Source organism: Panulirus ornatus, chromosome 2 (genome assembly GCF_036320965.1).
Source record: "Panulirus ornatus isolate Po-2019 chromosome 2, ASM3632096v1, whole genome shotgun sequence".
Taxonomy (NCBI): domain Eukaryota; kingdom Metazoa; phylum Arthropoda; class Malacostraca; order Decapoda; family Palinuridae; genus Panulirus; species Panulirus ornatus.
The window spans coordinates 61589812-61661900 of NC_092225.1; the positions used below are offsets into that span (position 1 = coordinate 61589812).

Genomic DNA, 72089 nt, shown 5'->3' on the forward strand with positions numbered 1-72089 from the left:
AGTGTATGAGGGAGGACGGAGAAAGCATTCACCTCTGGGTCATGCAACCTCGAAAGGTGCAAGGGTTTGGGGCTGAACGTGCCTAGAAAAGGGATCTTGATGGCGTAGGCCTCCTGGTTGTGCTCCTGCAGGAGGGACGAGAGCCTCTCTTGTTCCGCCTGTAGCAGCGCGCTCGCAGTAAAGTCCACGGAGAACACTCAGTATGAGAGTGATGAAGGTTCTTCTTCTTCTTCTTCTCTCTTTCTTCTTCTTCTTCTTCTTCTTCCAGAAGTCTCTTCTAGAGTGCTGCAATCAAATCAAGGATATCTGGAGCGTCTGCAATCACGTCAGGAGTATCTTCTGGAATGTCTACGATCGCGTCAGGAGTATCTTCTGGAATGTCTACGATCGCGTCTGGCGTATCTTCTGTAATGTCTACGATCGCGTCAGGAGTATCTTCTGTAATGTCTATGATCGCGTCAGGAGTATCTTCTGGAGTGTCTACGATCGCGTCTGGAGTATCTTCTGGAATGTCTATGGTCGAGTCAGGTGTATCTTCTGGAAAGTCTATGGTCGCGTCAGAAAATAATTCTAGAGTGTCTACGATCGCGTCAGGAGTGTATCTTCTGGAGTGTCTACGATCGCGTTAGGAGTATCTTCTGGAGTGTCTACAATAGCGTCAGAAGTATCTTCTGGAATGTCTACGATCGCTTTAGGAGTGTCCTCTGTTGTGTCTGGAGCTCCTGTTTTGCGACGATATTAACACCGGTAATTAGTCAGCTCGACACAGTAACAGAACCAGCTCCAAGCCAAACCACCCCTGCTCCAGGCCAGCAGCATAATGAACAAATAGCTTTACCCACCACACAACCAGCCCAAAGCAGAAGCAAACGAAACACCTTATATCATCTTGATTATTTCTGTTTCCTTGAGAACGATATTCCGTTAGTTACTGTATATGGTAAAGTCTATTTTGATTTTTCTTAAAATGATTTGTTGAACTTTTCTACTTTTCCTAGTATTTCTTGAACTGCATGAGAAGGTGGTCTATTATCAGAGCGACTAGAGAAAATCCCGGTAAAGAGGATGTGATCACCTGACGGTGATTTGTGGAAAAATAGGATATGCTGGCTCCGGAGGGACAGTAGGAAAAATTTGCTTGGACAAATTGGAGGCGATGGTAGAAGACTTGACCTTAGAAAACCTGACAGATCGTGACTTGCTGGGACTCAAACAGATCGTCCCTCCTTTACCCAGTGCCATCCATAATGTAGCATATTGCGACAATGAAACGGTACAGAAGGGTTATACACATATAAACCATCTTTCTCATGCCTTTGGGCTGCTCAAAGGGACAGGCAATAATTATAGGTGTTGCCTTAGGAATATATAGATATATAACTCTCCCATCATTGTTGTTCTTACATTGTTAGCTTCATACCTCTCAAAGGGGCAGTCGCTCCACACATCTGATCCTGACACTAAATTCCACTCATGATAGATTAAATCACCAATTCCATTCAGGCATTAAGTTATGGCAGATCGAAAAGCTGTTGCCATTTTGTCTTCGTCATGGGAAATTAAACCTGGGTTAGTTACATTGTTAATCTGAATCGTGTGGTTTTCCACCTTCCTCGGGAAGGGAATTGATGAGTACAAGGAAAACTTCTGAGAGTTTACAAAAATCAAATAATCTTTTAATATTCCTGGCTCTATTCTAGCAGTAAGAAAGCTATGATGATTTTCCAACTTATTGAGAGGCACTGCTGAATTGAAATTATACATTTGCTAACTCACAGTATGGGAACAAGGATGAAGATACCATCCCTTTGTTCAACAAGTTATCATTAGCCACAAAATTAATAAAGTAATTACTGCAATAATTGACTTGCACTGACAGGGAATGAATGAAGGTAGATATTACCTTATAGACATGTATTTCATTTATATTACTGTCTAAACGTCTTTACAGACGTTAGGGAGGTGAATGCAAGAGTTTTGGAGAGAGGGACAAGTATGCAGTCTGTTGTGGATTAGAGAGCTTGGGAAGTGAGTCAGTTGTTGTTCTCTGATGATACAGCGCTGGTTGCTGATTCGGGTGAGAAACTGCAGAAACTAGTTTCGTTGACTTAGTTTGGTCAAGTGTGTGAAAGAAGAAAGCTGAGAGTAAATGTGAATAAGAGCAAGGTTATTAGGTACAGTAACGTTGAGGGACAAGTCAATTGGAAGTTACGTTTGAATGGAGAAAAACTGGAGGATATGAAGTGTTTCATATATCTGGGAGTGGATTTGGCAGTGGATGGAACCATGGAAGCGGAAGTGAGTCATAGGGTGGGAGAGGGAGCGAAAGTTCTGGGAGCGTTGAAAAATGTGTGGAAGGCGAGAACATCATCTCGGAATGCAAAATGGGTATGTTTGAAGGAATTGTGGTTCCAACAATTGTTGCGAGACGTAGGCTATAGATAGGGTTGTGCGGGGAAGGCTAGAAGTGTTGGAAATGATATGTTTGAAAACAATATGCAGTGTGAGGCGGTGTGATCGAGTAAGTACTGAAAGGGTAAGAAAATGTGTGGTAATAAAAAGAGTGTGGTTGAGAGAGTAGAAGAGGGTGTATTGAAACAGTTTGTCCTCATGGAGAGAATGAGTGAGGAAAGATTGACCAAGATATGTCAGAGGTGGAGGGAACGAGGAGAAGTGGGAGACCAAATTGGAGGTAGAAAGATAGAGTGAAAAAGATTTTGTGTGATCGGGGCCTGATCATGCAGGAGGGTGAAAGGCGTGCAAGGAATAGAGTGAATTGGAACGATGTGGTATACCGGGGTCGACGTGCTGTCATTGGCTTGAACCAGGGCATGTGAAGCGTCTGGGGTAAACCATGGAAAGCTCTGTGGGGCCTGGATGTGGAAAGGGAGCTTTGGTTTCGGTGCATTATACATGAGAGATAGAGAGAGACTGAGTGTGAACGAATGTGGCCTTTGTTGTCTTTTCCTAGCGCTACCTCGTGCACATGCAGGGGGAGGGGGTTCGTTATTTCATGTGTGGCGGGGTTGCGATGGGAATGAATAAAGGCAGACAGTATGAATTATGTACATGTGTAAAAATGTATATGTCTGTGTGTGTATATATATGTATATGTCTGTGTGTGTATATATATATGTATACGTTGAGATGTATAGGCATGTACATTTGCGTGTGTGGACGTGTATGTATATACATGTGTATGTGGGTGGGTTGGGCCATTCTTTCGTCTGTTTCCTTGCGCTACCTCGCTAACCCGGGAGACAGCGACAAAGTAAAGTAAATATAAATACCATTAACCCCAAACTTCCACACACTATAGATGTGTTCCTATTGTAGTGTTTAGTATCTTCTGCCGGTCCGACCTGATCGTTGCACTCAAGAAAATATTTTTCAATTTCATTACCATTGTTGTGTAGAATAATGATATATTTCCCTTAGCTTCTGTGTTTTATTTTCCTTTGTGTTTTGTGTGCGTGCTTCTGTGTGTTCAGGCAGGCATATTCGTGACGGTATTTGTTGTGCTTTGTATGTGCGTTTATTCGTGTGTGGTTGATCATGACCACTTCATCAGTTACTGGCATACTCATATAACAATATATATGACAACGATCGTTCCCTTAATCCACTCGTTTATTTGTATTCACGTTCGTGGAGGATTAAGACCAGTGGTTTTCGACCTTATTATACTGCAGGCAGCCTAAATTCATTACTCATATTTGCGGCAACCCCCTCCGATATTTCTCACATTTCTTGCTGCCCCTATCCGATATTTCTCATATTTCGCAGGAACCCTACCCGATATTTCTTATGTTTTCTGGGAGAGTGATATTGGGGGTCAACTGGAACTGATGGATTTTGTAGTACTTCATAGGTGTGTAATGGAATGATATTTGCTCGAAAATACGATGAACGGTGGGAACCTGGTGGGATGTCTGATCATGTCTAGGTGGAGGCAAAAGAAATTGAGGATATAAGGTGAGTGAGAAGGTGGTGAATGTGTGTGGCCTTGGAAAAGAGCCTTATGAGGAGATTCCAAGAGCGTCTGTGCGAAGAATGGCAGAAGGTGAGTGTAAGCAAAAAGTAGGAAAAGGGGTGACGAATAGGAGGTATTCAGGGAAGTAATCTTATATGTGCACGAGAAGTAAGAGGCGTGAGGAAACTGAGAAGTGGGCATGCTAAAGGAGATAGTGGGAGGTGTGGTGAGGAAAAACATAGGACTGCTTTTCGTGATTAACCTGGTCATGAACAGTGTCTTAGAGTGCTTTTACAAATATTATGTTCCTCAACAATGGCCTTTCTCCTCTTACGACACCTCTGGTGACCTACAGAATACTACCCTAACAGCAGGTACTGTCCCCTACTTTCAGATCCTTTTTCTCTTGTCTGCATAAACTTTGGCGGCTCCTCAGGACTCATATCACTGTCCTCTGGCCACTCTATATGCTTTCCTGAGCGTTTCCGAGACTCTTCTCGACTTTTCTAGTGCTAATAGCCAGGCTTCACTCCGAAAAGCATTCTGTATTACTCTAGCCTGGCCTGATCCCCTCCTCGGTATAGTCGTGTATACACGTCTCTTTTCCTCCTCCACTTTGTTGGTCGCTAACAAAAATCCTGTCCAGAAACTACCCTGTATCGTACACCAGCCCATAACCTGGAGATTCTTGGACATTATCCTCTGATCCACTAGCAAGGCAAACTTCCCCATATCGTCAGATTACATCACTCCTCCCTGCCCTGCCTTGTCTTCTTAAAGTTCCTTCTAAATCCATTCTGTAAAGGCCCTTGAAGGGTAACCACCCACATCATCTAACGCTCTATCACCTCATTCAGGGGTGATGTCGGTTAATGCCTCTTCCACCTCCCCCTTACCCTCGAAACACACACACACACACACACACACACACAAAGAAAAAGTAAGTGTAGAGGGAAATCCTGTTACATGCTTGGTGTCCTACTTCATACTATCTTCCTTGGCTGGGTTGCAAATCTTCAGCACACTCTCATCTTCACTGAACTACTCATATGCTTCAACTTCGCTATACACTCCACACCACTTACTTGCCTTTGACCTGAACCTGACAAATCAGGTCAAGGTCCTTCTGCATTATAAACACATCTTCACTACATCCTTGACGCCACTCGCCTTAACTTGAACATTCCAGGTCTGAACAAAGTCCATTTTCACTACTTCCTCATTTTCATTATATCCTCTGTACCATTGTTCTTGAATATGAAAGCTTTTTAAAAGTCATATCCACTACATCATGTACCATTCGAAGAGCGTTTGGGAGACGAATGGCAGATGGTGAGTGTAAGCAAACAGTAGGCGAGTGGGTGACGAATGAAATGTGTTCAGGAAAGCAATTCTTACATGTGCGGGATAAGTAAGAGGCGTGAGGTAGCTACGAAGTGGGTATGTTGGAAGAGGTGGTGAAAGATGGTTTGAGGAAAAACATTGGACTGCTTTTCGAGATTAACATGGTCATGAGCTGTGTCCTAGAGTGCCCTCACAAACCATTATGTTCCTCAGCAGTACCCTTTCTCCTCTTACGACACCTCTGGTGACCTCTAGAGCCCTACCCTAATTAAAGGTACCGTCTTATACCTTCAGGCCCTTCTTCCTTTGTCTGCGTGAACTTACGCGCCTCCTTAGGACTCATATCGCTGTCCTCTGGCCACTCTATATGCTTTCCTGAGCTGCTGGTGTATCCTCCCACCAAACGCGTCTCTATGGCTACCCTCAACTTTCCAAACAATAATCCTCAGATTTCGCTCCTTAAAAGCATTCTCTGTTACTCTAGCCGAGCCTGATCCACTCCCTGGTATAGTTGTGTATACACGTCCCGCCTCCTCGTCTTCCTTCTGTCTGTCAGTCGGTAGTAAAAATCATGTCGGGAAATTACCCTGAATTATACACCAGCACATAAGATAGATTGTCGAACATTAACTCATCCACCGGCATATCACTGCTCCCTGCCCTGCCTTCTCTTGTCAAGGTTCCTTTCAAATGCATGCTGTAAAGCCTCCTGAGGGACAACCACCAACATCTTCTAACGCTCGATCAAATCATTCACGGTGACGTAGGTTCTCTCTCTCTCTCTCTCTCTCTCTCTCTCTCTCTCTCTCTCTCTCTCTCTCTATCTATCTATCTCACTTTCCCACCCACACAAAAATAGGAATTGTGGAGGGAATTGGTGTCTTACTTCATACTATCTTCCTCGGCTGGTCTGCAGATCTTCAATACACTATCATCTTTACTGAACTGCCCATATGCTTCATCTTCACTACACGCTCGATACCACCTACTTGCCTATGACATGAACCCTACAAATCAGGTCAGAGGCCTTCTGCGCTACAACCTCATCTTCACTACATCCTTGACGCCACAATTTACACTGAACTCCATCTTCACGCCACACTCATCTTCACTAAACGCTATCTTCACGACACACTCATCTTCACTAAACTCTATTCTCACGACACACTCATCTTCAACAACTCTATCTTCACGTCACACTCATCTTAACTAAACTATATCTTCACGACACACTCATCTTCAGTAAACTATATCTTCAATACACACTCATCTTCACTACACTCTATCTTCACGTCACTCTCATCTTCACTTTCTTTCCCACCCACACAAAAAAAAGGAATTGTGGAGGAAATTGGTGTCTTACTTCATACTATCTTCCTCGGCTGGTCTGCAGATCTTCAATACACTATCATCTTTACTGAACTGCTCATATGCTTCATCTTCACTACACGCTCGATACCTCTTACTTGCCTTTGACATGAGCCCTACAAATCAGGTCAGAAGCCTTCTGTGCTACAACCTCATCTTCACTACATCCTTGACGCCGCAATTTTCACTGAACTCCATCTTCACGCCACACTCATCTTCGCTAAATTCTATTTTCACGACACACTCATCTTCAGTAAACTCTACCTTCACGACACACTCATCTTCACTAAACTCTACCTTCACGACACACTCATCTTCACTAAACTCTACCTTCACGACACACTCATCTCCACTAAATTCTATCTTCACGTCACACTCATCTTCACTAAACTCTACCTTCACGACACACTCATCTTCACTAAACTCTATCTTCACGTCACACTCATCTTCACTAAACTCTACCTTCACGACACACTCATCTTCACAAAACTCTATCGTCACGTCACACTCATCTTCACTAAAGTATAAGTCAAAGGCGAATGGTGTCAGGGGTGTTCTGAACATGAAAGTTTAGTGAAGATGGATCTTGACCTGTTTCCCCCCAACACACACACACACACACACACACACACACAAAATATAAAATCAAGTCAGTCGAATTCTAGTTCCACCTGAAAACCCCATTTAGTTTTCGTTTCTAAAATAAATGAATAGGTATTGTGATTAACATAATAAAATAAAAATGCCTTTACACAAAAAAATTCAGAAGTTCTTCAGGCGCCTAGTTCTTGAGGTGAAGCCTCACAAGAGACAGTACGACGGTGACAGCAGCTTGGACCCGAACGTTAACCGCACCGACCAGCAGTGTGACCCCAGCACTCAGCCCCCTGTTGACGCCAGCATTCACCACACTGTTGACGCCAACACTCACCACACTGTCGATGCCAACGCTCACCAACCTGTTCCTGTTGACGCCCCGCTGATTTGCAGCGAAGAGGACAAAAGCAAGCGCACAGCGAACAGTGGCTTCTGGAAGAAGTTAAGAAAGTTTTGTGGACGTGTGTTTAAGCGCCAGCGGAGAGCCAAAGCGGACCCTGACACTCACAAGACGTACAGAAAGCCCTTCATGACGCTCCCCCGTGACAGCAGCTTGGACCCGAACGTTAACCACACCGACCAGCAGTGTGACCCTAGCACTCAGCCCCCTGTTGACGCCAGCATTCACCACACTGTTGACGCCAACACTCACCACACTGTCGATGCCAACGCTCACCAACCTGTTCCTGTTGACGCCCCGCTGACATGCAGCGAAGAGGACAAAAGCAAGCGCACAGCGAGCAGTGGCTTCTGCAAGAAGTTTAGAAAGTTTTGTCGACGTGTGTTTAAATGTCAGCGGAGAGCGAAGGTGGACCGAAACGATGTTAAGAGAGATAAGGATCAGCTATTGCGCGAGCCCTATCAAATGGAGGGTTTCTCTAACGACGTTAAGGAAGAGCCAATCAGCGGGTCCTACATCAAGTTTCAGTTACACTTTCCCTACGAAGTGAAGAATCTCAGTCGTGACAGTAAGGCCGTTGAGGAATTCGTCGAATAGCTACTCCGCGAGCTTTCCCAAGCGCAAGGTGTCTCTAACGATGTTAAGCGCGATAAGGAAGAACCGATCAGTGAGCCCTACCAAGCGCACGGTCTCTCTAACGATGTTAAGAGCGATAAGGAAGAGCCCATCAGTGAGCCCTACCAAGCGCAGAGTCTCTCTAACGATGTTAAGAGCGATAAGGAAGAGCCCATCAGTGAGCCCTACCAAGCGCAGAGTCTCTCTAACGATGTTAGGAGGGACAAGGAACAGCCAATCAGTGAGCCCTACCAAGCGCAGGGTCTCTCTAACGATGTTAGGAGGGACAAGGAACAGCCATTCCGCGAGCCATACATCGACTACTTTCACTTATACTTTCCCCACGAAGTGACGAATGTCAGTCGTGACAGTAAGACCGTTGAGGAACTCTCCGAATGGCTACTCCGCAAGCCTTACCAAGCTCAGGATCTCTCTAACGATGTTAAGTGCGATAAGGAAGAACCGATCAGTGAGCCCTACCAAGCGCACGGTCTCTCTAACGATGTTAAGTGCGATAAGGAAGAGCCCATCAGTGAGCCCTACCAAGCGCAGGGTCTCTCTAACGACGTTAAGAGCGATGAGGAACAGCCATTGCAGGAACCCTACCAAGCGCAGGGTCTCTCTAACGATGTTAGGAGGGACAAGGAACAGCCAATCAGTGAGCCCTACCAAGCGCAGGGTCTCTCTGACGACGTTAAGAGGGATAAGGAACAGCCATTGCGCGAGCCCTACCAAGCGCAGGGTCTCTCTGACGACGTTAAGAGGGATAAGGAACAGCCAGTCAGCGAGCCCAACCAAAGGACGGATCATTCTAGCATCGTTAAGGGCGATAAACTGCCACTCGACAAGTCCTCCGTAGTGATGCAAGATCTACAGACTCCGTCTGTTTCCTCACTTTCTTCATTAGATAAGTTTGTCAATGCCGTGTGCTTTATGTGCGTGTTTATAAGCATTGCAGCTTTCTTAAACCTCCACAGATGGGGAGATCTAATGAGAGTTATGTGGAGCCATGCTGCATCTATTCAGGCAAGTATAAGTATCGTGACGATGCTGTTCTTCCTGTTGAGAGTCCAGCAGTGTATGGAAAATGATGAAGTATTCGACTTTGTTCCCTTAAGCTGTTACCGCATGTGCGTCTGGCTCGCCTATCTATGCACATGTCTGCCAACATGGCTGGTTATATATTGCGGCGGATCGACACTATACTTCATAGGGAGTCTTTGTGTATGCGCCTCGATCCTGGCTTTAATGTATAATTTCAGGCTGTTCAAGGACATCTGCATGTGTGTATGGATATGCACGATTGTGATATACGCGTTGGTCGTTATCAAAGAGTTAAATGCTATGCTCCTCCCCGATTATCTGTACATCTATAAGGTGTGTTTCTTTATCGTGGGAGTTGTGGCAACGATACTCTGGCTGTGTCCGCTTTTCATCGAGGAACCCAGCGCTTCTCCAACTGGCATTTGCGAACTCCAGGAGTTATACCTTTTCACAAATAACCGAGGTAGTACGAAGCGTCTCCAGGAATCAGTGAACTTATCCAAGGGAAGCCCCATCTCTCAATCTGGGAAAACTGATAGCCTCTTAAGAACCTCATACAGGTCTAGGAAAGCTCCCTCGTCTTGCATCGTCGTGTGCCTATGTTGTACAGTTGTAACTTTGATCCTGTACTTCGTGTGGACTTCCATGGTGTATATGACACAGAAATGTCATACGGCACCTGCATACGACACTTGCATGATAACTTTCACTATCCTGGCTATGCTCTCCCTCGGATACAGTATTGCTGCTGCTAAGTCAACTCTGTACAACATAATCTCGTGTACGTGTGTAAGTCTGAGTTTGACTATGTATGCCATCGTAGTACGGAATTTGTGGGTCGACATGGTCGCCAAGACGCTCATCCATGCGCCACCGGCTGTCATGTGCATCTTCCTGTTCTACAAATATTCAAGAGGCCCACGGCAACAAGAAGTCACCGAAAGCAGTACTTGTGTGCCTACTGACGAAAGCCTTTCCGCTTCCGTTAAGGTTTCAGGGTGAAAATCCACATCCTGGAGCCTTGTTAATGTATGGGTTTCATCTACTTCAACCACTTTTGATCTTTCTCGTATATCTTAGATTCATGGCAATCATCTTCTCCATCCTATACGTTCCATTCTTTCAGTATGACCATTAACTTCATTTCGTGACCACTATCAAGCTCCCAGTTCCAGGAATTACTGGATCATACCTAGTTTCATTTTAGTGGTTATGGTATTTTGGAAGGGTTGATAAGGTGGTGAAGATAATTTTGGATCCAGCCGGGAGACGACCAGGCAGCCGTTCTTATGTAGCAGCTAAATCAACCTGATTAAGAAGGGCCTCTGGCAATACCCTTTCGTAATTCCTCATGGTATAAGAGAAACGCCTTCCATTCCCAGACAATGAGTTGAATCCTGAAAGTGATGGCTTGGTAGTAAGGATATGTAAGTATGCTCTTGACAAAACAAGAGAGGATGTCTCATAGATGATGATGATGTGGACCAACTACAGTAACCAGGATCCCCAAGCCCATACCCTCAATCCCCAACTGGTCTGTGAATGCGTCACGGTCAGTTACGCTAACCGAAACACAATGGAGGTCCAAAGATTGACTGAAGACAGTAAATCTGCTGGTGTATCCTCCCACCAAACGCGTCTCCATGGCTACCCTCAACTTTCCAAACAATAATCCTCAGATTTCGCTCCTTAAAAGCATTCTCTGTTACTCTAGCCGAGCCTGATCCACTCCCTGGTATAGTTGTGTATACACGTCCCGCCTCCTCGTCTTCCTTCTGTCTGTCAGTCGGTAGTAAAAATCATGTCGGGAAATTACCCTGAATTATACACCAGCACATAAGATAGATTGTTGAACATTAACTCATCCACCGGCATATCACTGCTCCCTGCCCTGCCTTCTCTTGTCAAGGTTCCTTTCAAATGCATGCTGTAAAGCCTCCTGAGGGACAACCACCAACATCTTCTAACGCTCGATCAAATCATTCACGGTGACGTAGGTTCTCTCTCTCTCTCTCTCTCCTTCTATCTATTTGTCTATCTATCTATCTATCTATCTATCTCACTTTCTCTCCCACCCACACAAAAATAGGAATTGTGGAGGGAATCTTCACTACACGCTCGATACCACCTACTTGCCTGTGACATGAACCCTACAAATCAGGTCAGAGGCCTTCTGCGCTACAACCTCATCTTCACTACATCCTTGACGCCACAATTTACACTGAACTCCATCTTCACGCCACACTCATCTTCACTAAACGCTATCTTCACGACACACTCATCTTCACTAAACTCTATTCTCACGACACACTCATCTTCAACAACTCTATCTTCACGTCACACTCATCTTAACTAAACTATATCTTCACGACACACTCATCTTCAGTAAACTATATCTTCAATACACACTCATCTTCACTAAACTCTATCTTCACGTCACTCTCATCTTCACTTTCTCTCCCACCCACACAAGAAAAAGGAATTGTGGAGGAAATTGGTGTCTTAGTTCATACTATCTTCCTCGGCTGGTCTGCAGATCTTCAATACACTATCATCTTTACTGAACTGCTCATATGCTTCATCTTCACTTCACGCTCGATACCTCTTACTTGCCTTTGACATGAGCCCTACAAATCAGGTCAGAAGCCTTCTGTGCTACAACCTCATCTTCACTACATCCTTGACGCCACAATTTTCACTGAACTCCATCTTCACGCCACACTCATCTTCGCTAAATTCTATTTTCACGACACACTCATCTTCAGTAAACTCTACCTTCACGACACACTCATCTTCACTAAACTCTACCTTCACGACACACTCATCTTCACTAAACTCTACCTTCACGACACACTCATCTCCTCTAAATTCTATCTTCACGTCACACTCATCTTCACTAAACTCTACCTTCACGACACACTCATCTTCACTAAACTCTATCTTCACGTCACACTCATCTTCGCTGAACTTCACCCCAACATTCACTCTTCTTTTCTGAAAACCCATACAAATCTTCACCTTAGCCTCCACAAGATAATGATCAGACATCCCTCCAGTTGCACCTCTCAGCACATTAACATCCAAAAGTCTCTCTTTCGCGCGCCTGTCAATTAACACGTAATCCAATTACGCTCTCTGGCCATCTCTCCTACTTACATACGTATACTTATGTATATCTCGCTTTTTAAACCAGGTATTCCCAATCACCAGTCCTTTTTCAGTACATAAATCTACAAGCTCTTCACCGTTTCCATTTACAACACTGAACACCCCATGTATACCAATTATTCCCTCAACTGCCACATTACTCAAACAGATATATATATATATATATATATATATATATATATATATATATATATATATATATATATATATATATATATATATATATATATATATATATATATATATATATATACATATATATATATATATATATATATATATATATATATATATTCCTATGAGTCCACGGGGAAAATGAAACACGAAAAGTACCCAAGTGCACTTTCGTGTAATAATCACATCATCAGGGGAGACACAAGAGAGAAATATAACAGCCCTCTCATCCACAACAGACTGCATACTTGCCCCTCTCGCCAAAACTCTTGCATTCACCTCCCTAAAACCCCATCCATAAACAAATTAAACAGGCATGGAGACATCATGCACCCCTGCCGCAAACCGACATTCACTGAGAACAAATCACTTTCCTCTCTCCTTACTCGTATACATGCCTTGCATGTGTAGTCACCCCATCTCTTTCTCACATCACCACTACTTGTTATTACTTCCCCATTAGCCCCCTTCTCCGATGTTCCCATTTGTTCTCTTGTCTTACGCACTTTATTTACCCCCTTCCAAAACATCTTTTTATGCTCCCTAAAATTTAATGATACTCTCTCACCCCAACTCTCATTTGCCCTCTTTTTCACCTCTTGCACCTTTCTCTTGACCTCCTGCCTATTTCTTTTATACATCTCCTAGACATTTCCACTATTTTCCTGCAAAAATTGTCCAAATGCCTCTCTCTTCTCTTTCACTAATAATCTTACTTCTTCATTTCACCACTCTCTACCCTTTCTAATCCGCCCACATCCCACGCTTCTCATGCCACAACCATCTTTTGCACAAGCCATCACTGCTTCCCTAAATACATCCCATTCCTCCCCGACTCCCCTTACGCTCATATATATATATATATATATATATATATATATATATATATATATATATATATATATATATATATATATATATATATATATATAACTGTGACACGGAGAACTTTCCAGCTGACTAAAAGCCAATTTTACAGCGCATTTGTCGGCCGATACTCTGCAAACAAGTAAAAAAATAAAGAATGAAACAGAAATTAAAAATAATCTCTCTTGTTAATGATATTCCAAATACGTATATTCTTTCCCCCACCCCCCAACCCCCCACCCGACCCAAATAAAAGATAAAAAAAAAATACTTACCTTGCCATGAACTGTCATGGGAAAGTATTTTGACGATGATATTTTTTCTATTCTTTTCATCTCCATATGACCATTACCATCGAGTCAGCACTTTGAAAATTAATTGTTTTCAGATAGGCTTACTTTGGACAGTATCTACCCTAACCACAGGTTTAAGATTGGAAAAGGAAAGTACTTTTCCAATTGGAAAAGGAAAGTACTTTTCCAATTGGAAAAGGAAAGTACTGATAAATGTTAAAGCAATTCCATTTTCCATGGATGATCCTTATAGGGTTGTAATATTAGGTTGTTATATTAGGCTCCGGAAATGAATGATTTATTGCTCTAACTACCAGCTGGTGTTTGAACATGTTTGTGTACTGTTTTTTTTTTTTTTTTTATTCTCTCATTTACAGACTGGGAAAATCGCAACTGCTCTTGGCTCTGCTGAATTTTGCATTGGGTTCTTCGTACGTATAATGGACATGTCAAGTAACTCTAAATCTAATTCATGGTACAGGCATTTAGTGTGCAAGCCGTGACATAGGACCAGCTCAAGGTTTTTTCATATATATAATCGGGTACAACATATTTTACAATAACGAATGAGCTGTCAAGCCTTTGTATCTTGTAATTATCATGAGGTTAATCACGTTGTGGGCGGTGCCTATCATGAGGTTAATCGCGTTGTGGGCGGTGGCTATCATGAGGTTAATCACGTTGTGGGCGGTGCCTATCATGAGGTTAATCACGTTGTGGGCGGTGCCTATCATGAGGTTAATCGCGTTGTGGGCGGTGGCTATCATGAGGTTAATCACGTTGTGGGCGGTGCCTATCATGAGGTTAATCACGTTGTGGGCGGTGCCTATCATGAGGTTAATCGCGTTGTGGGCGGTGGCTATCATGAGGTTAATCACGTTGTGGGCGGTGCCTATCATGAGGTTAATCACGTTGTGGGCGGTGCCTATCATGAGGTTAATCGCGTTGTGGGCGGTGCCTATCATGAGGTTAATCGCGTTGTGGGCGGTGCCTATCATGAGGTTAATCACGTTGTGGGCGGTGCCTATCATGAGGTTAATCACGTTGTGGGCGGTGCCTATCATGAGGTTAATCACGTTGTGGGCGGTGCCTATCATGAGGTTAATCACGTTGTGGGCGGTGCCTATCATGAGGTTAATCACGTTGTGGGCGGTGCCTATCATGAGGTTAATCGCGTTGTGGGCGGTGCCTATCATGAGGTTAATCGCGTTGTGGGCGGTGCCTATCATGAGGTTAATCACGTTGTGGGCGGTGCCTATCATGAGGTTAATCACGTTGTGGGCGGTGCCTATCATGAGGTTAATCGCGTTGTGGGCGGTGCCTATCATGAGGTTAATCACGTTGTGGGCGGTGCCTATCATGAGGTTAATCGCGTTGTGGGCGGTGCCTATCATGAGGTTAATCGCGTTGTGGGCGGTGCCTAATGGCTGTCAGAGAATGTCTGAAAGTGTAAGCTAGAGGGACTTCCTTCATTATCGGTGGAAGCCTTGGAGAATCACTTGTTATCTAAGACGTGTTCTAGTCCTTGAATTTTGTGATGGAGGAAGCACCAAGAGGAACAGTTTCTCTCAGTTTTGTTAAGATATGATCTACTGACTTGTACCTATAAATGCCAGCATGAAAATGATGATGATAATAGTAGTAGTGGTAGTAGTAGTGGTCGTAGAAGTAGTAGTAATAGGGGTAGTAATAGTAGTAGTGGTGATAGTAGTAGTAGTAGTAGTGGCAGGGATAGTAATAGTAGTAGTAGAGGTGGTGTTAGTAGTAGTGGTGGTAGTATTAGCAGTAGTCGTAGTAGTAGTAGTAGTAATAATGGTAATAGTAATACCTCTTTCTTCTCTTCTGCTTCCGACTAGTGTACTCGCTTCATCGAGAAGTATCTCTAGCCGGTTTTTCCCTTTCTGTGAATCTTTATATGTTTAAGAAGAAAATGGGGCGTCTATGAGTCGCACTACTAAGCGTCATAGGCAATTCTTGCCAATTACTGTTACTGTATGGTTTCAGAGTGGGAAGATGGTTCAGTCCGTACAGTCCTGCCACGATAGCTCATGTAATGGATACTAAATTCTTAAAAAAACAATAATGGAAAGAGAAAGTAGAACCAGGGGAATCGATGGTTATACCACCCCCCCCCCCCCCATTCATTTCGACACTACTTGCGTTGAGACGCTATACATCATTAAGACGTAACTTTATAACAGGTCACGGACGCAGGATATGTCTAGGCAATCTTCTCTCCCATCAACGTTATGGTATGGACTCTACCATACCCCTCCTCACTCCTCCTCTGGACGAGACCTTGACAACACACGCAACACACACACGCACACGAAATAGTGGGGCGACAGTGCCAGCGCCGCCGTTATCACATCAGACGAGGAGGAGTTTGGCCAACAAACCTCCACCATCCGCTTGGTTACTATCATTGGCGCCAGGTTCTGCCTGGTACCGCTGTTGTCCTGTGTTACATCTGCACTTGCATCCCCACCTTCAACAAGCTACCAAGTAAATAACCTGTAACAAGCTACTAGTCAAAGCCCAGCTTCAACAAGCTACCAAGTAAGTATCCCCAGCTTGACCAAGCTATCGAGTAAGTATTCCCAGCTTGAACAAGCTATCATGTAAGTATCCCTAGGTTGACCAAGCTACCTAGTAAGTATTTCTGGATTGAACAAGTTACCAAGAAAGTATTTTCCAGCTTGACCAAGTGAGTATCCCCAGCTTGACCAAGCGACCACGTAAGTATCCCGAGCCTCAACAAGCTGCCAAGGAAGGATTCCTATCTCGAACTGATTCATGAGTAAGTTAATCACATACTTATCTGCTGCTAAATCATTTCTTGACTAACTGGATTACTCGGTGATTCACAGGACTACCAGGGTCTTTATCTTAAAAAAGAATATTTATGAAACTAGTCTTTACTGGTTTCTAAATGGTCTTCGAGGCCAAGTCTTAGAAAGACTGAAATGTGTGATCACTTTTTGACATTGATTAGTTCGATGAAGCCGGAGTGAGCGTGAACCGTATCTAAAGGTAGCATTTTTTGGCCTTTCTAGCCAGGTACTGGTACCTTAGGATCCTTATTTTGATGATGGGTTGTCGTCATTATAACATGAGGCCGCTGAGTTACGTATCATGACTGAGTGCATTGTAATAAGTGTACTCTTTGAGGTCGAGGAGGCCTTTGGCAGTCTTTAATGGCCTGGAATTTGCCTCATTGCCAAAATGTGGGAGTCTATAATCTAGCTCAGAATATGAGGTACCTACATCCAAACTTTGGGCCTATAGGTAGTAAAGTAAGCTGTAGTAAGCATGAATGGTAGCCTTTACTTGGCCTTTATGGCTAGGCTCTGGTACCCTTAGATCTTCCTTTTGATCATGAGGTACTTTTTTATACGTATAATTCTAGGTTGCTGAGTCACTTATTCTGAATGAGTGAAGTGGAGAACAAAGTAATCTAAAAGGAGAGGATGGCTTTAGTTCCCTTAAAACAGCAATCAGATACGGCTAAAATCTGGGGCCCTATATCACTCACACCCAAACTCTGGGTCGGCATACTTGTTACATGAAGCTTCTATAAGTCTAAACCTTTGATGGTGTTCAAGGCCACGTTCTGGAACCCTTGGATATTGTCTTTGATCTTGAGGTGTGCCTTAGGTGTAAATTTGAGGTTATTAGGTTGCCTAATCTGATTGAGAATAGTGAACTGAGTGCAATGTTTAAGGTTGTGGTTGGCCTGAGCACAGCCTTCAAGACCAACATGCCTAAAATCTAGGGTCTTTTAGGTGCTACAATTTGCCTTTGAAAAAAGATGTGATATACAGACACTCAAACCCGCAAACGCTTAGTTCAATTGAGATTAATCGCCTTAAGATGTTAAAGTCATCTATACTGGTGCACGTATCTGATATACGAAGATGTGTCAAGTCAAGCGGGTAACACATCTTCACCGAAAATAGATTTCTTCATGAGAAACGTCTTATAAAAGACACGAACGTATCTCGTTGACTGCAAAAGTTTTACTTCCATAATTTGATCAGCCAACATATAGCGAAGGAAAAAAAAAAAGAGAAAAGGTTAGGGTTCTGAAGAAAAGCAAAAAAAAAAAAAAAAGAAAAAAATTTAATGTTAAGACTGTCGATCCAGTTATCTCCATATAACCCCAACCGGTGATCAAAGACTCCTCTCCCAAGAGCCAGAAACTACTTTGGCGTAACCTAATCTTGCGCCTTCCGTCACTTCAACCGGAGAAATTCATTAGAATTTGGATAAACCACATCACAGCCATCCTAACCGTGGGAATCGTCTAGGCAGCAACTCTCTCTCAAAATTCACAAGACTAACGAAAATAGGTTGACTTGCTGCGGTATATTGCAAGGGATGTTGTTAACTTGATGTGAGGTATCACGACGGGTAAGGTTAACTTGCAGTTGATATATAGCGAGCGGCGAATTCTGCTTACAGTGATGTATCGCGAGGGGTGAGGTTAACTTGCTTGCAGTGGTATATCGTGAGGGGTGAGGTTAGGTTACAGTGATATATCGCAAGGGTTGAGGTTAACTTGCAGCTGATATATAGCAAGCGGTGAATCCTGCTTACAGTGATGTATCGCAAGGGTTGAGGGTTAACTTGCAGCGATATATAGCGATAGGGGAATTCCTTAAGACAGATTAGCTCTTAAAGTGTCTGAGGAGCCAGAACACTGACCGGCCATCTTCCCGCGAATGATGACAACTTTAGAATACACTTACGTATGAAGTACGCCTGCGTAGCCTGAGATCATGCTTACACAAAATTTATCTCCTGATAAATATAACTTTATGAAATTACTTTTGCCCTTTGAAATCATCTGAAAGCAAGAAATGAAATGATAATAATGATAATAATGATAATAATAATAATAATGATAACAATAATGATAATGATATTAATGATAATAATGATAATAGAAATAATGATAATGATAGCAATCATATAATGATGATAATAATAAATTCCTAAATCACTAGAATGAGAAAATAAACTAAAGACTTGGGGAAGAATGAGACACTAACATTGGGTTCCCAAAAAGAGTATGAACTGGTTTTGAAGTTATCGCCACAAAACATAATTAAAGAATAGAGAGGAAGAAAAGAGAAATCAGAATTTGGATACGGAGCAAAATTCTACCAAAGAATTTTAAGAATTCCTGTTTAATACGTCGAACAGGTGTATACAGGAGTTTCAACTGTTACGACAACTTTCCTTCAAAAGTCGAAGTCGATGAATCTACACAGGAAGAAGGAAAGGGGAGGTCAAGAATTACCTCAGAGATTGCCACCTTCATCAAACGATTAGGTGAACCGTTTCCAAGGTTCATGAAGATACTAGATCAGGTATTTCCTAGTTCAGCGAGGAACCCGTTAACTCGTGCCAGCTTTACCAAGCTATCGAGTAAATCCACCATGTTATTCCTAGGTGTGTAACCTAAGTGCTGCACAAATTTTCCTAGGATCCGCATCATAGACATGCTATGCCCCATGTCGACAACTACGGGTATTCTATGCCCGCTTCCTACTACTCCAAACGTTCTTTGTCCCCTCTGCACAACTCTAGGCATTCTATGCCTCCTGTCCACAACTCCACACATCTACACCGTCTTTCTAGTACTCCAAACATTCTATGCCCCCCCTCCACAACTGCAGACATTCTATGCCCCTCTGTCCACAACGCCAGATATTCTATGCCACCTTTCCACAGCTGGACGTCTCGCCTTTTTTTTTAATAACAGAAAGAGATTCTCTTTCTCTTTCCGTCTACCACTGGTGCCCGTCGACCGGTCAATGTTTCCTTGATCAAAGAGGCACCAGTCGTCAAGTACCTCACTACTACGGGAGTGGCCTTGCAACTCAGGATTACGGCGGCTCCACTCCCATACCACCACCATATCCTGGTTTCTTTTAGTAGCCTTTATGTACATTAACGTGGTTTACGTTGAGTTACGTCTTCTCATAGATATAAAGTATCCCCGTGAGTTCGACTGTTCAACCCTTTGGTGTGATGGCGTGACCTTTCACCTGACCCTTAACGGTCATGTCAAAGGTCAGGCCATATCGTACAAAGGTTATAGTGTGGTGCTAATCAACTGAAGATTGTACGGTAGTTTTGTTATTCTTATCTCACGACTTATGATTGATTTCCAAACTTAATCGATTGCTTTATGACTGACCAAACTGCTGAGCTTAACGTTTTAACTACGGTCACATTTGGATCAGTTCTAGATTTGGACCAGTTGTCTACGCCCAAACTACCTAGTTGGTGATCTTGTTGGAAAAAAAGAGAGTCCTGATGTAACATGGGCCTGTTGCTGTAGATGTTTAAGACCGTCTGCATCGTATATTCACACTCACGTCAGTGTGACCCAGCCACAGGTAGTGTAGTGGCCATCCACGTACGTAGACACGATAGCACTTACGTAAGGTGTGCTCCATCTTGGATGACATAGCAATACACGGAGAGGCGATCAGCGTTGATCGAAGGGTTTGGTTCGAATCACACTACCACCAACGCCAAGGCTGGTGATTATATACCTGTTTCTTGATATCTTTGATGCAAACAACACAACGGTCGTCAGCGACAGAAAATATCATTAGAATCTAAAGAACTGCGGACAATACAAACATTATTCATGTATACATAGACACAGGTGCGGGAAAATCCACACACAATACTTCATAGGTCATGCGCTGCTGGGAGTAACTAACTACATGTGTTGACTATAAGACAAGTTAGTTTCTGGGTGACTAGCTTAAACACCTACATTCACGCTTTGAGGTTTGTGTGTGTGTGTGTGTGTGTGTGTGTGTGTGTGTGTGTGTATGTGTGTGTGTATGTGTGTGTGTTGCATAACAAGAATTTTTGGATGGAGCACAAGGGTAACCCTACTAGTGGTGTTACATGCTCCTGTGTTGCATTAGACTTAATAGTTTTGTAAAAGTTTTCTTGTTTCACTGAAATACAAATTCTAAGCAGAATGATTAGTGGTCAGCCGTTCCCGAGATTCAAGACATTATCCTTCTCATTTTAATACAGGTCGGCAGAGGAACCGTGTCAGTAAGTGTGAGGAACGCAAGATGGAGGAGGCCGGTGCATCACCTGAGCAGTCAGACGTAAAGTTCACAGTCGTGGACTACGTGCTGTTCAGCCTCATGCTGGTGGCGTCCATAGGCATCGGAGTGTACAGCGCCATCAAGAGCCGGGGCAAGGCCAACACCCAGGAGTACCTGCTGGGGGGAAGGGCGATGTCGCCAGTACCCGTAGCCCTCTCTCTCCTTGGTGGATGGATATCTGCCATTTCTATATTAGGTTAGTGTGTAGGGACAACTGCCTCTTGTCAAATCGGAATGAAGTTACTTTTCTGATAGATTATTTACATGAGAATTTATGCACATGATATCATTATAACATCTAAAGCTACTTTCATGTCAGAGGGATTGTCATTGATCAGGTTTGGACGATTGTTTGACACTGTATATACATATTCATAGGTTTTCATTAATTCTATAGCCCTAGCACCCATGTTGCGGGGTATCCTCATCTTCAAGGATGTGCTACGATCAGGAGCAGGGACTAATGAACTCCTAAACAATTCCTCGTCAACTAATGATGGCTATGCTGTCATCATATATATATATATATATATATATATATATATATATATATATATATATATATATATATATATATATATTGTATTTTAACTTTCTAAAAGGGGAAACAGAAGATGGAGTCACGCGGGGAGTGCTCATCCTCCTCGAAGGCTCAGACTGGGGTGTCTAAATGTGTGAGGATATAACCAAGATGAGGAAAAAGGAGAGATAGGTAGTATGTTTGAGGAAAGGAACCTGGATGTTTTGGCTCTGAGTAAAACGAAGCTCAAGGGTAAAGGGGAAGTGTGGTTTGGAAATGTCTTGGGAGTAAAGTCAGGGGTTGGTGAGAGGACAAGAGCAAGGGAAGGAGTAGCACTACTCCTGAAACAGGAGTGGTGAGAGTATGTAACAGAGTGTAAGAAAGTAAACTCTAGATTGATATGGGTAAAACTGAAAGTGGATGGAGAGAAATGGGTGATTATTGGTGCATATGCACCTGGGCATGAGAAGAAAGATCATGAGAGGCAAGTGTTTTGGGAGCAGCTGAGTGAGCGTGTCAGTAGTTTGGATGCACGACACCGGATTATAGTGATGGGTGACTTGAATGCCAAGGTGAATAATGTGGCAGTTGAAGGAATAATTGGTGTACATGGGGTGTTCAGTGTTGTAAATGGAAATTGTGAAGAGCTTGTAGATCTGTGCGCTGAAAAATAACTGTTGATTGGGAGTACCTATTTCAAAATGAGAGATATACATAAGTATACGTATGTAAGTAGGAGAGATGGCCAGAGAGCGTTATTGGATTACGTGTTAATTGATGAGCGCGCAGAAGAGAGACTTTTGGATGTTAATGTGTTGAGAGGTGCAACTGGAGGGACGTCTGAGCATTATCTTGTGGAAGCGAAGGTGAAGATTTGTAGAGGTTTTCAGAAAAGAAGAGAGAATGTTGGGGTGAAGAGAGTGGTGAGAGTAAGTGAGCTTGGGAAGGAGACTTGTGTGAGGAAGTACCAGGAGAGACTGAGTACAGAATGGAAAAAGGTGAGAACAAAGGAGGTAAGAGGAGTGGGGGAGGAATGGGATGTATTTAGGGAAGCAGTGATGGCTTGTGCAAAAGATGCTTGTGGCATGAGAAGCGTGGGAGGTGGCCGATTAGAAAGGGTAGTGAGTGGTGGGATGAAGAAGTAAGATTTTAGTGAAAGAGAAGAGAGAGGCATTTGGACGATTTTTACACGGAGATAATGCAAATGACTGGAAGATGTATAACAGAAAGAGGCAGGAGGTCAAGAAAAAAGGTGCAAGAGGTGAAAAAGAGGGCAAATGAGAGTTGGGGTGAGAGAGTATCATTGAATTTTAGGGAGAAAATAAGAAGATTTTTTGGAAGGAGGTAGATAAAGTGCTAAGACAAGGGAACAAATGGGAACAGCAGTGAAGGGAGCTAATGGGGAGGTGATAACAAGTAGTGGTGATGTGAGAATGAGATGAAGTGAGTATTTTGAAGGTTTGTTGAATGTGTTTGATGATAGAGTGGCAGATATAGGGTGTTTTGGTCGAGGTGGTGTGCAAAGTGAGAGGGTTAGGGAGAATGATTTGGTAAACATAGAAGTAGTAAAAGCTTTGCAGAAGATGAAAGCCGGCAAGGCAGCGGGTTTGGATGGTATTGCAGTGGAATTCATTAAAAAAGGGGGTGACTGTGTTGTTGACTGGTTGGAAGGGTTATTTAATGTATGTATGACTCATGGTGAGGTGCCTGAGGATTGGCAGAATGCTTGTATAGTGCCATTGTACAAAGGCAAAGGGAATAAAGGTGAGTGCTCAAATTACAGAGGTATAGGTTTGTTGAGTATTCCTGGTAAATTATATGGGAGGGTATTGATTGAGTGGGTGAAGGCATGTACAGAGCATCAGATTGGGGAAGAGCAGTGTGGTTTCAGAAGTGGTAGAGGATGTGTGGATCAGGTGTTTGCTTTAAAGAATGTATGTGAGAAATACTTGGAAAAGCAGATGGATTTGTCTGTAGCATTTATGGATCTGGAGAAGGCATATGATAGAGTTGATAGAGATGCTTTGCGGAAGGTATTAAGAATATATGGTGTGGGAGGCAAGTTGTTAGAAGCAGCGAAAGGTTTTTATCGAGGATGCAAGGCATGTGTACGAGTAGGAAGAAAGGAAAGGGAATGGTTCTCAGTGAATGTCGGTTTGCGGCAGGGATGCCTGATGTCTCCATGGTTGTTTAATTTGTTTATGGATGGGGTTGTTAGGGAGGTGAATGCAAGAGTTTTGGAGAGAGGGGCAAGTATGCAGTTTGTTGTGGATGATTGAGCTTGGGAAGTGAGTCAGTTGTTCGCTGATGATACAGCGCTGATGGCTGATGTGACTGAGTTTGGTGACTGAGTTTGGTAAAGTGCGTGAATGAAGAAAGTTGAGAGTAAATGTGAATAAGAGCAAGGTTATTAGGTACAGTAGGGTTGAAGGACAAGTCAATTGGGAGGAGAAAAACTGGAAGAAGTGAAGTGTTTTAGATATCTAGGAGTGGATTTGGCAGCGGAAGTGAGTCATAGGGTGGGGGAGGGGGCAAAAGTTCTGGGAGCGTTGAAAGATTTGTGGAAGACGAGAACGTTGTCTCGGAAAGCAAAAATGGGTATGTTTGAAGGAATAGTGATTCCGACAATGTTACATGGTTGCGAGGCGTGGGCTATGGATAGAGTTGTGCGCAGGAGGGTGGATGTGCTGGAAATGAGATGTTTGAGGACAATATGTGGTGTGAGGTGGTTCGATCGAGTAAGTAATGTAAGGGTAAGAGAGATGTGTAGAAATAAAAAGAGTGTGGTTAAGAGAGCAGAAGAGGCTTTTTTGAAATGGTTTGGTCACATGGAGAGAATGAGTGAGGAAAGTTTGACCAAGAGGATATATGTGTCAGAGGTGGAGGGAACGAGGAGAAGTGGGAGACCAAACTGGAGATGGAAAGATGAAGTGAAAAAGATTTTGAGTGATCGGGGCCTGAACATGCAGGAGGGTGAAAGGCGTGCAAGGAATAGAGTGAATTGGAACGATGTGGTATACCGGGGTCGACGTGCTGTCAGTAGATTGAACCAGGGCATGTGAAGCGTCTGGGGTAAACCATGGAAAGTTGTGTGGGGCCTGGATGTGGAAAGGGAGCTGTGGTTTCGGTGCACTATTACATGACAGCTAGAGACTGAGTGTGAACGAATGGGGCCTTTGTTGTCTTTTCATAGCGATACCTCGCACACATGAAGGGGGAGGAGGTTGTTATTCCATGTGTGGCGGGGTGGCGATTTGAATAAATAAAGTCAGACAGTATGAATTATGTACATGTGTATATATGTATATGTCTGTGCGTGTATATATATGTGTACATTGAGATGTATAGGTATGTATATTTGCGTGTGTGGACGTGTATGTATATACATGTGTATGTGGGTGTGTTGGGCCATTCTTTCGTCTGTTTCCTTGCGCTACCTCGCTAACGCGGGAGACAGCGACAAAGCAAAATAATAAAAAATAATAATATATATATGGTGGGGGAGGGGGCGAAAATTCTGGGGGCCTTGAAGAATGTGTGGAAGTCGAGAACATTATCTCGGAAAGCAAAAATGGGTATGTTTGAAGGAATAGTGGTTCCAACAATGTTGTATGGTTGCGAGGCGTGGGCTATGGATAGAGTTGTGCGCAGGAGGATGGATGTGCTGGAAATGAGATGTATGAGGACAATGTGTGGTGTGAGGTGGTTTGATCGAGTGAGTAACGTAAGGGTAAGAGAGATGTGTGGAAATAAAAAGAGCGTGGTTGAGAGAGCAGAAGAGGGTGTTTTGAAGTGGTTTGGGCACATGGAGAGAATGAGTGAGGAAAGATTGACCAAGAGGATATATGTGTCGGAGGTGGAGGGAACGAGGAGAAGAGGGAGACCAAATTGGAGGTGGAAAGATGGAGTGAAAAAGATTTTGTGTGATCGGGGCCTGAACATGCAGGAGGGTGAAAGGAGGGCAAGGAATAGAGTGAATTGGAGCGATGTGGTATACCGGGGTTGACGTGCTGTCAAAGGATTGAATCAAGGCATGTGAAGCGTCTGGGGTAAACCATGGAAAGCTGTGTAGGTATGTATATTTGCGTGTGTGAACGTATGTATATACATGTGTATGGGGGGGGGGCCATTTCTTTCGTCTGTTTCCTTGCGCTACCTCGCAAACGCGGGAGACAGCGACAAAGTATAATATATATATATATATATATATATATATATATATATATATATATATATATATATATATATATATATATATATATATATTTTTTTTTTTTCTTTTTTTTTTTTATACTTTGTATACTTTATATATATAAATGCCCATACACGTACATATACATACATATATATATATATATATATATATATATATATATATATATATATATATATATATATATAAATATATATATATATATATATATATATATATATATATATATATATATATATATATATATATATATATATATATATATATATATATATATACATATCAACTTATACACATGTACATGAATATACACAGACATATACTTATATACATATTTACATATTCAGATTTGCTTGCGTTCATCCATTTCCGGCGCTACCCTGTCTCACCGGAAACAGCATCGCTACCCTAGCTTCAGCGAGGTAGTGCCAGGAAAACAGACAAAAGAGGCCACATTCGCTCACACTCAGTCTCTACCTGCCATATTTAATGCACCGAATCCACAGCTCCTTATCCACATCCAGGCCCCACATCCTCTCCATGGTTTACCCCAGACGTTTCACATGCCCTGGTTCAGTCCATGGACAGCACGTTGACCGCAGTATACCACATCGTTCCAATTCACTCTTTTCCTTGCACGCCTTTCACCCTCCTGTATGTTCAGTTCCCGATCGCTCAAAGTCTTTTTCAGTCCATCACTCGCCTCCAATTTGGTCTCCCACTTCCCCTTGTACCCTCCACCTCTGACGTATATATCCTCTTTGTCAACCTTTCCTCATTCATTCTCTCCATATGTCTAAGCCATTTCAAAACACCCTCTTCCTCTCTCACACTCAAACTCTTTTTGTTTCCACACATCTCTCTTACTCCTTCATTAACTTAATCCAACAAACCACCTCACACCACATATTGTCCTCAGACATTTCATTTTCAACGCATCCACCCTCCTCCGTACAAACCTGTTTATAGCCCATGCCTCGCAACCATATAATATATTGCTGGAACTACTGTTCCTTAAAAACCACCCATTTTTCCTCTCCAAGATAACGTTCATTCCTTCCAAACATTTTTCATCTCTCCCAAAACCTTCGCCCCCTCCCCCAGTCTGTGACTCACTTCCTCTTCCATGGTTCCACTTGCTGCTAAGTCAACGCCCAGATATCTAAAACACTTCACTTCCTCCAATTTTTCTCTATTCAAATTTACATCCCAATCAACTTGTCCCCTAACCATACCGAACCTAATAACCTTGCTCTTAATCATACATTTTTCCAAACTCAGTTACCAATTTCTGTAGTTTCTCCCTCAAATCAGCCACTATGGCTGTATCATTGGCGAACAACAACTGACTCAATTCCTAGGCCCTTTCTTCCCCAACAGACTGAATACTCACAAAATTTGGAAGGAGGAAGAAATTGCAGTGGCGGACAGAAAACTGTCAAGTAGAATTTTGAAAATTACACATTATCTCAACAAGAACTCACTTCAATGCACATTTGAATCATGAAATAACTTCAGTTTCAAACTACCACAATAGTGACCCCTACGTTGCAGATAAAGAAGCGAAAGAGGAGAGATATCAAAACATATTTGTTTCAATGAGCCACTGTGGCACTCACACTGCAGATGCCATTATACACAACTTACAAACAAATGACTTCTTAGAGTACATATGTTTCGTGTTTCTTGAGAGTGAAATACTGAGTTTTTCATGTTCGTGTCTTCACTGTGATCAATGTAAGAGAAAATATCCATCTCCATTTCTTAATGAAAACAGGAACTTTTTTTTAACTATGACTCTATCAGATGAGTGATCGGCCAAAAATGCTTATGATCTCGTAAAAAAGAGTCGATTCTTTATCATAAGCTTTTCAAACATATCATAAGAGGAAAGTTATGGTAAATACTGTTGACTGGTGGACCCTACTTGGTTGATGATATGGCTGCCTTTCTACTGTGGATGACCCAGTGTGACATTAAAGCGACTTTAAGTTTTATAAGGATTAGTCCACCATCTGCTTCCTCCAGGCTCCTCAGGGCAATGAGCCTAATGGACAGCAGTACCAGGACCATGACTCATAACTCCAGAGATACTGACACAGGTTCTACCTGTCGTTGCCCACATCATTGCCTTTGTACTTTCAGCTGTGCCACTGGTGTGCTTTGACTTAGCCAACTTTTATGGCAACTCCGACAAACAAGGTGGCCTTAAATCCCACTAAATCATTTTAGTCTCCGGCTTAACAAAAAGCGAGTTTATCGTATTCCTTTAAATTTTTTCAAATTTCTATGCGTCAATAACATGCACATCCAAGAGTCTCTTTTTTGCATGCCTCTCAGTTAGTACATAATCCAGTTAAGGCTGCCTACCATTTACCATATTCTCTCATGTATGCTTGTGTATATAGTCCTTCCTTTTAGAACAGGTGTTCCTACTCACCAGTACTTTTTCAGCTCACAGCTCCACAACATATTCATCCCTTTTCATACCATATGTATTCTCAGGTCCTACCGGACTCCACCTACTTCAGGATATACCGCGAGGCTGTATCACTGGGAATACAGTCTCGTCAAGGAGTGTACATTTTCCCACTACTGGAGGTCGCGCAGCCTTAGGCTGCACAAGCTTTTAAAATGGTCCTGAATGATGACAGAACTCTCTCATAGAAATTGGGTCTGGGTTAATAACAAACAAAGAAATACAGATCTATTCTTATCAACCCCTAAACTTAGTACCAACCCTCATCAGCACCCTCAGGCAGCCCGCATCTTCACTACTGTTCACAGTCAGCACACACCTTCACCAAACCCCTCAGCAGGAACACCTTTGAGACTTCCTGGCTTGGCTGTAGTGGACCAATTCTTTCTTTAAACTTGCAAGAGAAGCGTCTTACTGACACTTGTCCTTCATTAACATATACCGACCCTGGTACCATTGTGAAATGTACGAGGGCGTGGTGCATAATCTCTGCCAACCACAACATCCCGTCTTCCCTCCAGGTAACCCCACCGAGGTATATTTCTTCGGGACACAGATAGCCACAATCCTGCTCGGCTGCATCCCAGGATGTCTGTTCGTGTGTAGATTCATTATTCCGGTATTCTACCAGCTCAAACTTGTCTCCATGAACGAGGTCAGTGGCTCAGTCATAGGATCTACTTTCATTTTTCATTTTCATTCCCAATGTTAAAAGGAGTTAGAGGTCTTACCTGTCTCCTCATTCACAGTTGTCAAAATAGCTTAATTAGCGTTTTCCATTTTCATTAGTAAGTTACCGTTACAGGTGTGGTCTAAACCTTGTCTAACATCAACTACCTTTTTCGTTTTTAGGTAGGAAATCTTTTTGATCTTATTCAATTGTGAGTCCTGTGTACGTTCATCCAATTCAGGAAACTTTATCTCACATTATCATTATATTTTGTAGTGTATCCAACGGTTAGATACAATTAGCCATACGTTTTCCAGTATATTGAGCTGCGTTATGGGTCACGAGCACTTCGGAAGTTGGCAACTTTATGTGGCCTGTTGCTAAATTTCCTGTACATGGGGGTCTGTCTGTACGCCCCCACACTGGCCCTGGTCACCGTCACAGGCCTGACCACCTGGTCGTCCACACTCATCATGGGGTCTATCTGTACCTTCTATATCACAATTGTAAGTATGGAACAAAACCAACTCTTATACAGTTCCTCGTCATAGATTAGGTACTTCATATTTCAGCATATGACAGCTGCCCATGACGATACTACTCGTCCTGTGAATCTTGTTCTTGGGTTCCAAGAGCAAGTTGCCAGACACAAGCACATTCCTCACCAGATATTTCCACAGGGTCTGTCAATTTGCAGTAAGGCAGTTCGTCTCGTCCACTTCCAACTATTGCTGTAAAATATCCAATGCTGAATAAACTTTCGGGAATGAATATATATAACATAAGTTTTTCAACTGACGCCTCGTGATCCTTTATATGAACACAGGACGAGAAAAGTTAAGTCTACCTTGGATCAAACATTTCAACGACTTGGGAATCTTCCTAGCGTTTCATAGCTCAAGTGACTGTAGGGAATAAAGTACATCATCATTCAAACATTTTCTGGATAGCCTGGACATACGAAGAGAAGTATGGCCGTAAGAAAACTCAGAATGATGCAGGAGTACTCCAACACTTCCACGCACGTCATGAATCTAGTCAACATATCTGGACATTTATCTAAGTCTACCACTTTAAGTGGCTGTCACCGTTTTAACCAGTGTCTGGATAGAGTTCCGCAGATTCCACAAACATCGCTGCAACATCGGTGACTAAGATATTGTTAAGTATTGTTCTACAGTGGTTATCACATGCCATTCCACGCAACATCCATAAAGATGCTGAGGATTGTAGTAGTGAAGACACAGCTCTTGTACGCTCATGTGGTATACAGGATGAAGTCCCGTGCATCCCCGTAAATAAGATATGTGTGTAAGAAAAGGAACTTTGGATAAAAAATTGGAAGGAAAAAAATTGCATAGTCCCTCAGCGCCAAAAAAAAAAGTCATAGTTTTTAAAACTCTATCTTCACGACACACTCATCTTCACTAAACAGCTTCAAATGACAGCTAGAGACTGAGTGTGAACGAATGTGGCCTTTGTTGTCCCTTCCTTGCATTACATCGCGCACGCGGGTAGGGTGGTGTGAGAGGGGGCCTATCTCATGTGCGGCCACATATATATATATATATATATATATATATATATATATATATATATTTTTTTTTTTTTTTTTTTTTTTTTTGTCGCTGTCTCCCACGTTTGCGAGGTAGCGCAAGGAAACAGACGAAAGAAATGGCCCAACCCACCCCCATACACATGCCTTGATTCAATCCACTGACAGCACGTCAACCCCGGTATACCACATCGCTCCAATTCACTCTATTCTTTGCCCTCCTTTCACCTTCCTGCATGTTCAGGCCCCGATCACAAAATCTTTTTCACTCCATCTTTCCACCTCCAATTTGGTCTCCCTCTTCTCCTCGTTCCCTCCACCTCCGACACATATATCCTCTTGGTCAATCTTTCCTCACTCATTCTCTCCATGTGACCAAACCATTTCAAAACACCCTCTTCTGCTCTCTCAACCACGCTCTTTTTATTTCCACACATCTCTCTTACCCTTACGTTACTTACTCGATCAAACCACCTCACACCACACATTGTCCTCAAACATCTCATTTCCAGCACATCCATCCTCCTGCGCACAACTCTATCCATAGTCCGCGCCTCGCAACCATACAACATTGTTGGAACCACTATTCCTTCAAACATACCCATTTTTGCTTTCCGAGATAATGTTCTCGACTTCCACACTTTCTTCAAGGCTCCCAGAATTTTCGCCCCCTCCCCCACCCTATGATCCACTTCCGCTTCCATGGTTCCATCCGCTGCCAGATCCACTCCCAGATATCTAAAACACTTCACTTCCTCCAGTTTTTCTCCATTCAAACTCACCTCTCAATTGACTTGACCCTCAACCCTACTGTACCTAATAACCTTGCTCTTATTCACATTTATATATATATATATATATATATATATATATATATATATATATATATATATATATATATATATATATATATACTTTTTTTTTATTATACTTTGTCGCTGTCTCCCGCGTTTGCGAGGTAGCGCAAGGAAACAGACGAATGAAATGGCCCAACCCCCCCATACACATGTATATACATACGTCCACACACGCAAATTACATACCTACACAGCTTTCCATGGTTTACCCCAGACGCTTCACATGCCTTGATTCAATCCACTGACAGCACGTCAACCCCGGTATACCACATCGCTCCAGTTCACTCTATTCCTTGCCCTCCTTTCACCCTCCTGCATGTTCAGGCCCCGATCACTCAAAATCTTTTTCACTCCATCTTTCCACCTGCAATTTGGTCTTCCTCTTCTCCTCGTTCCCTCCACCTCCGACACATATATCCTCTTGGTCAATCTTTCCTCACTCATTCTCTCCATGTGCCCAAACCACTTCAAAACACCCTCTTCTGCTCTCTCAACCACGCTCTTTTTATTTCCACACATCTCTCTAACCCTTACGTTACTCACTCGATCAAACCACCTCACACCACACATTGTCCTCAAACATCTCATTTCCAGCACATCCATCCTCCTGCGCACAACTCTATCCATAGTCCACGCCTCGCAACCATACAACATTGTTGGAACCACTATTCCTTCAAACATACCCATTTTTGCTTTCCGAGATAATGTTCTCGACTTCCACACATTCTTCAAGGCCCCCAGAATTTTCGCCCCCTCCCCCACCCTATGATCCACTTCCGCTTCCATGGTTCCATCCGCTGACAGATCCACTCCCAGATATCTAAAACACTTCACTTCCTCCAGTTTTTCTCCATTCAAACTCACCTCCCAATTGACTTGACCCTCAACCCTACTGTACCTAATAACCTTGCTCTTATTCACATTTACTCTTAACTTTCTTCTTCCACACACTTTACCAAACTCAGTCACCAGCTTCTGCAGTTTCTCACATGAATCAGCCACCAGCGCTGTATCATCAGCGAACAACAACTGACTCACTTCCCAAGCTCTCTCATCCCCAACTGACTTCATACTTGCCCCTCTTTCCAAAACTCTTGCATTTACCTCCCTAACAACCCCATCCATAAACAAATTAAACAACCATGGAGACATCACACACCCCTGCCGCAAACCTACATTCACTGAGAACCAATCACTTTCCTCTCTTCCTACACGTACACATGCCTTACATCCTCGATAAAAACTTTTCACTGCTTCTAACAACTTTCCTCCCACACCATATATTCTTAATACCTTCCACAGAGCATCTCTATCAACTCTATCATATGCCTTCTCCAGATCCATAAATGCTACATACAAATCCATTTGCTTTTCTAAGTATTTCTCACATACATTCTTCAAAGCAAACACCTGATCTACACATCCTCTACCACTTCTGAAACCACACTGCTCTTCCCCAATCTGATGCTCTGTACATGCCTTCACCCTCTCAATCAATACCCTCCCATATAATTTACCAGGAATACTCAACAAACTTATACCTCTGTAATTTGAGCACTCACCCTTATCCCCTTTGCCTTTGTACAATGGCACTATGCACGCATTCCGCCAATCCTCAGGCACCTCACCATGAGTCATACATACATTAAATAACCTTACCAACCAGTCAACAATACAGTCACCCCCTTTTTTAATAAATTCCACTGCAATACCATCCAAACCTGCTGCCTTGCCGGCTTTCATCTTCCGCAAAGCTTTCACTACCTCTTCTCTTTTTACCAAATCATTTTCCCTAACCCTCTCACTTTGCACACCACCTCGACCAAAACACCCTATATCTGCCACTCTATCATCAAACACATTCAACAAACCTTCAAAATACTCACTCCATCTCCTTCTCACATCACCACTACTTGTTATCACCTCCCCATTTGCGCCCTTCACTGAAGTTCCCATTTGCTCCCTTGTCTTACGGACTTTATTTACCTCCTTCCAGAACATCTTTTTATTCTCCCTAAAATTTAATGATACTCTCTCACCCCAACTCTCATTTGCCCTTTTTTTCACCTCTTGCACCTTTCTCTTGACCTCCTGTCTCTTTCTTTTATACATCTCCCACTCAATTGCATTTTTTCCCTGCAAAAATCGTCCAAATGCCTCTCTCTTCTCTTTCACTAATACTCTTACTTCTTTATCCCACCACTCACTACCCTTTCTAACCAACCCACCTCCCACTCTTCTCATGCCACAAGCATCTTTTGCGCAATCCATCACTGATTCCCTAAATACATCCCATTCCTCCCCCACTCCCATATATATATATATATATATATATATATATATATATATATATATATATATATATATATATATATATATACATATATGTTGGAAAGGATCACAATTTTGCGCGTGATCGAGATATTCCTATGAGTCCTCGGGGAAAATGAAACACGAAAAGTTCCCAAGTGCACTTTCGTGTAATAATCACATCATCAGGGGACACACAAGAGAGAAATATAACAGTCAGTTGATATACATCGAAGAGACGAAGCTAGGACGCCATTTGGTAAACATGTGATTGTCCAAAACATACAACGAGCGTTCATAAACTTATCATTTTACAAATCTTATCAACGATAAAGTTATCTAATTTGTATAGAACATCACTAATATCAAGATTATAATTCTTTGTGTATTTGATAATAGAAGATTCAATGATATTTCTCTTGGTAATAGAGTTAGAGTTAATAACTGAGATGGCGTTACTCCAGTCAATACAATCATCATAGTTTTTAACATGATTAAACAAGGCATTTGATTCTTGTCCCGTTCTTATACTATATTTATGTTGCTTATATGGAATTTTTTGAAACAAAATTACTTAAGGATATCTTACCTTATTCATCCCTGGGGATAGGGGATTAAGAATACTTCCCATGTATTCCCTGCGTGTCGTAGAAGGCGACTAAAAGGGGAGGGAGCGGGGGGCTGGAAATCCTCCCATCTCGGTTTTTTTTTTTTTTTTAATTTTCCAAAAGAAGGAACAGAGTGGGCCAGGTGAGGATATTCCAAAAAAGGCCCAGTCCTCTGTTCTTAACGCTACCTTGCTAATGCGGGAAATGGCGAATAGTTTAAAAGAAAAAATCTTACCTTATATATGAAGCATCGTTGACCCAGGACCAAACACGACATCGTGCAGCATCTACCTTTCTTCATCTGCTCACTTGCACATGACACAGTCAAAGAAAAGAGAGAGAGATGGAAAAAGATGTCAAATCTTGAAAAATTTGAATTCCATAAGCACGTTTTTTGATCCGTCTGAGAAACAAAAGACATCCAGTTAAATTCAGGGCGTTCTCTTGGCCTTTAACTATACCTATAAGTGGGAAAATAGCTCAACAACCTCATTACGAAAGTAACACTGTCATTGATGAACCTTACGATACCCTGAAGTCTGCAGTGTAAGTCGTTAAAGGGATCTTACGTTATTACCTACTAATGCATACAAAGGAGGACCAGTATTCCCGTGGGAGCCCACGTCTCGACTGTCTATATCTGTCCACTCTGTGTGCCTGGGCAGACGTCGTGAGAATTTGCATCTGCGTGTGATGTACTGGGAGAGCATACGTACGGTACAGCCTTGTCCCGCTGGACGGTGCGACGGTTGCCTGTCCACGCTGTAACTACCGTCTGTTCCTCGACCGTACCTACCTACCTCCCTCCGTCTGAACCTTAATTCTACCCTCCTCCCATCACCACAACCCACCTAGACAAAAATAGTACTAGAGTGATGTACATACTATCAACGGACAGTCTTGTCCCTCAGAGGGAAGTGAAGGCTGTACGCTGATGTACTACAGAAGCTGCCAATGTACAATTATGTGAAGTAGAGGCTGCTGACGTACAGTCTTGTCCCTCAGAGGAGTGTGACGTCTGTACATTGATGTACTACAGAACTTGCCTGTGTACAGTGAGGTACAGTGATGCCGACGCACAATCTTGTCCCTCAGGGAGGTGTGAAGGCTGTGGTGTACGCTGACGTGCTGCAGACGCTGCTCATGTTCGGAGGAGTGTTGGCGGTGGTGATCATTTGCTGCAACGACCTGGGAGGAGTAGCCAACGTCTGGAACATCGCTGACGAAGGCGGACGGATTCAGTTTTTCAAGTGAGTGAATCATTAGATTTATTGGAATATGTCTGAATGTGAGAACCTAATACGTGTTTGTATGTATGTATGCGAATATGTAGGTATGTGTGTACGTTCCAGCAGCCACATGGAAAATAAGACATTTTTTTTCCGAGTGGCGACCAATATATTCCTGAATCATATGTTCTTTTTTATGATTTATTTGCAGACTGCTCCACTTTTAGCCCCAGGAGTCCCTTCTATCTTTATGAGTCTTGCAGCACCCAGGAAGCTAACCATGTCCAGCTTTTTGGACCAAAGGCTGAATGTTGTTAAGTGTGAGCGTTTAGGTGCAAAGAGTTCCAGGCAACTGAGATGTTGAAATGATGGTTCTAATGTTGCAGGGATGGGTAATGACCAGTGCAAAGGTGAGAGAGTTAGACTCCTATTTTTCTGGGGAGTGTGATTTTTGTGGAGTGTATTTCTGTTGGGCTGGAACTCAAGAATGATGTGGGAAGTCAGGTGCTTAAGGCTTGCCGGGCTATTTCATTGTGCATGTGTTTTGCCATAAACAAATTAAACAACTATGGAGACATCACGCATCCCTGCCGCAAACCGACACTCACTCGGAACCAGTCACTTTCCTCTCTTCCTACTCGTGCACATGCCTTACATCCTCGGTAAATACTTTTCACTGCTTCCAGCAACTTGCCTCCCACACCATATAATCTTAGTACCTTCCACAGAGCATCTCTATCAACCCTATCATATGCCTTCTCAGGATCCATAAATGCTACAAACGAATCCATTTATTTTTCCAAAGTTTTCTCATATACATTGTTCAAAGCAAACATCTGATCCACACATCCTCTAGCTCTCCTGAAAACACACTGCTATTCCCCAATCTAATGCTCTGTACATGCCTTCAGCCTCTCAATCAATGCCCTGCCATATAATCTACCAGGAATACTCAACAAACTTATACCTCTGTAATTTGAGCACTCACTTTTATCCCCTTTGTTTTTGCACAATGGCACTATGCAAGCATTCCACCAATCCTCAGGCACCTCACCATGAGTCATACATACATTAAATAACCTTACCAACCAGTCAACAATACAGTCATCCCCTTTTTAATAAATTCCACTGCAATACCATCCAAACCCGCCGCCTTGCTGGCTTTCATCTTCCGCAAAGCTTTTACTCTCTCTTCTCTGTTTACCAAATCATTTTCCCTAATCCTCTCACTTTGCACACCACCTCTACAAAAACACCCTATATCATAGGAATATATATATATATATATATATATATATATATATATATATATATATATATATATATATATATATATATATATATATATATATTCGGACAATCACATGTTTACCAAATGGCGTCCTAGCTACGTCTCTTCGATGTATATTAACTGACTTATATTTCTCTCTTGTACCTCCCCTGATGATGTGATTAGTACACTTGGGAACTTATCGTGTTTCATTTCCCCTGTGGACTCATAGGAATATACTTGATCATGGATACAATTGTGATATATATTCACTTTTTTATTTCTATAATGAATATGTGTGTCCATGTATTAGTAAGAAATTTATTTCAATAATGATCATCACTTATGCAGCCTGGACACGAACCCCTTTGAGCGCCACACTCTCCTGTCAACATTCGTGTTTGGGGTGTACCTAACCTTGAAAAGCATCGGCTTCAACCAGACCACCTACCAGAGGTTTGCCTCCGTGAGGAGACTACAGATAGCACAAGGGTAATTATCAGATATTTCGCATTCTCACTAGGGAAGGCAGTGTGTGCTTATCTAACACGAATAATTCTACCTTGAAGTAAAATTTGATGTTATTGGTCCTGATACAGGCGAAATAGTGGTTATAACGAAAGACAATTAAGTTTCAATAAGTATTAAAGCCTTGCCTCATTTTCAAAGCATTTTCTTCAGTTATTTATAATTCTCTTCTTGGAAGTCCAGAGCCAAGAATATTTTGATGTTTTGGCAAGTAAGGAAATTTTGTATAAAAGATATTTGTATAGGACAAATTATCATTTACATTCTACATAATTTACTCTAACGTCATGAAAAATATCTAGATTAATTAATGAATATATGTATATATATATATATATATATATATATATATATATATATATATATATATATATATATATATATATATATATATATATATATATATATATATATATATATAGATAGATAGATAGACAGATAGATAGATATATATATATATGGGGATATGGGAAATAGAATACTTCCCAAGCATTCCCCGCGTGTCGTAGAAGGCAGCTAAAGGCGACGGAAGCGGGGGGATAGAAATCCTCCCCTCCATTTATTACAAACTTTCCAAAAGGGGAAACAGAAATAGGTTTCATGCGGGGAGTGCTCATCCTCCTCGAAGGCTCAGACTGGGGTGGCTAGATGTGTGTGGATATAACCAAGATGAGAAAAGAGGAGAGATAAGTAGTATGTTTGAGGAAAGGAACCTGGATGTTTTGGCTCTGAGTGAAACAAAACTCAAGGGTGAAGGGGAAACGTGGTTTGGGAATGTCTTGGGAGTAAAGTCAGGGGTTGGTGAGATGACAAGAGCAAAGAAAGGAATAACGCTTCTCCTGAAGCAGGAGCTGTGGGAGTATGAGATAGAGTGTAAGAAAGTAAACTCTAGATTGATATGGATAAAACTGAAAGTGGATGGAGAGACATGGGTGATTATTGGTGCCTGTGCACCTGGTCATGAAAGATCATGAAAGGCAAGTGTTTAGGAGCAGCTGAGTGAGTATGTTAGCAGCTTTGATGCACGAGACCGGATTATAGTGAAAGGTGATTTGAATGCAAAGGCGATCAATGTGGTAGTTGGGGGTATAATTGGTGTACATGGGTGTTCAGTGTTGTAAATGGTAATGGTGCAGTTCTTGTAGATTTGTGTGCTGAAAAAGGACTGGTGATTGGAAATACGTGGTTTAAAAAGATAGATATGCATGAGTATACGTATGTAAGTAGGAGAAATGGCCAGATAGCGTTATTGGACTACATGCTAATTGATAGGCGTGTGAAAGAGATACTTTTGGATGTAAATGTGCTGAAAGGGGCAACTGGAGGGATGTCTGATCATTATCTTTTGGAGGCGAAGGTGAAGATTTGTGAAGGTTTTCAGAAAAGAAGAGAGAATGTTGGGGTGAAGAAAGTGGTGAGAGTAATTGATCTTGGAAAGGAGACGTGTGAGAAAGTATCAGGAGAGATTAAGTGCAGAAAGGAGAAAGGTGAGAGCAACTGACGTAAGGGGAGTGGGAGAGGAGTGGGATGTATTTAGGGAAGCAGTGATAACTTACGCAAAAGATACCTGTGGCATGAGAAAGGTAGGGGGTGGGCAGATTAGAAAGGGTAGTGAGTGGTGGAATGGAAAAGAAAGTTTGTTAGTGAAAGAGAAGAGAGGTATTTGGACGATTTTTTCAGGGAAATAGTGTAAATGACTGGGAGTTACATGATATAAAGAGGCAGGAGGTCAGGAGAAAGGGGCAAGAAGTGAAGAAGAGGGCAAATGAGAGTTGGGGTGAGAGAGTATCATTAAACTTTAGGGAGAACACAAAGATGTTTTGGTAAGAGGTAAACAAAGTGCGTAAGACAAGAGAACAAATGGGAACATCAGTGAAGGGGGCTAATGGGGAGTTAATAACAAGTAGTGGTGAAGTGAGAAGGAGATGGAGTGAGCATTTTGAAAGTCTTTTGAATGTGTTAGATGATACAGTGACAAACATAGGGTGTTTTGGTCGAAGTGGTGTGCGAAGTGAGAGGGTCAGGGAGAATGGTTTGGTAAACAGAGAAGAGGTAGTGAAAGCTTTGCAGAAGATGAAAGCCGGAAAAGCGGCGGGTTTAGATGGTATTGCAATGGGATTTATCAAAAAAGGTGGTGACTGTGTTGTTGACTGGTTGGTGAGGATATTCAATGTATGTATGGTTCATGGTAAAGTGTCTGAGGATTGGCTGAATGCATGCATAGTGCCATTGTACAAAGGCAAAGGAGATAAAGAAGAGTGTCCAAATTACAGAGGAATAAGCTTGTTGAGTATTCCTGGGAAATCATAATGAATGGTATTGATTGAGAGGGTAAAGGCATGTACAGAACATCAGATTGGGGAAGAGCAGTGTGGTTTCAGAAGTGCTATAGGATGTGTGGATCAGGTGTTTGCTTTGAAGAACGTTTGTGAGAAATGCTTAAAAAATTAGATGGATTTGTATGTAGCATTCATGGATCTGGAGAACGCATATAGTAGAGTTGATAGAAATGTTTGTGGAAGGTACTGAGAGTATATGGCGTGGGAGGGAAGTTGCTAGAAGCAGTGAAAGGTTTTTGTTAAGGATGTAAGGCATGTGTACGAGTAGGGAGAGAGGAAAGCGACTTTTTCCCAGTGAATGTCGGTTTGCGGCAGGAGTGTGTGATGACTTCATGGTTGTTTAATTTGTTTATGGATTGGGTTTTTGGGAGGTGAATGCAAGAGTTTTGTAGAGAGAGGCAAGTATGCAGTCTGTTGTGGATGAGAGGGCTTGGGAAGTGAGTCAGCTGTAGTTCGCTGATGATACAGCGCTGGTGGCTGATTCGGATGGGAAACTGCAGAAGTTGGTGACTGAGTTTGGTAAAGTGTTTGAGAGGCGAAAGCTGAGAGTAAATGTGAATTAGAGCAAGGTTATTAGGTTCAGTAGGGCTGAGGATCAAGTTAATTCGAATCAAAATTGAATGGAGAAAAACTGGAGGAAGTGAAGTGTTTTAGATATATGGGAGTGGATTTAGCAGCGAATGGAAGGCGAGAGCGTTACCTTGGAGAGCAAAAATGAGTATGTTTAAAGAAATAGTGGTTCCAACATTGTTATATGGTTGCGAGGCATGGGCTATAGATAGGGTTGTGCGGAGGAAGGTGGAAGTGTTGCATAGGAAATGTTTGAGGATAATATGTGGTGTGAGGTGGTTTGATCGAGTAAGTGATAAAAGGGTAAGAAGTGGAAGGAACGAGAAGTGGGAGAACAAATTGGAGGTGGAAGGATGGAGTGAAAAAGATTTTGAGCGGTCGGGGCCTGAATATACAGGAGGGTGTAAGGCGTGCAAGGAAGAGAGTGAATTGGAACGATGTGGTGTACCGGGTTCGACGTGCTGTCCGTATATTGAACCAGTGCATGGTTCACCCCAGACGCCTGTTCAATCCATTGACAGCACGTTGACCCTGATATACCACATTGTTCCAATTCACTCTATTCCTTGCACGCTTTTCACCCTCCCGTATGTTCAGGGTCCGATCGCTCAGAATCTTTTTCACTCCACCCTTCCATATCCATTTTGGTCTCCCACTTCTCTTCGTTCCCTCCGTCTCTGACATATATATCCTCTTTGTCAGTCTTTCCTCACCCATTCTTTTATGTGACCAAACCATTTCAATACACTCTCTTCTGCTCTCTCAACCACACTCTTTTTATTACCAAACATCTCTCTCACCGTTTCATTACTTACTCGATCAAACCACCTCACACCATATATTGTCCTCAAACATTACATTTCCAACACATCCACCCTCCTCCGCACAACCCTGTCAATAGTCCTTGCCTCGCAACCATAAAACATTGTTGGAACCACTATTCCTTCAAACATACCTATATTTGCTTTCCGAGATAACGTTCTCACCTTCCACGCATTCTTCAACCCTTCCAGAACCTTCGCCCCCTTCCCCACCCTGTGACTCACTTCTGCTTCAATAGTCCCATCCGCTGCTAAATCCACTCCCATATTGCTAAAACACTTCACCTTCTCCAGTTTTTCTCCATTCAAATTTACCTCTCAATTAACTTTTCCTTCAGCCCTATTTAACGTAATAACCTTGCTCTTATTCACATTTACTTTCAGCTTTCTTCTGTCACACACTTTATCAAACTCAGTCACCAACTTCTGCAGTTTCTCACCTGAATCAGCCACCAGCGCTGTATCATCAGCGAACAACAACTGACTCACTTCCCAAGCCCTCTCCTCCACAACAGACTGCATACTTGCCCCTCTCTCCAAAATTCTTGCATTCACCCACCAAAAAACTTCATCCATAAACAAATTAAACAACCATGGAGGCATCATGCACCCCTGCCGCAAACTGACATTCACTGGGAACCAATCACTTTCCTCTCTTCCTACTCGTACACATGCCTTACATCCTTAATAAAAACTTTTCACTGTTTCTAGCATCTGACCTCCACATCATATACTCTTAATCTCTTCCACAGAGCATCTCTATCAGCTTTATCATATGCTTTCTCCAGATCCATGAATGCTACATATATATCCATTTGTTTTTCTAAGTATTTCTCACATACATTCTTCAAAGCAAATACCTGATCCAGAAATTCTCTGCCACTTCTGAAACCACACTGATCCTCCCCAATCTGATGCTCTGTACGTGCCTTTACCCTCTCAATCATGACCCTCCCACATAATTTCCAAGGAATACTCAAGAAATTTATACCTCTGCAATTTGAACACTCACCTTCATCCCCTTTGCATTTGTACAATGGCACTATGCAAGCATTCCGCCAATCCTCAGCCACCTCACCATGAGGCATACATAAACTGAATATCCTCACCAACCTGTCAAAAACTCAGTCACCTCCTTTTTTAATAAATTCCACTGCAATACCATCCGAACCCACCGCCTTGCCGGCTTTCATCTTCCGTAATTCTTTCACTACCTCTTTTCTGTTCACCAAACCATTCTCCCTGACCCTTTGCTTCGCAGACCACCTCGACCAAATCACCCTATATCTGCCACTCTATCATTAAACACATTAAACAAACCTTCAAAATGCTCACTCCATCTCCTTCTCACATCACCACTACTCGTTGTTACCTACCCATTAACCCCCTTCACCGATGTCCTCATTTGTTCTCTTGTCATGCGCACTTTATTTACCTCCTTCCAAAACATCTTTTTATTCTCCCTAAAATCTAATGATACTCTCTCACCCCAACTCTCATCTGCCTTCTTTTTAACCTCTTACACCTTTCTCTTGACCCCCGGACTCTTTCTTTTATACATCTCACAATCATTTGCGCTATTTCCCTGCAAAAATCGTCCAAAGCCTCTCTCTTCTCTTTCACTAACAATCTTACTTCTTCATCCCACCACTTACTACCCTTTTTAATCTGCTCACCCTCTACCTTTCTCATGCCACAAGCATCTTTTGTGCACGTCATCACTTGTTCTCTAAATACATCCCATTCCTCCTCCATTCTCTTTACGTCATTTACCATCACCCTTTTCCATTCTGCACTCAATCTCTCCTGGTACTTCCTCATACAAGTCTCCTTTCCAAGCTCACTTACTCTCACCACTCTCTTCACCCCAATATTCTCTCTTCTTTTCTGAAAATCTTTACAAATCTTAACCTTCGCCTCCACAAGATAATGATCAGACATCCCTCCATTTACCCTTCTCAACACATGAACATCCAAAAGTCTCTCTTTCACGCGCCTATCAATTAACACGTGATCCAATAACGCTCTTTGGCCCTCTCTCCTACTTATATACGTATAGTTATGCATATCTTTTCAAACCACGTACTCCCAATCACAAGTCCTTTTTCAGCACACAAATCTACAAGCTCTTCACCATTTCAATTTAAAACACTGAACACCCCATGTGCACCAATTATACCCTCAACTGCCACATTACTCACCTTTGCATTCAAATCAGCCATCACTATAACCCGATCTCGTGCAACGAAGCTGCTAACACACTCACTCAGCTACTCCCAAAACATTTGCCTCTCATGATCTTTCTTCTCATGACCAGGTGCATAGGCACCAATAATCACCTATGTGTCTCCATCCACTTTCAGTTTTATTCATATCAATCTAGAGTTTACTTTCTTACGCTCTATCACATACTCCTACAGCTCCTGCTTCAGAAGTAGTGCTACCTCTTCCTTTGATCTTGCCCTTTCTCCAAACCCTGAGTTTACTCCGAAGACATTCCCAAACTACTCTTCCTCCTTTACCATTAAGCTTCGCTTCACTCAGAGCCAAAACATCCAGGTTCCTTTCCTCAAACATATTACCTATCTCTCCTGCTTTCTCATCTTGGTTACTCCAAGTTTGAGCCTTCGAGGAGAATGAGCACTCCCCACATGACTCCTGCTGTTTCCCCTTTTAGGAAGTTAAAATACAGGGAGGGGAGGGTTTGTAGCTCCTGCTCACGTCCCCTTTAGTCGCCTTCTATGACGCGGGGAATATATATATATATATATATATATATATATATATATATATATATATATTTTTTTTTTTTTTTTTTTTCATACTATTTGCCATTTCCCGCGTTTGCGAGGTAGCGTTAAGAACAGAGAACTGGGCCTTAGAAGGAAAATCCTCACCTGGCCCCCTTCTCTGTTCCTTCTTTAGGAAAATTAAAAAAAAGCGAGAGGGGAGGATTTCCAGCCATCCTCTCCCATATATGTATCTATATATATATATATATATATATATATATATATATATATATATATATATATATATATATATGTAGGTTTGCGGCAGGGGTGTGTGATGTCTCCATGGTTGTTTAATTTGTTTATGGATGGGGTTGTTAGGGAGGTGAATGCAAGAGTTTTGGAAAGAGGGGCATGTATGAAGTCTGTTGGGGATGAGAGAGCTTGGGAAGTGAGTCAGTTGTTGTTCGCTGATGATACAGCGCTGGTGGCTGATTCATGTGAGAAACTGCAGAAGCTAGTGACTGAGATTGGTAAAGTGTGTGAAAGAAGAAAGTTAAGAGTAAATGTGAATAAGAGCAAGGTTATTAGGTACAGTAGGGTTGAGGGTCAAGTCAATTGGGAGGTGAGTTTGAATGGAGAAAAACTGGAGGAAGTGAAGTGTTTTAGATATCTGGGAGTGGATCTGGCAGCGGATGGAACCATGGAAGCGGAAGTGGATCATAGGGTGGGGGAGGGGGCGAAAATTCTGGGAGCCTTGAAGAATGTGTGGAAGTCGAGAACATTATCTCGGAAAGCAAAAATGGGTATGTTTGAAGGAATAGTGGTTCCAACAATGTTGTATGGTTGCGAGGCGTGGGCTATGGATAGAGTTGTGCGCAGGAGGATGGATGTGCTGGAAATGAGATGTTTGAGGACAATGTGTGGTGTGAGGTGGTTTGATCGAGTAAGTAACGTAAGGGTAAGAGAGATGTGTGGAAATAAAAAGAGCGTGGTTGAGAGAGCAGAAGAGGGTGTTTTGAAATGGTTTGGGCACATGGAGAGAATGAGTGAGGAAAGATTGACCAAGAGGATATATGTGTCGGAGGTGGAGGGAACGAGGAGAAGAGGGAGACCAAATTGGAGGTGGAAAGATGGAGTGAAAAAGATTTTGTGTGATCGGGGCCTGAACATGCAGGAGGGTAAAAGGAGGGCAAGGAATAGAGTGAATTGGAGCGATGTGGTATACCGGGGTTGATGTGCTGTCAGTGGATTGAATCGGGGCATGTGAAGCGTCTGGGGTAAACCATGGAAAGCTGTGTAGGTATGTATATTTGCGTGTGTGGACGTATGTATATACATGTGTATGGGTGTGGGTTGGGCCATTTCTTTCGTCTGTTTCCTTGCGCTACCTCGCAAACGCGGGAGACAGCGACAAAGCAAAAAAAAAAAAAAAAAAAAAATATATATATATATATATATATATATATATATATATATATATATATATATTATATATATATATATATATATATATATATGAAAGCAGAATAAAAAACAACACAATAAACCATCCCATTCCAGACTGTGTATCTTCTTCTTATGTGGGCTATACTGCTTGTGGACAGTGTTCTTCTTCTCCGGCCTCGTTGCCTTTGCTACCTACAGCAATTGTGACCCGTTCACGTCCGGCCAGATCGAGAAGAAAGACCAGATCATCCCCTACTTAGTGATGGACAAGTTGAGCCACCTGACGGGGCTGGCTGGCATCTTCGTCGCGGCAGTCTACGGTGGCGTTCTCAGGTAGGTGGATCTGGTAACAGCTGTGTTTAACTACTGTCTCGTGGCTAGATAGGACACTGTCCGTGATGGATAACTTCTTAAGCATGACGATACGGCTTCTTGGTTTCATGGTTTGGCTTTTCAGCTGTTGTGCTCTGGGTCAGGTGAAATAAAGCATCAAACACAACGGTCGTATCGTTGTCAAGAGCCTTATCATTGTGTTCAAGGGGCTTAAAGAGACGGAGCCAAAAGATAAAAGAATTTGTGTTGATTATTCACTTGTGCAGACCTTAGAGGACTCTGTCTTTCCCTCTAGCAGACGCTTTATTGCCTTTGACCCCTATGCGATAACAGAAAAACTAACCAGGCACAAATTCTGCAATTGCTTATGTCTCAGAATTTATGTGCGTTAGTCTAGCTGAGAATCGCATGGTTTCTCCATGTACAGTGAACGCTCTATCTTGCATGTTTACGTTGAATTTTTGCTTTGAGTTTCAGAGCTGTTCTTATTCTCTTTTGATAACAAGAAAGGTCCTGAGTGCAGACCCTTAATACCTTGAACGAAAAAAAAAATATAAGGGAAAGATACAAACATAAGCCCTTGTATCAATTACAGGTTTGTTTTTCAACTTTCACACTCTTCTGTCAGTCTGTATCAAGACGTTTCCCCATCTTGTGTCTGTAAGACCCCAAACACTGTATACTATAGGCACCTCTGCTATAGATGTTTAACTCCATTGCCAGCCAAAGTAAAAGCTTAATTGTTAGTGTATCGAGCTCCCCCATAAACCCTGATCGTTATAGGCAAATTCATTCGCCCATAATTATCCTTGAAGTAAAACTGTTGGTAGCAGGCGGAAAACATCAAATGCTCATGGTACAACCATGTGCCCGCCTGAGGAGTGTTGAAGAAGACATCGAACCATCTTACACCCTCAAGGTTAGGATTGATAGTGATACTTTCTGTCTTATTAGAGCTAAACTGCCGGGCCAGTTTCAACACTTTCTCCCTACTTGCACCATATATATAACGAACTTATTTTTACTAAGTTTTTACATTCTTTCACTTAGCCTCATGTTCCTTGTTGCGAACTATTGAATACAGTCGTGAAAGTGTCCACCAAGTCATTTTTCCTCCATGTAACCGGAATAGGGAACAAAAGACCACTAGAGTACTGTGTTTCTACTGCTACCGAATGGAAGGCTTAGGCACCAGCTGTATCGGCTTATCCTAAGCCCCTTGACACTCTCGTAGACTTGGCTCTCTTTCTATCTATCATAAAGAAAAAAGTCACATCCTCTTTACGATTTTGTTTTTTCTGCTGTCAAACAACTCCTGACTAATACCTCTTCCACAATCGTATTTCTTCTGGGAACTCAAGAGTCTAAGGATATTCACAGTTATTCCTTTCCCTTTTCAAAGAAAAATAACCGTCATTTACGATCTTATTTCAGAGATGTGCTTATCGCAACACACGCACGTCTCTCGGAACGTGAATCTCCACACTTTTTCGTCATCTGGTTGAAGACTCTAACTCGAATCTATCGATGTTTTCTTCTGTTTCTCCAATTGCGCTGCTAACTATAAGAGCTTGATAATTTTCTTACCATGTCTAAGAATTCTCGCCACGAAGCTATGACGCTATACCATTCTAAATCTGAGGATCTCTGATTAGAGAGATTTAAGATCTTCCCACATCTGGGGGAAAGAGATTGAATCCCTCACCTCTTCCTTTAATGATGATCTGTAGCAAAGTATCGACCACTCTTTCCATATTGCAGAACGGCACAACCGCTCTCCCAACACTTTAGATCTGTTTTTCATCTCCAGTCCTGTTTATAGTTGCTCAGTCTCGTATTTCACTGATTCATATAACCACACTCGTATCACCGTCACCTACTGTCAGTGATAGCAACCTCTGGAGGATTACTACCTCTCCTCTGGTGATGACCCTGTTTCTGAGGAGCGCCAAGGAAAAGTTAGTCTACGGAAATGGAGGCATATATCTGCTCAACCTCGAAGACAATCTCTTCTTCCAAAGCGCAATTCTACCATTTCTGTTCTAAGGTTATTCGAGCAAAGCACCTGGCATTTCGAATCTGGAGACATCCTCCTTTCCTCTGACTCATTAGACAATGACTGCACATTTCATTTCTCTAATTTCGTGTCGGCTCCATTTTCTTTTCCCCAATCTACACCTCGGCTTGCTACAGTTGTCTCTATGAACGCAAATTTGAGCAAGAATTACCAGGTGGGGAGCTGCTAAATCTTGCTTAGGTTAATATCGCTAAAATCCTCTTTTCTACTTAATTTCCCTCTCTACGGATACATACCTTTCCCACGTCCTTCCATGGCACACTGATAGATAGCTATGGTAGCGCTCTTCAGATGTTGAGGATTCCCTTCTAGACAATCGTATTCATAAGCTCTCCCAGACTGACGTGATTCACTTGAACTACTTCGTAATATTTATTTTCTTTCCAAAATGATGTCTTTCGAAAATAATGATATCATTTTGGCGTCTGTTCTCGTAAACTGGCTACTTGCAAGCCCATGCCATCACACTGGCCATGCTATACTTGGCACCCCATAAGGCACATGATATTAAGGTGGCCGTTGGTAATTCAAAGGTGTGCCGTTGTCAAGTTTGTGTCTTTCCCTACACCTCTAAGCTTTGGAAATCTTCAATTTTTCACGTCTTTCCTAAGACCAGCAACAAACCGTTTTTCAAAGGAATGTTATTCACCCTCTCCAGTCTTTTAGATTATTTTACCCTTCTAATCTTACTTTTCCATCGTTTCAGTCCTTTTTCCCTCGAAGAGGAAATTGAGCCTTGACTGGAGCCCGGAATATGAAAAGCTAAAACATTAAACAAATAAGTAATTGATCTTCTCAAGGCTATCCTCAGTAGGGCGGAATGTTCCGCCCCTCACTACGCATGACTATGTACAGTATACCTTCCCTTCCTCCCAGCACACTCTCCTCCTGCGGCAACTCTGTGGCCTGTATCATCTGGGAGGACTTCCTCAAGGACCTGCCTTATTTCAGCCGCCTCAACGATGCCGGTTCCACCAACGTCGTCAAATTATTGTGTAAGTTGTACTGACATTGTTAGCTTTATACCTGAACATCATACTTTACCCTACCCTCCGACAGCTCTACTATTAACCAATTTAGACCTTCAAACCTACCTAGCCACTCTAACCCCAGTAGAACCTCTAGTTCTCCAATTTTCACTGACTCTGTTAGTCCTTCCACCTCTACTGGTCCTCCTGCTCTTGTTTGCTATCGTTCTTCTTTTCAAAAAGAAGACTAGGTCACCAAAATCTACAACGGCAATACCACTATACAGTAGTAACCTCGTCATCTGAGCCTTACGTCTCATTTGATTTTACAAGAGTTCTAACTTACCTTTTTACTTTCACTGGATCATTCCTTACATGGGTAAGTTCCTAGGAGACCTGTTGCCAGCCATCCAGGGTCCAGTGAAAGAAAAAGCGTTATGACATTTGACTTCTGTAATTCTAAGAGAGAAGGACAAGCGAAGGCTTTGATGGTCATCGGAAAAATATATCTTCTTCAACAAACTGTGTCTTGTTGTGGTGGGCTTAGAGCAGAGGCTCGGGTGGGAGACGGTGGATGGGTATCCTTCAAGAGCAGACCGCTGGCATCGTGTTAGTTGACTTGGTAGTAAAAATGTCTATTATTCTAGACTGGTGTCTTTCTCTTTAGCCACAGTAACAGATGTAATGGTCACATGCTTTCATTTCAACCACCGAAGCAAGTGTAATGAGCATTTGCTCTTATTCCAGCCACAATGGTAGACACAATGTTCTTATACATTCATTCCAGCCACTGTGGCCGGTGTGATATCTATATGTTTGGGTCTGATGGTGGGGAAACTCGGCAGCATCTTCCACGTAGCCAACAGCATTCTATCTGCTATCTCGGGTCCTCTGTGTGGAGTCTTTCTCTCCGGCATCTTCGCTCCGTGGATCAGTGCCAAGGTAAGATATCACAGACGAGTGAGGAATCAGTGCTTTACTTTTCTCAAAATATAAGTTCATCGGTAACCAGTCCTCGTCTGTAGAGGCTTTGTAAACGTATTGTGATAGTCAATAACGACAGCTTTGTTGCCGCAGGGCGCTGCAGTGGGTTTCACTACGTCATTCATCCTTAGTGTCTGGGTAGTTATTGGGAAGTTTGTTCGAGGTGGAGGGAACCCGACACAACTGCCGCTATCCACTGAGGGTTGCGTAGAGAACCTGGCCAACTTAGCCAACACCACCGTGGCCGCCTTAGTCACTAGTCCTACTACCACAGCTATTGACAATCTGCTGCCCAACACCACGCTGACCGATGTAGCAGGGCTGGATAACACTACCGCTCTCGATGGGTCAGTATCTTCATACTGTTGTACATTGCCTCTTGCCGTCTCATGTACATAAAGAGAGACTTTTGGATGTTAATGTGCTGAGAGGTGCAACTGGAGGGATGTTTTATCAGGATCTGGTGGAGGTGAAGATGAAGATTTGTAGAGGTTTTCAGAAAAGAAGAGAGAATGTTGGGGTGAAGAGAGTGATGAGAGTAAGTGAGCTTGAGAAGGAGAATTATGTGAAGAAGTACCAGGAAAGACTGAGTACAGAATGGAAAAAGGTGAGAGCAAAGGATGTAAGGGGAGTGGTGGAGGAATGGGATGTATCTAGGGAATCAGTGATGGCTTGCGCAAAAGATGCTTGTGGCATGAGAAGCGTGGGAGATGGGCAGATTAGAAAGGGTAGTGAGTGGTGGGATGAAGAAGTAAGATTATTAGTGAAAAAGAAGAGAGAGGCATTTGGACGAGTTTTGCAGGGAAATAGTGCAAATGACTGAGAGATGTATATAAGAAAGAGGCAGGAGGTCAAGAGAAAGGTGCAAGAGGTGAAAAAGAGGGCAAATGAGAATTGGGATGAGAGAGTATCATTAAATCCTAGGGAGAATAAAAAGATGTTTTGGAAGGAGGTAAATAAAACGCGTAAGACATGGGAACAAAAGGGAACATCGGTGAAGGAGGCTAATGGGGAGGTAGTAACAAGAAGTGGTGATGTGAGAAGGAGATGGAGTGAGCATTTTGAAGGTTTGTTGAATGTGTTAGATGATAGAGTGGCAGATATAGGGTGTTTTGGTCGAGGTGGTGTCAGAAGTGAGAAGGTAAGGGAGAATGCTTTGGTAAACAGAGAAGAGGTAGTGAAAGCTTTGCGGAAGATGAAAGCCGGCAAGGCGGTGGGTTTGGATGGAATTGCTATGGAATTTATTAAAAAAGGGGGTGACTGTGTTGTTGACTGGTTGGTGAGGATATTCAATGTATGTATGGCTCATGATGAAGTGCCTGAAGATTGGCGGAATGCATCCTTAGTGATATTGTATAAAGGCAGGGGGAATAAAGGTGAAGTTCAATTTACAGAGGTATAAGTTTGTTCAGTATTCCTGGGAAATCATATGGAGGGTATTGGTTAAGAGGGTGAAGGCATTTACAGAGCATCAGATTGGGGTAGAGCAGTGTGCTTTCAGAAGTGGTAGAGGATTTGTGGATCATGTGTTTGCTTTGAAGAATTTATGTGAGAAATACTTAGAAAAACATTTGGATTTGTATGAAGCATTTGTGGATCTGGGGAAGGGATATGATAGAGTTGATAGAGATGCTCTGTGGAAGGTATTAAGAGTATATGGTGTGGGAGGCAAGTTGCTATAAGCAGTGAAATGTTTTTGTCGAGGATGTAAGGCATGTGTACGAGTAGGAATAGAGGAAAGTTATTGGTTCCCAGTGAGTGTCGGTTTGCGGCAGGGGTGCGTGATGTCATTTTGGTTGTTTAATTTGATTATGGATAGGGTTGTTAGGTAGGTAGATGCAAGAGTTTTGGAGAGAAGGGCAAGTATGCAGTCTGTTTTCGGTGAGAGTGCTTGGGAAGTGAGTCAGTTGTTGTTCGCTGATGATACAGCATTGGTGGCTAATTCGGGTGCTGAGAGTAAATGTGAATAAGAGCAAGGTTATTAGATCCAGTAGGGTTAAGGAACAAGTCAGATGGGAGTTAAGTTTGAATGGAGAAAAACTGGAGGAAGTGAAGTGTTTTAGATATCTCGGAGTGGATTTGGCATTGGATGGAACCATGGAAGCGGAAGTGAGTCACAGGGTGGGCGAGGGGGCGAAAGTTCCAGGAGCGTTGAAAAATGTGTGGAAGGCAAGAACACACACCCTGTGACTCACTTCTGCTTCCATGGTTCCATCCGTTGCCAAATCCACTCCTAGATATCTAAAACACTTCACTTCCTCCAGTTTTTCTCCATTTAAACTTACCTCACAATTAACTTGTCCCTTAACCCTACTGAAAATCATACCCTTGTTCTAATTCACATTTACTGTCAGCTTTCTCCTTTCACACACTTTACCAAACTCAGTCAACAACTTTTGCCGTTTCTCACCCGAATCTGCCACCAGCGCCGTATCATCAGCGATCAACAGCTGACTCACTTCCCAAACCCTCTCACCGAAAACAGACTGCATACTTGCCTCTCTCTGTAAAACTCTTGCATTCACCTCCCTAACAACCCCATCCATAAACAAATTAATCAACTATGGAGACATCACGCACCCCTGCCGCAAACCGACATTCACTGGGAACCAGTCACTTTCCTCTCTTCCTACTCGTGCACATGCCTTTCATCCTCGATAAAAACTTTTCACTTCTAGCAACTTACCTCCACACCACATACTCTTTATACCTTCCACAGAGCATCTCTATCAACTCCATCATATGCCTTCTCCAAATCCATACATGCTATAAACAAATCCATCTTTTTTCTAGATATTTCTTACATACATTCATCAAAGCAAACACCTGATCCACACATCCTCTACCACTTCTGAAACCACACTGCTCTTTCCTAATCTTGTGCTCTGTACATGCCTTTACCCTATCAATGAATATCCTCCCATATAATTTCCCAGGAATACTCTACAAACTTATATCTCTGAAATACAAGCATTCACCTTTATCCCCTTAGCCTTTGTACAATGGCATTATGCATGCATTCCGCCAGTCCTCACGCACTTTACCATGAACCGTACATGCATTGAATATCCTCACCAACCAGTCAACAACACAGTCATCCCCTTTTGTGATAAATTCCACAGCAATACCATCCAAACCCGCCGCCTTGCCGGCTTTCATCTTCCGCAAAGCTTTCACTACCTCTTCTCTGTTTACCATATATATATATATATATATATATATATATATATATATATATATATATATATATATATATATATATGCAAATCTCTTCCTCTCACTAATTTGTGCAGAATTTCCACGTCCCCTTCTTGATGTGAGTGAGTCGGCTCGTTCAGTATCTTTCTTAAGCTATGAATCCAGCTGACTCAATAAACATAGACTTGGTATTTTCATAATTCAGAATACTAAACGCTCTTCTAAAAAATGTCTCAAAAATCTATATCCAAATTATTGTGTTTCATAAAGCCTGAACAACTGAGTGAGTGAGTGCACCTATTTACCTCTCTATAGGCCGATGTCCAAGACGATATACGAGGTGTCTTACTGCTACACTGGCATGATAAGTGTCCTTATTATGTTTGCTGTGGGCAGCCTCGTCTCTCTGTGTACTGGTAAGATCAATGTCATTTTCCATGATCTTCATTCCACTTAAGAGACTTTCTAACTTTTATATGCTTTTTGCCTCCGATGACAAAGACTTTTTATGATATGATTACCTAAAGTAATCTAGATCTTCTTGAAGTGTCAAAAAGCCATTTGTTAGTTGTTTAAGGTCGTTTAGGTTACATCTAGAGTAAATAGTTTCATTTGCCCTAGGCATCACGTGATCTTCTTGTACACCGATCAAAATGTTTGATATAGCATCACCAAAGAGGGAAGATAACCGTGGTTGATATTGTAGATTACTGAGTCTTGATTATCCTAACGACCTCTAAATAATTCCCTTTGTTCCTAGGTCCAGTCCATCCGGAGGATTTAAGAGAGGGAGTGGTAAATCCATCTGTTAAACGACTGTACAGTCGCCTGTGGCTGATCATTAAGGGTCGCACGAGCGACAAGAAGAGCAAGGAAACTGTCGTCGAGGAAGTGACAATGAAAATGTTGCCCGAACCAAAAGATGACAATCTCGAATCGCCCTCTTAGTTGCCATGGATTGGACGTTCCTTACAAGAAACTATCTTGTTAACACATCCAAAGGATTGTCATTATTCTCCTGTATGGAACGCTGCTCGCAATTCTGAGATGGATCTCCTAAATGTCTTTTATAGTCGCAGAGGAATCAAAATTCTTCCTCCTATCTAATCCTTCTGCTTTAACCTCTCGCAAACTATCCCTCTTTTCCCTCCATAATGTTGCTTCCATTTCTGTATTCTGCAGGCGTTATTTTGGTCGTTGCTCTCGAGAATGATCTGCATGATTTCCAGCCTCTGAGACCCAGATCCAGCGTATGTAATTGTCTGCGCTCTTTGATAGTTTATCTGTGGAGATCAGCCACACGAAGAACAGCCGTTATCATGCCTCCTTTTGTGTCTCCCTCCCCCTCCAGATTTTTCTCCTTCAAGAATTGGGCTTTAGAAACACCAGATGAGCTCAAATAAACACGACACCCAACCCCTCCTTTAAAAAAGCTAATTATTGTCTCTCACCAATTCTTTTTATTCTTTCCAGTAGACAGCATCTCAACTCATATATATATATATATATATATATATATATATATATATATATATATATATATATATATATATATATATATATATATATATACATATATATATTTTTTTTTTTTATACTTTGTCGCTGTCTCCCGCGTTTGCGAGGTAGCGCAAGGAAACAGACGAAAGAAATGGCCCAACCCCCCCCCATACACATGTACATACACACGTCCACACACGGAAATATACATACCTACACAGCTTTCCATGGTTTAACCCGGACGCTTCACATGCCTTGATTCAATCCACTGACAGCACGTCAACCCCTTTATACCACATCGCTCCAATTCACTCTATTCCTTGCCCTCCTTTCACCCTCCTGCATGTTCAGGCCCCGATCACACAAAATCCTTTTCACTCCATCTTTCCACCTCCAATTTGGTCTCCCTCTTCTCCTCGTTCCCTCCACCTCCGACACATATATCCTCTTGGTCAATCTTTCCTCACTCATTCTCTCCATGTGCCCAAATCATTTCAAAACACCCTCTTCTGCTCTCTCAACCACGCTCTTTTTATTTCCACACATCTCTCTTACCCTTACGTTACTTACTCGATCAAACCACCTCACACCACACATTGTCCTCAAACATCTCATTTCCAGCACATCCATCCTCCTGCGCACAACTCTATCCATAGCCCACGCCTCGCAACCATACAACATTGTTGGAACTACTATTCCTTCAAACATACCCATTTTTGCTTTCCGGGATAATGTTCTCGACTTCCACACATTTTTCAAGGCTCCCAAAATTTTCGCCCCCTCCCCCACCCTATGATCCACTTCCGCTTCCATGGTTCCATCCGCTGACAGATCCACTCCCAGATATCTAAAACACTTCACTTCCTCCAGTTTTTCACCATTCAAACTCACCTCCCAATTGACTTGACCCTCAACCCTACTGTACCTAATAACCTTGCTCTTATTCACATTTACTCTTAACTTTCTTCTTCCACACACTTTACCAAACTCCGTCACCAGCTTCTGCAGTTTCTCACATGAATCCACCACCAGCGCTGTATCATCAGCGAACAACAACTGACTCACTTCCCAAGCTCTCTCATCCCCAACAGACTTCATACTTGCCCCTCTTTCCAAGACTCTTGCATTTACCTCCCTAACAACCCCATCCATAAACAAATTAAACAACCATGGAGACATCACACACCCCTGCCGCAAACCTACATTCACTGAGAACCAATCACTTTCCTCTCTTCCTACACGTACACATGCCTTACATCCTCGATAAAAACTTTTCACTGCTTCTAACAACTTGCCTCCCACACCATATATTCTTAATACCTTCCACAGAGCATCTCTATCAACTCTATCATATGCCTTCTCCAGATCCATAAATGCTACATACAAATCCATTTGCTTTTCTAAGTATTTCTCACATACATTCTTCAAAGCAAACACCTGATCCACACATCCTCTACCACTTCTGAAACCACACTGCTCTTCCCCAATCTGATGCTCTGTACATGCCTTCACCCTCTCAATCAATACCCTCCCATATAATTTACCAGGAATACTCAACAAACTTATACCTCTGTAATTTGAGCACTCACTCTTTTCCCCTTTGCCTTTGTACAATGGCACTATGCACGCATTCCGCCAATCCTCAGGCACCTCACCATGAGTCATACATACATTAAATAACCTTACCAACCAGTCAACAATACAGTCACCCCCTTTTTTAATAAATTCCACTGCAATACCATCCAAACCTGCTGCCTTGCCGGCTTTCATCTTCCGCAAAGCTTTTACTACCTCTTCTCTGTTTACCAAATCATTTTCCCTAACCCTCTCACTTTGCACACCACCTCGACCCAAACACCCTATATCTGCCACTCTGCCATCAGACACATTCAACAAACCTTCAAAATACTCATTCCATCTCCTTCTCACATCACCACTACTTGTTATCACCTCCCCATTTACGCCCTTCACTGAAGTTCCCATTTGCTCCCTTGTCTTACGCACCCTATTTACTTCCTTCCAGAACATCTTTTTATTCTCCCTAAAATTTAATGATACTCTCTCACCCCAACTCTCATTTGCCCTTTTTTTCACCTCTTGCACCTTTCTCTTGACCTCCTGTCTCTTTCTTTTATACTTCTCCCACTCAATTGCATTTTTTCCCTGCAAAAATCGTCCAAATGCCTCTCTCTTCTCTTTCACTAATACTCTTACTTCTTCATCCCACCACTCACTACCCTTTCTAAACAGCCCACCTCCCACTCTTCTCATGCCACAAGCATCTTTTGCGCAATCCATCACTGATTCCCTAAATACATCCCATTCCTCCCCCACTCCCCTTACTTCCATTGTTCTCACCTTTTTCCATTCTGTACACAGTCTCTCCTGATACTTCTTCACACAGGTCTCCTTCCCAAGCTCACTTACTCTCACCACCTTCTTCACCCCAACATTCACTCTTCTTTTCTGAAAACCCATACTAATCTTCACCTTAGCCTCCACAAGATAATGATCAGACATCCCTCCAGTTGCACCTCTCAGCACATTGACATATATATATATATATATATATATATATATATATATATATATATATATATATATATATATATATATATATATATATATATATATATATATATACATATATATATATACATATATATACATATACATATATATATATATGTATATATATATATATATATATATATATATATATATATATATATATATATATATATATATATATATATATATATGTATATATATATTTGCGGAAGATGAAAGCCGGCAAGGCAGCAGGTTTGGATGGTATTGAAGTGGAATTTATTAAAAAAGGGGGTGACTGTATTGTTGACTGGTTGGTAAGGTTATTTAATGTATGTATGACTCATGGTGAGGTGCCTGAGGATTGGCGGAATGCGTGCATAGTGCCATTGTACAAAGGCAAAGGGGATAAGAGTGAGTGCTCAAATTACAGAGGTATAAGTTTGTTGAGTATTCCTGGCAAATTATATGGGAGGGTATTGATTGAGAGGGTGAAGGCATGTACAGAGCATCAGATTGGGGAAGAGCAGTGTGGTTTCAGAAGTGGTAGAGGATGTGTGGATCAGGTGTTTGCTTTGAAGAATGTATGTGAGAAATACTTAGAAAAGCAAATGGATTTGTATGTAGCATTTATGGATCTGGAGAAGGCATATGATAGAGTTGATAGAGATGCTCTGTGGAAGGTATTAAGAATATATGGTGTGGGAGGCAAGTTGTTAGAAGCAGTGAAAAGTTTTTATCGAGGATGTAAGGCATGTGTACGTGTAGGAAGAGAGGAAAGTGATTGGTTCTCAGTGAATGTAGGTTTGCGGCAGGGGTGTGTGATGTCTCCATGGTTGTTTAATTTGTTTATGGATGGGGTTGTTAGGGAGGTGAATGCAAGAGTTTTGGAAAGAGGGGCAAGTATGAAGTCTGTTGGGGATGAGAGAGCTTGGGAAGTGAGTCAGTTGTTGTTCGCTGATGATACAGCGCTGGTGGCTGATTCATGTGAGAAACTGCAGAAGCTGGTGACTGAGTTTGGTAAAGTGTGTGAAAGAAGAAAGTTAAGAGTAAATGTGAATAAGAGCAAGGTTATTAGGTACAGTAGGGTTGAGGGTCAATTCAATTGGGAGGTGAGTTTGAATGGAGAAAAACTGGAGGAAGTGAAGTGTTTTAGATATCTGGGAGTGGATCTGGCAGCGGATGGAACCATGGAAGCGGAAGTGGATCATAGGGTGGGGGAGGGGGCGAAAATTCTGGGAGCCTTGAAGAATGTGTGGAAGTCGAGAACATTATCTCGGAAAGCAAAAATGGGTATGTTTAAAGGAATAGTGATTCCAACAATGTTGTATGGTTGCGAGGCGTGGACTATGGATAGAGTTGTGCGCAGGAGGATGGATGTGCTGGGAATGAGATGTTTGAGGACAATGTGTGGTGTGAGGTGGTTTGATCGAGTAAGTAACGTAAGGGTAAGAGAGATGTGTGGAAATAAAAAGAGCGTGGTTGAGAGAGCAGAAGAGGGTGTTTTGAAATGGTTTGGTCACATGGAGAGAATGAGTGAGGAAAGATTGACCAAGAGGATATATGTGTCGGAGGTGGAGGGAACGAGGAGAAGAGGGAGACCAAATTGGAGGTGGAAAGATGGAGTGAAAAAGATTTTGTGTGATCGGGGCCTGAACATGCAGGAGGGTGAAAGGTGGGCAAGGAATAGAGTGAATTGGAGCGATGTGGTATACCGGGGTTGACGTGCTGTCAGTGGATTGAATCAAGGCATGTGAAGCGTCTGGGGTAAACCATGGAAAGCTGTGTAGGTATGCATATTTGCGTGTGTGGACGTATGTATATACATGTGTATGGGGGTGGGTTGGGCCATTTCTTTCGTCTGTTTCCTTGCGCTACCTCGCAAACGCGGGAGACAGCGACAAAAATATATATATATATATATATATATATATATATATATATATATATATATATATATATATATATATATATATATATATATATATATATAACTTGTCTGTGTCGGATACTTTAAAGTTATCTCTGGAAAGAACACCTCACCTGGACTAACTGGATTCTCCTCCTCTTTCAAGATAGATTCTGGAGTATTCTGGAAAAATAAAAAACATTAATTGTTACATCTTTATTTTCGCCTATACAGTATTAACAGTATCAACATTTTTACGAAAATCATACATGAACAATGAACTCGACTGAGAAGATAATATGGCTCTCTTTCAATTAATCTTTACAAAGAAATAGAAAGGAATGCATGGTAAATGCACACAGCATCAGTGGGTCCTTTGAGGCTTTTTGAGATAGTGAAAGATATAAGCGGCTCACAGATTGTTATGGTAAAAGTTAGAAGGTAAACTGTTACTCAAAGACAACAGCCTGCAATTGTGACTTGGGGGACCAAGTAAATATAATTCAAGTCATGAACTTGAAGCGAAGTATTTATCAAGTCTGTTCCTAAAAGTACCTGTAATGTTGCTTCCAGCCACTATAACTGGCTATTCATTCCATATATTAACAATGCTATTGCGGAAAAAGCACTTTGCCATTTTCAAGATAAGATGTTTGCCAACTAGTTTGTATACATTACTACGAGTAAAATCAGACGGATAAAGTCTTAAGTATCTTGACAGATCATAATCATCAGAGCCTCTCTCATAATCTTGAATACTTGTATCAGATCACCTCTGATCCTTATCATTTCTAAGATAAACTCAAGTCGGTTGATCTGATCTCTCAAGTTTTGTTTCACAGTACGAGAATCATCTTGGTTGCTTGACGGTGTGCTTTCTCCAACTATTTATCTTTTTGAGGTAGGGTGACCAAAACTGAACCTAGTATTCAAGATGTGGACGAATTAATGGAAAATCATTTACCTGGGCTTATTATTTGTTTATAGATCAACAGAGAACGTTTCACCAAAGTTTTTTCCGTTATATACCTTTTGCAGGTTAACAGAATTCATGATGCAGCTTAACTCTTCGTTTTTACTACCGATATACAAAACTTTGCACTCATGGGTATTGAAAAATTTCATTCGCCACTTATGTGCTCAGTTCATCAGTTTGGTTATGTTAGTTTGAAGTTGTATGTAGTCGTTCAAGTTCATTCGCATACTTATCTCCCAGCTATGTATCATCGGCGAATTTTGGTATCATGTAACGCAGCCCATTATCAATATCATTAACACATATGGGAAGGAGAAGTAGTCCCAAGACTGATCCTTGTGGCACCCCACTTGTTACATCGAACCATTCCTGGCCTTGACCATAAATCACAGCTCTTTATTTACGACCAGTCAACCAGTTTTATATCCACTGAAGTACAACCCCATCAACGGCTCGTGATCTAATGTTTGCTTGCAACCTTCGATCCGGAACATTTTCAAAGCTTTTAGGAAATCAAGCTAGATAACAACACTTGCCTTACTTTCGTCATGCATCTTTGTTATATCGTAGGAACAATCAAGCACATTTGTCTGACATGAGCAACTTCGTCGAAAACCATTGTTTACTAAGATCATAGACCTCTAAGTGGTTTAGAATATTATTTCGAATGATGGTTTCCAAAGGTTTTCCAACCACAGACGTAAAGCTAATGGGACGACAATTTCCGGGGAGTGACATATTACCTTTTTCGAGTATCGGTGTTACAATGGCAAACTTTCCTTCATCAGAAAGTACGTTCTGTGGCAAGTGACTTATTGAAAAGGGCAGTCAAAACCACTCATTGTTCTCGAATTGAAGTTATCAGGGCCTGCCGTTTTATCTGTTCTCATTTCGTTTTTGGCTGAAACAATGTCCTCGGCATTTATGTCAGTTGAAATCGTTTTCTCTCTTATCATTGAAACTGGATTCGCGACATGGGTTGTGTCTTCGATCGTGAATACAGATGCAAAAAAAAGAAAAGTCATTTAATATTTTTGCCATGGCTTCGTTGTCTTGAACCCTGTCGCCGTTTTCCGTAATCAGTGGACTTTTTGCCTGGGTAATGACTCTCTTGCCTCCTACATAGCTGCAAAACTACCCTAGGGTTTCTTTTGCTACTTTCAGCAATATATGCTTCATTTTGACGTTTACATTTGTCGTATCATCTTATTTTCTTATTCTTACTTTTTCAATGCATTTTTACATGACGTAACTCCATCAAGTTGGTTATTAAACTCTGTGAGTTCCTTATGACCTACTTTCATAGACAACAGGCACTTCTTTATTTCACCGCGCCACCACCCTGGTTTCCCTCTGGAAATAGACGGTCTACTATGCACTGACACGTATGTTCCATTCGTTGCTTTGAGGAGTTTCCTAAAGCATTTTCAAGCTACCCTCATGTCATTTCTAAACCCTATCATCCCAGGTTTGTATATTAAGATTTTCACGTTTAAAATCGGGCATTTTTTCGCGACTCTCATGTTGACTAACATTATTTGCGGTGTTGAAAGCGACCTCAAAAGTAATATATATACCAAATATATATACCAAACTTTTCTCCATCTTCAACATTATTAATGAGATCCTTGTTTGTAGCTAGAACTAAATCGAATATATTTTCGTAACGAGTAGGTTCCCCGACTGATTGAATTATGGTATTAGCAAGCAAATTTAGGAAGAGTCCACGTCCGGAGCCACTGGAAAGGGAATTGTTCTATTTAGACAAGGGTATATTGAAATATCCTTCTCTAATAGAATCTTTATCATTATAAGTGGCTGCTAACTGATCATAAGATGCTTCGTCTGCCTCTGGTGACTGTGCAGGGGGGCCTATAACTATTCCTGCAGTTAATTTCTTACTTAGCTTATCTTTAATTTCCTAAGATATGAAATCGACAATCTCAAAGGCTATAAAGGCTTTTACTATGGGATTTGAATGAGCTTTAACAAAGAGTAGGACATCAACGCCTAATTTGTTTCCTCCATCCCATTTAGACAGGGCGTACCTTAGAATTGAGCATTTGGCGAGGCTATCTCTATTGCTGATATCGAACCAAGATTCGGATATGGCTGTCTTATCATAATTTCCTTTTAGCGCTTTTGTCATTAACTCTGTGACTTTATCTCGTATATGCCGAGGGTTAACATGAAATATTTCTAGACAAAACTGAAACCTATTTGGAAAAGTAATTACGGAAGGGGATGGGTCTACTCTACATGGGCCGCTTTTTCTTTTTCTTCTTTTTTCTTCTTCTTTTACCAAAACGCGCGCCGTGTAGACTCACATTAAGGAGCCCAGGAAAACACGCAATTCCCACTTCATTCAGGCGTGTAGTCCGTCCTACATAAACTTACCATACTGCATGTAGAAATGCTGCCACAAGTTTATGAACTCAACCTTCTCCTAAAACAGAGGTTCACCGATCTATTACTTCGACTAAACACCTTACTAAAATGGTGTTCCCGTTACCGATCCTGAGAACAACTCCTGAAATCGTAATATTATTAGTGTTATCTCGAAAATGTCGAATAAACTTGCGATGATTCCCTAAACAGTTCCTCCGATTTCCCTTTCAATATACTGTGATCACCTACATGACAAACAACAAGTGCATTATCATTGGCGCCTCCATAAACCCCCTCATCTACTACGTCGGCAACACCATCTATCTTGGCATCTGGAAAACAAAAACGCTTGTGGCGTAAAGGGTTTCTGGCACAATTCCTCCAGCTGTCCTCGAATCATAGAGTCGCCGACAAGCCTTGCTTCATGTTCGTTGTCCTCGACATCATCCAAAGCCTGTGACCAATATTTTGTAATTTCTGGCATCAAAGGTAATCGTGTATGGGGTCTTGCACCTCGTGACACTATCTGGTGAGCGAAGAAGGATTACTTTGGGGTGTCTGAATACCCACAACGCTGTTGGCCTACGGTACAGTAGAATATGCAAAACAAAGTTGACAAGCAAAGCAAAAAAAAAAAACAAATTCAGAAACGGGGACAAAAGTTCTATCTTGAGAGACGAGTGATAACACACAGAAAAAATAAATCATGATGAAGATACTATCTTGTATGTTAGGCTTACGAGAGTTCCACGTTCCCCAAGATCCGTGCAGTGTTTCCCCAAGCATTTGTGTGGGAGTGCTTTTTCTTACTTCTTCTTATACTTCTTATAGCACATTTCAGCACTGCAGTGTGATATGCAACTAGCTAAACACTTCAAAACATACACAAACAAGCTATGCTTGGAATGATGCCGTTATAGAACAATGAAAAAAATCACAGCAGAAAAGATATTAGATCCGATCCTGTAACTCGTTCTGTGAAGCGCAGACAGGCACTTCTAACCTCCTGGAGATTGGTTAACTTGGTACAGGGATTCTACATTTGGTTATGGCGTTTCCCGTTTATTTGTTGGCAGTACCCGACGTGGCATACGGTCAGAAGTGTACCCCAAACGAGGCCATCTCGACTGAATGGGTAAAATGATGTTATAAAAAGAAGGAGGAAGGGGAAATTAATTGAACGAAGTAGGTAGTTATATAATTAACTCTTGAAATTGTAAGTTTACCAAGGGAAAGACGAAATAAGGCAACAGATTCCTTGTCTTCGATGTGCAAGAATAGGAGGAAATACCATCAAGACCAATCCTTCTGCGGAAAGTATGGGAAGAAGCCATTCAAATGTCCAGGTCTCAGGAACTGGAGCGAAGCCACAGCTCACGAGAGCAATGGCCGAAGTGATATACCTGTAGCGAAAAAGATAGGGAAGCAACTTCTCGGCAAGAAAAAAAGGGGTTGTTGAACAAAGAGAGAGTTGATGAAGAGGAAGGAGGCCTTTGATCCGACTTTGGCTTAAGGTGTGAGGGATGAAGAACCACCGCAGGTATGCGAGCAGTACGATGAAGACTCCTGTAGTATGATAAGGTCTCCTGTAGATGTGCTTGTTACACAACGACTGTTGAGGAACGTCACCAATTGTAATAACTAAGAGGGTGAGTTGAGGTTGTCCTTGTTTTGTTTCGGTAGCATTTTGAACGCCTCTTCCTGTACGACAGTTTCCCTGCTGCTGTTGTGGTTGGTGCGACGCTTAAAGACCGTCCACAGATAACGGTACAGTCGGGCACAAGAAGGATTTACCACTCCCTCTCTCATATCTTTCGGGTTGGTCGGACCTAGAGGTATGAATGGATACATTTACTAATAATTGAAAGATGGAAGACTTACCTACATCATTTTCAAATGAAATTGATTTACGGCTTAGAGAAAAAGTATCTCTTTGTTTTAGTTAGAAATATCATTAATACTCTGTTCCATGGAGGCAGAGTTGCATAAACTTTTGAAGTCTTATTGATATCAAATGCAGTGATAACTGTACAAGAGCAGCAGTGATGTTGGTCTTACCAGCACAAATGGAGACGAGACTGGCCAGGATGAACGTAATGAGGATAGCAATAACGCCAGTGTAGCAGTAGGAAACCTCATATATGGTCTTGGACGTCGACCTGAGGGAAGAGGAAATACGTGCAGTGACTGGCTCTAACTCTTCAGTTATGTCATCTAATCCATAATATTAAATATTAACTTGAAGATATCATTTCTCTCACTACAGACCTTCTCCAGGCACTGAACAAAGCCACCAGGTACTTCATACAGCCCTTAACCATCAAACACGGCCTCCAGGCACTGGATAGTACCTAAAGGTATTGGCTACTGCAGTGTGAAGAGTTCGAGGAAGACTCCATAAGAGTCATCTCTCTCACATGAATAAGCAATAGCTGGAAGCTGGGCTTGACGATTGCATCAAACAAAGAGAAATGAGCAAGCGTCAGTAAAATATTTTTTCCTATAGTATTTGTACATAGTAAAATCCTTATGGATTGTGTTGAGAAATTACCTCTTGCTCGACAGGCTGACAATGTTAGAATAAGTATGGTTGGATTTCTCGTCATGTTATGGGCTGAAGAGTGTTCTAGGGGATCAGATCTACACGCGAATCCTTGGATTCTCTAAGTTGTTTGATATTGTGGTGGATGTTTGGATAGATTTTAGGGAGAAATTGAAGAATACTTGCAACCTTATCATCTGTATTTTTTGATTATCTCAAATTATTCAAGGAAATCATAATATTATTATAGGTGTGTGTGTGTGTGTGTGTGTGTGTGTGTGTGTGTGTGTGTGTGTGTGTGTGTGCGTGTGTGCGTGTGTGTGTGTGTGTGTGTATGTTTATGTGTGTGTGTGTGTGTATGTGTGTGTGTGTGTGTGTGTGTGTTTGTGTTTGTGTGTGAAAAATATCTATCATACTATTTTTCTTTACTTAGAAAAACAGATGGATTTGTATATAGCATTTATAGATCTGGATAAGGCATATGAGAGAGTTGATAGAGATGCTCTGTGGAAGGTATTAAGAGTACATGGTGTGAGAGGAAAGTTGCTGGAAGCAGTGCGAAGTTTTTATCGAGGATGTAAGGCATTAGTACGAGTAGGAAGAGAGGAAAGTGATTGGTTCTTGAATGTCGGTTTGCGGCAGGGGTATGTGATGTCTCCATGGTTGCTTAATTTGCTTATGGCTGGGGTTGTTAGGGAGGTGAATGCAAGAGTTTTGGAGAGAGGGGCAAGTATGCAGTCTGTTGTGGATGAGGGAGCTTGGGAAGTGAGTCAGTTGTTGTTCGCGGATGATACAGCGCTGGTGGCTGATTCGGGTAAGAAACTGCAGAAGCTGGTGACTGAGTTTGGTAAAGTGTGTGAAAGAAGAAAGCTGAGAGTAAATGTGAATAAGAGCAAGGTTATTAGGTGTAGTAGGGTTAAGGGACAAGTCGTTTGGGAGGTAAGTTTGAATGGCGAAAAACTGGAGGAAGTGAAGTGTTCTAGATATCTGGGAGTGGATTTGGCAGTGGATGGAACCATGAATGCGGAAGTGAGTCATAGGGTGGGAGAGGGGGGGGGGAAAGTTCTGGGAGCGTTGAAGAATGTGTGGAAGGCAAGAGCATTATCTCGGAAAGCAAAAAGGGGTATGTTTGAAGGAATAGTGGTTCCAACAATGTTATATGGTTGCGAGGCGTGGGCTTTAGATTGGGTTGTGCGGAGGAGGGTGGATGTATTGGAAATGAGATGTTTGAGGACAATATGTGGTGTGAGGTGGTTTGAATGAGTAAGTAATGAAAGGGTAAGAAAGATGTGTGGAAATAAAGAGAGTGTGGTTGAGAGAGCAGAAGAGGGTGTATTGAAATAGTTTGGTCACATGGAGAGAATGAGTGAGGAAAGAATGACAAAGAGGATATATGTGTCAGAGGTGTAGGGAACGAGGAAAAGTGGGAGACCAAATTGGAGGTGGAAGGATGGGGTGAAAAAGATTTTGAGCGATCGGGGCCTGAACATGCAGGAGGGTGAAAGGCGTGCAAGGAATGGAGTGAATTGGAGCGATGTGGTACACCGAGGTGGACATGCAGTCAATGGATTGAACCAGAGCATGTGAAGCATGTGGGATAAACCATGGAAAGTTTTGTGGGGCCTGGATGTGGAAAGGGAGCTGCGGTTTCGGTGCATTATGCATGATAGCTAGACTGAGTGTGAACGAATGTGGCCTCTGTTGTTTTTCCTAGCGCTGCCTCACGCGCGTGCTGGGGGAGGGGGCTGTCATTTCATGTGTGGCAGGGATGCGACGGGAATGAATAAAGGCAGCAAGCATGATTTGTGTACATGTGTATATGTGTATATGTCTGTGTATGTATATATATATATATATATATATATATATATATATATATATATATATATATATATATATATATATATATATATATACCTTCCACAGAGCATCTCTATCAACTCTATCATATGCCTTCTCCAGATCCATAAATGCTACATACAAATCCATTTGCTTTTCTAAGTATTTCTCACATACATTCTTCAAAGCAAACACCTGATCCACACATCCTCTACCACTTCTGAAACCACACTGCTCTTCCCCAATCTGATGCTCTGTACATGCCTTCACCCTTTCAATCAATACCCTCCCATATAATTTACCAGGAATACTCAACAAACTTATACCTCTGTAATTTGAGCACTCACTCTTATCCCCTTTGCCTTTGTACAATGGCACTATGCACGCATTCCGCCAATCCTCAGGCACCTCACCATGAGTCATACATACATTAAATAACCTTACCAACCAGTCAACAATACAGTCACCCCCTTTTTTAATAAATTCCACTGCAATACCATCCAAACCTGCTGCCTTGCCGGCTTTCATCTTCCGCAAAGCTTTTACTACCTCTTCTCTTTTTACCAAATCATTTTCCCTAACCCTCTCACTTTGCACACCACCTCGACCCAAACACCCTATATCTGCTACTCTGTCATCAGACACATTTTGGGAGCCTTGAAAAATGTGTGGAAGTCGAGAACATTATCCCGGAAAGCAAAAATGGGTATGTTTGAAGGAATAGTAGTTCCAACAATGTTGTATGGTTGCGAGGCGTGGGCTATGGATAGAGTTGTGCGCAGGAGGATGGATGTGCTGGAAATGAGATGTTTGAGGACAATGTGTGGTGTGAGGTGGTTTGATCGAGTAAGTAACGTAAGGGTAAGAGAGATGTGTGGAAATAAAAAGAGCGTGGTTGAGAGAGCAGAAGAGGGTGTTTTAAAATGGTTTGGGCACATGGAGAGAATGAGTGAGGAAAGATTGACCAAGAGGATATATGTGTCGGAGGTGGAGGGAACGAGGAGAAGAGGGAGACCAAATTGGAGGTGGAAAGATGGAGTGAAAAAGATTTTGTGTGATCGGGGCCTGAACATGCAGGAGGGTGAAAGGAGGGCAAGGAATAGAGTGAATTGGAGCGATGTGGTATACAGGGGTTGACGTGCTGTCAGTGGATTGAATCAAGGCATGTGAAGCGTCCGGGGTAAACCATGGAAAGCTGTGTAGGTATGTATATTTGTGTGTGTGGACGTGTGTATGTACATGTGTATGGGGGGGGGTTGGGGAATTTCTTTCGTCTGTTTCCTTGCGCTACCTCGCAAACGCGGGAGACAGCGACAAAGTATAAAAAAAAAAAAATATATATATATATATATATATATATATATATATATATATATATATATATATATATATATATATATATATATATATATATATATATATATATATATATCCCTGGGGATAGGGGAGAAAGAATACTTCCCACGTATTCCCTGCGTGTCGTAGAAGGCGACTAAAAGGGGAGGGAGCGGGGGGCTGGAAATCCTCCCCTCTCACTTTTTTTTTTTTAATTTTCCAAAAGAGGGAACAGAGAAGGGGCCCAGGTGAGGATATTCCCTCAAGGGCCCAGTCCTCTGTTCTCAACGCTACCTCGCTAATGCGGGAAATGGCGAATAGTATGAAAGAAAAAAAGAAATATATATATATATATGTATAAGTTGTAATGTATAGGTATATGTATGTGCGTGTGGGGACGTGTATGTATATACGTGTGTATGTGGGTGGGTTGGGCCATTCTTTCGTCTGTTTCCTTGTGCTACCTCGCTAATGCAGGAGACAGCGACAAAGTATAGTAAATAAATAAATAGATACACTATTTTTCTGTTACGAGAAGCGAGTTTTACACTCGTGTTGTCCCGTCTCATGGCCATCCATGGTGGAAGGATGGAATGAAAAAGATTTTGATCGATCGGGGCCTAAACGTAAAGGAGGATAAGAGGCGTGCAAGGAACAGAGTGAATTGGAACGATGTTGTATACCGTGGTTGACGTGCTGTCAATGGACTAAACCAGGTCATGTGAAAAGTCTGGGGTTAACCATGAAAAGTTTTGTGGTACCAAGATGTGAAAAGGGAGCTGTGGTTTCGGTGCATTATACATGACAGCTAGAGACTGAGTGTGAACGAATATGGCCTTTGTTGTCTTTTTACTAGCCCAACTCCGCGCATGTGGGGAGAGGGGTTTGTCATTTCTGTTCTTAACGCTACCTCGCTAACATGGGAAATAGCAAATAGTATAATATATATATATATATATATATATATATATATATATATATATATATATATATATATATATATATATATATATATATATATATATATATATATATATATATATATATATATATATATATATATATATATATATTCATACTTGTTGCCTTCATCCATTTCTGGCATTACCCCGCCCCACAGGAAACAGCATCGCTACCCCCTGCTTCAGCGAGGTAGCGCCAGGAGATCAGACAAAAAGGTCACATTCGTTAACACTCAGTCTCTAGCTGTCATGTGTAATATGGTAGTGTGCATTCATATGCACTATATTCGCTTATATATACTTCCGTGTTGTACAGTTAGGTTCTGTAAAAATGTTATTTGCTCACTAACGTGAGACGAAGGGTATTCGAGTACACAGTATTCGAATGGTCGTTTCCCTATTAGGAGCGATCATAGCTTAGAGGTAGCGCTCCCGCCTGTTACACAAAGGTCTCGGGTTAGATCCTGGCTGTTGGAGGTTTTATGAAGGTGCGCATTCATATGCACTTCGTTCGTATATATCATATATATATATATATATATCCAACTGACATCAGTTGCCCATTTATCGTCCAGCTCCGAAGGGACGAATAAATGATTAAATTAGCATTTCGGCAACTACCATGTACGGGATTCCAACAGTGCCCCATGACACGCCTGGGGTTCAACGCTAACCGCTTACAGATTTGGCATTTAAATTTCTTTTCCCGTTAGGAATCGTGTAATTTGTAGGTACTTCATTGGAGAGTACTTGAAAGGATATTTACACTCATGGAGCCTCATCTCTTAATGGTGTGTGTGTGTGTGTGTGTGTGTGTGTGTGTGTGTGTCATGTTATGTAGTTCTATATGTATGAGTTGATCTCCGTGGGCACCTGATTATTTTTTCTTTGTGTGTGTATAAGAGTCAGGTTCCATCTGACAAGTAGTGTGTTCCTTTTTATATTATATTTTCTTTATCTCGAGGGAAGAGAAGCGCTTTGGAAGACACCTGGATACTCTCTTGTAGCTCAAGTGTGGCATGATGATAAAAGTGGACTCGTGAGCTTGGTAGTGTCAGGAGAAACTATACAACAGTGTGGTGGTACTGACCCATCGGGAGTGGTTGTGGAGGCCAACATCGCTGCATCAGTCAGCGTGGTGTTGCTCAGCAGAAAGTCAGACAGTGTGGTGGTAGGGCTGGTGACGAAGGCGGGCATGGAGGTGTTACCGAAGTTGGTGAGGTTCGTTACGCAGCCCGAAGTGGACATCGGTAGGAGGGCAGGCTTCCCTCCTCCTCGTATAAACTTGCCAGTAACTACCCAAACACTAAAGACGAAGGATGCGGTGAAGCCCACGGTGGCGCCCTGCGGCAACAGGTGGAGAACACACTGACCATCAACAATATGTTGACATGTTATATACAACCTGGAGGCAGTTAATGATCACCGGATTGATTGCCCGTAACTGCAGCTGTTGATAAATGGCCGCTAAGTTAAATCAAGGGAAAGTTACCACAGAATATGTAAATATTAGAGTAGGCATCTACGTAGCATAGATATATCCTAAGGGTGATGGCTACAACTGATATACACAAGGAAAGTATCACTAGATATAGCTAGCTAGCTAGCTGGTATTCTGGTGGAACGATATCAAAGCATTTTCAACGATTTCACTGCACAAGATTGTAACATGGCGCATAGTGCCAATGAAAACAATCTTGGTTAGAGAAACACAGTCTTATAATGTGCCCAGCTTATCATTAAGCACATCAGACACAGTACGAACAAGAGAAAGGCAATTTGGGTAGAAAATAGATATAAAAAGGGAGTCAAGCTAATTGTTGTACGAAGCCGACAACAAAAACATACACATACACACTCACAATAGATTACTAGAAAAATTAGGCAACTCCACTGATGAACACTAGCCCGGCACGAATTCCTAAGCAGTCAGGAGTCTTATGTAACAATTGTCCAAAGCTGCTTGGATACAGAAATGGTTTAAACTCTTAAGTTATACCACTTTCCTCATCTGCTGAGGGCCACCTGATCCATTTCAGGTTTAGACCATGCCTGAATATAACCTGCTCCTAGACCTATGTAGGACTATGTTTCAGAGACACTCTACTCCTTATTGCTCTGATATCAGAGAAGGAGCGGCAGCACCCAAACCTGGCTGTTCTCTTGAAAACAAAAGACCGCGCCAGCCAAGCTGGTGTTTATTCACGGCAACCCAAGCAACGCTTACACACCGTCCGGCCAACAGGATTGCATAGTACACAGAGTGTGATCAAATCATATTTGCTCGTCAGAAAGAGTTTGAAACTGAACGCCCACCTAGAGAGACAGAGGTAGTGTAGTGCATTTGCACATAAGGTTTTGTCGCTTTGGTTCACCTTAGCAAATAATTTTTGGATGATAATGAGACCATTTACATACTAGTTATGTACAATATCTATAGATATTCGTGGTGGAGGTGGAGAGAGTATACGAAACACAGAAGCAATGTCATAGAGGGTAGAGAAATTCTAAGAAAGATGGTTTCACATTCATATACTTAAGAATGATGAGACGAACATAAGGTAATCACTTACCACAGTATGCACATACTTCATCATTTTTGCGAGACGATGGTAGACGTCAAAGTTGGAGATCTATTACTAGTGTAGAGAGGCAGCCTTGGAGAGCTAGGTTTCAGAGAGAAGATCGAGAGAAGTAGAGAGATGATGATGTACAGGGGGAAGGTAAGATGTAAGGCTACGAATGTTATGAAAATGTATAGAGAAAGTTCGAGGCGTGGGAGCTGCTCCTAAGGAAGTGGGGAGCTTGGTGTCTTGGTCAATAAGTGACCAATACCATTTTAGTGGACCCAGGTCTATTGTTAGCAGGGATCAGCTGTTGTTGTTTTTTCGTCCCACGTCTCTGGATGAAGCAATGTTCATCGGAATGAAGTCGGGGAGTAAACATACACTACGTTCTGGTTTCGACTACAGTTAGAGGCAATTAACTTGTCGTGTGTTGTATGTTCCTGGTGCGAATGTTGACTCGGACGTCTTGGTGTTAGTGACACTTCTGAAGCGGGGCTGGCAGCTTCTGAGGCTCAACCAGACGCCTCGTTGCATACCATATACCTCAAATCAAGAGTCAGCTTCTCAAAAATTTGAGCTAAAAGTCTAGCCTCCGCTATATATTGAAACTGGGCCACAGCGATTCTATACAGAATTGCTCTAAGTGATTTAGGGACACTAGGTCAATTATTCCCTCTCTGGTGTGAGGCATTTCTGCTCTCGTCGTCCATTCTCGGTGGTGGCGCTGCATGTGGACCTCTCATTCTCTGTAAGTTCTGAAAGATTGCGTCTCTGTCTTATATTCAGCAAGGTCATTGGCTCTTAGGAGTCACTCTTTCAT

At 42.1% G+C, this 72089-nt stretch overlaps 2 protein-coding genes across 5 annotated transcripts in view; one reads left to right on the plus strand and one right to left on the minus strand.

The window, feature by feature from the left end:
- The first annotated feature begins 16135 nt into the window (after window positions 1-16135).
- On the plus strand, window positions 16136-54373 carry LOC139756622 (sodium-coupled monocarboxylate transporter 1-like). Of its 2 annotated transcripts, none has more exons than XM_071676276.1 (12): window positions 16136-16402; window positions 20915-21187; window positions 28725-28858; window positions 29191-29379; window positions 35299-35453; window positions 37054-37194; window positions 45256-45474; window positions 48428-48546; window positions 49307-49461; window positions 49597-49850; window positions 53017-53117; window positions 53462-54370. In XM_071676276.1, exons 2-12 carry the CDS (start codon window positions 20956-20958, stop codon window positions 53647-53649), a joined length of 1887 nt encoding a protein of 628 aa, XP_071532377.1. In that variant the 5' UTR covers window positions 16136-16402; window positions 20915-20955; the 3' UTR covers window positions 53650-54370. The 2 variants fall into 2 exon arrangements, with proteins under 2 accessions (XP_071532377.1, XP_071532387.1); XM_071676286.1 differs by having other exon boundaries at window positions 16157-16348; window positions 53462-54373.
- Window positions 54374-58861: 4488 nt separating this feature from the next.
- The window catches only part of LOC139756629 (sodium-coupled monocarboxylate transporter 1-like), a 31607-nt gene continuing 18379 nt past the window's right edge, over window positions 58862-72089 (minus strand). For all 3 annotated transcript variants that reach the window (XM_071676314.1, XM_071676301.1, XM_071676308.1), the window contains exons 10-12: window positions 69793-70046; window positions 64083-64183; window positions 58862-63853 (exon numbers count right to left, since the gene is read on the minus strand). In XM_071676314.1, coding sequence (XP_071532415.1) covers window positions 63666-63853; window positions 64083-64183; window positions 69793-70046 — 543 coding nt within the window. In that variant the 3' untranslated portion in view covers window positions 58862-63665. The remainder of the gene's footprint in view (window positions 63854-64082; window positions 64184-69792; window positions 70047-72089) is intronic.

What these genes read in the sequence shown, in the direction of transcription:
- LOC139756622 (XM_071676276.1), top strand. Translation starts at nt 20,956, where the DNA reads ATGGAGGAGGCCGGTGCATCACCTGAGCAGTCAGACGTAAAGTTCACA. An exon ending in AACTTGTCTCCATGAACGAG is followed by an intron (nt 28,859 to 29,190) that starts GTCAGTGGCTCA and finishes TACGTTTTCCAG; the next exon opens with TATATTGAGCTGCGTTATGG. An exon ending in AACACTACCGCTCTCGATGG is followed by an intron (nt 49,851 to 53,016) that starts GTCAGTATCTTC and finishes ACCTCTCTATAG; the next exon opens with GCCGATGTCCAAGACGATAT.